This window comes from Pollachius pollachius (genome assembly GCF_949987615.1).
Source record: "Pollachius pollachius genome assembly, chromosome: 13".
Taxonomy (NCBI): domain Eukaryota; kingdom Metazoa; phylum Chordata; class Actinopteri; order Gadiformes; family Gadidae; genus Pollachius; species Pollachius pollachius.
In genome coordinates, this window is record NC_136946.1 from 16,069,958 (window position 1) to 16,130,905 (window position 60,948).

At 42.7% G+C, this 60,948-nt stretch overlaps 3 protein-coding genes across 3 annotated transcripts; all 3 read right to left on the reverse strand.

Moving 5' to 3' along the window:
- Positions 1 to 4,250: 4,250 nt before the first annotated feature.
- Positions 4,251 to 5,434, reverse strand: sostdc1b (sclerostin domain containing 1b; the record flags this gene model as incomplete). Its single annotated transcript, XM_079748969.1, has 2 exons — positions 4,251 to 4,711; positions 5,242 to 5,434. 2 exons carry the CDS (start codon positions 5,432 to 5,434, stop codon positions 4,251 to 4,253), a joined length of 654 nt encoding a protein of 217 aa, XP_079605095.1.
- Positions 5,435 to 8,987: 3,553 nt separating this feature from the next.
- On the reverse strand, positions 8,988 to 21,260 carry LOC307085032 (ankyrin repeat and MYND domain-containing protein 2-like; the record flags this gene model as incomplete). The annotated part of the gene is made up of 10 exons (XM_079749652.1): positions 8,988 to 9,154; positions 13,804 to 13,921; positions 14,187 to 14,315; positions 14,763 to 14,898; positions 15,245 to 15,459; positions 18,903 to 19,063; positions 19,334 to 19,432; positions 19,633 to 19,771; positions 20,584 to 20,648; positions 21,194 to 21,260. The coding sequence occupies 10 exons, from the start codon at positions 21,258 to 21,260 to the stop codon at positions 8,988 to 8,990; spliced, it is 1,296 nt and encodes a 431-aa protein (XP_079605778.1).
- A 13,882-nt stretch (positions 21,261 to 35,142) lies between these two features.
- On the reverse strand, positions 35,143 to 54,662 carry LOC307084472 (uncharacterized protein). The gene is made up of 4 exons (XM_079748873.1): positions 54,549 to 54,662; positions 47,972 to 50,604; positions 38,865 to 38,982; positions 35,143 to 37,578 (listed from the first exon to the last, which is right to left on the reverse strand). Exons 2-4 carry the CDS (start codon positions 50,469 to 50,471, stop codon positions 37,317 to 37,319), a joined length of 2,880 nt encoding a protein of 959 aa, XP_079604999.1. The 5' UTR covers positions 50,472 to 50,604; positions 54,549 to 54,662; the 3' UTR covers positions 35,143 to 37,316.
- Between the last annotated feature and the right edge of the window lie 6,286 nt (positions 54,663 to 60,948).

Here is a 60,948-nt window from a genome sequence, read left to right on the forward strand (position 1 = left end):
AAAGAACCGGGGTCTCTTTTATATGGAACAGGGCCTCAGGACAGGTTCATCACTTTGGGGGCTCTGGCCCTAAATCATCAAATTCTCCATCTCACAACGTCTCGCCCTGCGCCCTACCTCTAACAACACATACATCCGAGAATGGAATGATAACAATAAAGAAATAATATGAGCAACATGCTCATTCACTCGTTTTCATTTCATAATGGCTGTGGCACGGGATTGTTAAACCTTTTGACCCCTAACTTTGTAAAGGTGACCTCATGCCATTTGTTTTTCCAGGCCCTAAGGCACACATTTCTACCTCGATAGCACCTGGAATTGGGAACTGGAAACCAGCTGGTGTTCAATAGCCATTTACTCTAATGCTGGATGTCTCGTTAGAAAAGTAAAAAATGAGCCCAAAGAGGTTTTAAGCCTTTCAAATGTGTTGCCCTTGAATCCCAGCCCATCCGAATGTCATCGCAAGGCCTTTTTGAAGATTCACGATACTACCGCAGTAGGACTTTGGGACTGAAAGTTTTTATATGAATTTATGTATATGTGTGTGTGTGTGGGTGTGTGGGTGTATGTCTGTGTTTGTGTGTGTGTGTGCATGTGTGTGCGTGTGTGTGTGCGTGTGTGTGCGTGTGTGTGCGTGTGTGTGTGTGTGTGTGTGTGCGTGTGTGTGTGTGTGTGTGCATGTGTGTATTTGTTTATCCATCAATGTAGGCAATTTATATTATCAGCTTTTTACATTATTGATTACATTTATGCTTCAAAACTAAAAAGAAAAGCTTTTTAATGGACTTCTTTTGCGAAGCAACGGCAAACATATCTTTGGTTTTCCCAACAGCGCTACGTCAGCTTAGAGGGTGGCGCATAAACCTAGTCTGTCAGAAATGTTAGCTTCGTTAGCCATCCCAATAGCAACAAAATAAAAAATACCGTATACACATAAAAAATAAATTACATTGATGAAGGAATCACATTAAAAAAGATCCAAGAACGTAGCTTGATAATTATCCCCCTCTCCCTCTTAATACAATTATTTACTTTATACATGGCCTGAAGGAATATTCATAATTTCTAACAAACACAGAGAGTGTAAGACTTCTGTCTTTTTAGAACAATTAATATTTATAAATTAACTAATTTTTTCACAGATTTAGAGTGGGATAAATATTAGGAATCTCTAGCTTTTCTGCTTGATTACATTTTAAGGGGGAGCGTGATGCTTGCTATTATCTCAAACACTTTTTTATATTATAAAATAGCATTAATGTTATTTTTGGATAACTGAGATATGTCATTGATTTGAACCATGGCTGTTGTTCCGTTAACTATTGGTATTTTCTTTTTCGTAAGGCTATGTTTAGTCAACTTCCATCTTACCTACGGATCCACATCCCTTCAATAAATACAAAGCATCATAAGATCATGTGTGTGAGCAGGACCAAATCTGCTTGGCTTTGATCCATTCACTGTTGGCAACAACAATACCATAGCTTAAAGGCCTGCTGGGTCCTTTCAGGGAAAAATGTGCTTTAACAATTACTTCACAAGTCACCAGTAGGTCTAAATGTTTCATGACAGAGAGCGGTTAACCGACCCCAGGAGATAATGCGCACCTCTATAGTGTCATCCTCATCATCATCACCATGTAATGAGCCAATGGGCCAAAAACACCCTTTATCAAGCGTCGCTTCATTACACTGACTCTTTTCTCTTTTCTCCCTTTGTCCAAAGAGTTGCTGCATTGTCCATGCATGGGTCCTTGATTTCATATCATTTGTAGACTTCCAGACACTCATGTGTACCTTTTAAAACCACACACTCTTTTTCTTTGAGATTTCAGCTTTTGTCTCATTCCTGACTTCCTTCTCTGTATTTCCTGTGGGAAATGTGTTGCTTTGATGTGGCAGAGCCCCCCCCCCGACCCCATCTGGAGTTGCTATCTCATATATAGAACAATAACCTGAATAGGTGGATTAACACCAAAGGGTCTTTCAAAACTTTTCTTTGTCATGAATCTGTTTCCGAAAGTGTAATAAATTGTGATTAATTGCCCCTTTCATTTAAGGGATTGTTGCCATAATGGTTCCGCCTGGTAAGTACTCTGCTGGTTAGTGTAGCCTGCTGTAACCGTCCGGCCCGCTGACCCACTGACCCTTTAAAGGATCTCTTCTGGATGCCCTTGATGCTGTCCTAATCCCTTACAGTGTTACACCCTGATTATTCTGGAATCACAACGGGAACACATCACTGTTCCCTCAGAGCAATATCAGAGCAACACACATTAACCCTCTTATTGTGTAAGGGTCCAATTTGACTTGTTTCAAGGGGAAATATTTTAACTTTTATATTATAACTTTTTTAAGGCTTTAACTTAGAGTTTTCCGATCTAAATGTGGCTGTTCTATTGTAGTTAGATCACTTCATTGATGTTCAAAGTTTCAGCAGAGTCAGTCAAGGCTAAAAATAGACAAAGGTGTTCAAAATCAACTATAGATAAATGCAGGAAAATAGTACTTTGAGGCAAAAACAAAATGGATTCAATGAGGTACTTGTGTCATGTTGGGATTTTTTGATATGTGAAGGGTGAGAATAACATTGAAAAAGATGCATATAGGGATGCATGCACTTTAATAGGGTGGACCTCCATTCTTCATGAGGAGGATGAGGGGTGCAAATAAACAACATAATTGCTTAAATTCGAAAAGCTAGTTATAAATAACGTCATAAAATGTATTTTTGTGGGAGTGGGGCTGACTAGCAAAAGTCACAACAAATTAGCCATCAATGAGCCACAAATATATTACAAAATATATGATAAAAAGTCAGTGGCTGATGGGTCTGGCTGGACGAATCTGATTAAACTGTGCAACATCTTAGTCAAGGACACCCCTTGCATTTGACCAATAATTGATAGAAATGTACTTTAGAGTGAATTATTCCTTTAAGTTGTTGCCTTTCTAGCCTTCACTGTCTGCCATTCACTGTGAAGCTCAGTGTGGTTTGACAACAGGACCGACAGAAGATAAAAGATGAACAGGACTTAAAGTTCCACTAAAGAAAACCTATTTTTAGCAGTCCCATTCTGCAGGTCGTCAAAAAGATAGTCGACTTTGGAACTACAATCGAGACCAACCCTGTTCCAACAGTAAATTAAGGATTTTAAATAGCTCCCTTTATTCCCAACTGGAAATCACTTGTCATTTACAGTGTTTATGCTTGTTTGGCTCTCCAACTACCGGAAATTATGTACAAAGAAGGCTCACCGCATACCTAATCTCACAGTACCATTCTCTGCAGGCAGAGATCAGTCAAACATCCTGCTTCCATTAAAAGGGCAGGTGACTCCATTCAGTGGATGCCATAGTTAAGGGCTTTCACTGTGCTCCAATGAAAGGATATATGATACAAAAAGCTGTCTTAACATGTTACCGCCGCTGCTGGAACAAGCCCACTAGCCCGGAGGCCAAGGGTATCCCTTCTCAATATAAACAGAGTAGGGTGTCCCATGAAAAGAACATTTCATCACTGACTAATGCCTCTGTTGTTAGCTAGTTCCTGTTTGCCAGAAGAACAGTCTGCTCTCCCGTGTGTGTGTGTGTGTGTGTGTGTGTGTGTGTGTGTGTGTGTGTGTGTGTGTGTGTGTGTGTGTGTGTGTGTGTGTGTGTGTGTGTGTGTGTGTGTGTGTGTAGAGAGAAGAGATTCTTATACAGTACACAGATGGACCCAAACTCATGTGTATTTGATTCTTTATTGTTTCAGCAACTTTATAGCAATCAGGTCGAGACAGCTACTAGAAATATCACAAATAGAAAAACTTCAGATTTACCATATACATATAAAAAATAAATTACATTGATGAAGGAATCACATTCAAAAAGATTCACGAAAGTAGCATGATAATTATCCCCCTCTCCCTCTTAATACAATTATTTACTTTATACGTGTACTACGCATGTAACTAATGTTGAAAACTTTACAAACATAAACTGGGTAAATTTCTGGTTAATGGTTACATTTTGAATAAGGTGTATCATATATTTCGTTGCTAAATTCCACCCCTGGCATTTTGCGTAGGGGGCCAGTGTCCAACCCAGGCATTGAGGAACAGGTCAGGGTTGTCCTGTAAGTCCACTGAAGTCGTTTTCAGTGAAGTAACATCGAGAGACTATTTACAGCATTGTACTTTTCCATCGGTCGATGTGTGCGGAGTGTCCAGGGGGGGGGGGGGGGGGGAAGTGGTGGCTGTAGGAGCCTCAGTCACTCTGCCTCCGGGCCCGGTTTTCCAGGGGTCCCATCGTGGTTTCCTGCTCCCTCCTCCGCTTGGCGTTGTGGGCCGCGGGGTCCAGAGCCTCCGAGGGGGCCGCCTGCTCCAGGGGCCGGTGGAGCTCCGACTGGTTCTGCAGCCGGGTGTAGCGCTTGCACTTGCAGGACGTCACCACCGTGATCCGGTAAGTCCTGGAGGTGCCGTCCTGGCACTGCAGGCGGATCCGCTGGGTGCGCGTGCGGTCGATGACGCAGCGCCACTCCTGGACCTCTCTGCGGCTCGAGGAGCGGCCGTTGTGGCTGCTGCCGATCCAGTTGGGCAACAGGTGGGTAGGGAGGCATTCCCCCGCGCACACCAGCTCCTTCACGGGGTTGAGGCTGGTGCACTGGCCGTCCGAGATGTACTTGGTGGAGCGCAGCTCCCGACAGCCCACCTGGTTCTGCTCCAGACCTGAAGCACATGACTCAACGTTACACACCACATCTCCTACATGCGTCACTGTCTTCGAATGACGAACTTTTGCTTTTGCCAATGCATTGACCGATCAAGGTTTCTGTTTGCATTATTTATCAAAAATAATAACATAAATTGTTAATGAATGGATATCATCCACATTGTACTACACTTTATAAATGATGTGAAACTATTGTATATATGTAAACAAATATAATTGTTTAAGTATTATTGCCCAGGCTATATCTTGTTGTATTGTATCCTCTTGTAGCCTAAATTATTTTGCACTACGATAATTTCTAGACATCTTCAATATAATCTACATCACTGTATTATACATCGTTGTGGTAGCCTTGGCAACAAAGATAGGTTTATTTCAATGTATTGAATAATTTCGGAATATATATTCTGTTGATCTAGAGGACCTCCATGCATTTCCTTCAGAACACGTCATGGTTTTAAAGCGATCCTTTAGTGAATCGTACGAATGAAACTATATTAATTTATTTATCTATTCATGAACTCACCTTCGCGCGGATACTCCATCTGTCTCCCGCCGTTCTGCGCGCGGTTTAACGACTCGTTGCTCGGGACGTCCGGGACGACATCCAGCGCCGCACCGTCCCGCAGCTCGGTGGCATCGTTCTTCACACTTTGCCCTTTCCCAAAAAGTACGATGAAAAAGAACAGACGGTGCCATTCGCACCTGGGATGTTGCATCGCTGCTCCTGGTTCAGTCTGCCTGGAGCGTGTTTGTGTAAGAGGTAACAGGTGGGCCTTTATACACAACTGAGGTGGTGCAGAGTCGCCCTTACTACATTTGTGTCTCAGCTTATATACCGCCTGCTTGGGTTCACAACAAAGCACCTAGTTTTATGAATGAAAAAGGCGTTTTTTTTTTCGACTTGAATGCCCACCTCCGTCACACCACGCGCGTCGTCCCATCTCTTCCCAGTCCCTTCCTATCTCTTCCCAGTCCCTTCTCATCTCTTCCCAGTCCCTTCCCATCTCTTCCCAGTCCCTTCCTATCTCTTCCCAGTCCCTTCTCATCTCTTCCCAGTCCCTTCCCAGCTCTTCCCATTCCCTTCCAAACTCTTCCCAGTCCCTTCCCAACTCTTCCCAGTCCCTTCCCAGCTCTTCCCAGTCCCTTCCCAACTCTTCCCAGTCCCTTCCCATCTCTTCCCAGTCCCTTCCCAGCTCTTCCCAGTCCCTTCCTCTCCTCTGAACCTCTTATCCCAGGGCTGGAAGTCCTGGCCTGCAACACTGCATGTCAATCACTCAATGTACGAACATAGCACCTCATGGTGAGGGGGAGAGAAGTGGACTATGTTGTAGAGATCAGAACCTGTACAGTATGTCACATTTCAGACTTGCAATTTCTTCAGACAATGTTGTTGCAGACAGAGAAATTTTCTTTTTCTACCCTGTTTTTCTACACAAAGCAAAATCGTGTAGTTCTAATGTTAGATTAAAGTAATGACCAAATAAATGCTTTTTATTTGGAACATACGTCCTACTGCAACGTTTATGTCCCAGATGGACATCTTTTGGGGTGCAATTATACAAGTCAAACAATACAAAAATACAGGGTTAGGTCATCATTTCAGTGTCAGCCTATCGATATATTATTTGTTGGGTTTCCTATTTAATTGTAAGCCTATTGTAGGCAACAACAGTTTACTTTACAATGGATCTCCACCCGCTGGTGATTAAATCAACCTCGTAGTTCCTCAACAACCACGTTACAGTCTTCGCTTCATTCATGAGATCACCATCCTTAACCACAGCCTTACACTGGCGAAACAAAGACCACTAACCACTTCATCCTACCGAAACTATGCCCCCAGAGCAGGTGTCCGCTTACAGGCCGTTCCCATGCGGTGCTCTGACAAAGAGCGTGATCCACCTGCCTCCTCTTTGATACCAGAGGAATGAACCCCAACCCTAGACCGTCTGGCACACGCCATTACCACTATTAAAGACAAGGCGGCTTCTTCCTTCACTTTCTTTGTTATTCTTCCAGAACAAACCGTCTTCTCTAAAGGACCTTGCGTCCTGTCCCGGGAAGGCTCTAGGGTCATATAATATGAGGTGGGGTCTCACCTACAGTAGATCAGATCCGTCTTTTACAAGCTGCCCTTACACCTCATATGATACCATCAAAGCCACTGGATCCGACGCGCTATTTGCTCATTTCTACATCTCCAGAATCTGAAACTTGAACCTCAGCCTTTTGTCCAGGTCTATAGTGAGTGTTTGGTGGCCGAGGTGCGTGATGGTGGGGAGTTGATACACTCCACCACAGGATGTGGGGGTGAGTTATGGCTCTATTGACATGTAACGTGACAGCGTCCTTGCTTATGCCTCCCAGCGGTATCCTTGGGACGGGACGGTGTCTCCCGTGGGACGGCACGGAACGTGCGGGACAATGCGCCCCCTCAGAAAGACTCTCATGTGGACCCCCGCACCGCCGCGGGATGTAAGCAAGTGCGCGTGAGAAATTGCGCTCAAAGATGATGTTGAGAACGATGCATCCATACCTCCCTGAGAGGGTGGGCTGTGCGCTCGGGAGTCAGATTCACCCTAGTGTGTGTGTGTGTGTGTGTGTGTGTGTGTGTGTGTGTGTGTGTGTGTGTGTGTGTGTGTGTGTGTGTGTGTGTGTGTGTGTGTGTGTGTGTGTGTGTGTGTGTGTGTGTGTGTGTGTGTGTGGGCCTATGCGATCTGGACGGGTTTCTGTTATAGCCTACTGCTACTAGCTGCCCTACCAGTCCTCCTCATGGAGTCGAACTGTACATCCTTACTCTGACAATAATAACTAGAAGAATCAAATCACCTTCTACCTTTAACATAATATCTAAGCACAACCAATTCTCACTTCAAACCTAAAAGTAACCACCTAAAACGAAATTTATCAATCTAAACAATCTTTAAATTATAACTAAATATGTTTCCCTATTGCATTTAACCTTCTTTTATGCTTTTTTTTGGTATCCAAACATATGCGCCAACAATACCATCTAGGGGCAACTATTATATTACACAATATGTGAAGCCATCCGCTATCGGTTAAAACAAAAGGACTTGATCCACTTTCCCAAGAGGCATCAAGTATTTCTGTTTTAGTAAGGGTTCGGTGGGGGTCTGCAGTGTATCCGTTCAAAGCAAAAACATCAGATACGTTTCATCTGAGGAGTCCTGGCCAATTATAATGAAGCTGTTCAATCTGCAAGACCAGAAATAATTTGGCATCTTCATTTACTGTCAGCAATCATCTGCCACATTTTCAATGTGTGATTGACAAAAACCATAAAGATGTTGTTTCACTTCTTTTCAGTATACATCACATCGCACCTCGCCCCCGAGTCCTCTCTCTCTCTCTCCCCTTCTATCTCCCCCTCTCTCCCCCCTCACTCCCCCCCACACTCTCTCTCTCTCTCCACCGTTCTCTTTCTTTCTCTCTCTCTCTCTCTCTCTCTCTCTCTCTCTCTCTCCATCGTTCTCTCCCTCTCCCTCTCCCTCTACCTCCTGGCCCAGCACTGATTGACTTACAAGGCTCCATGTGAGGACCCAACCTCTACTCTTTTTATATGCTGCCATTAAGTCTGATCATCCAAAAATACATTTCCCTTCACTACTTAACAGTTGTACCTCCTATTAAACCAAACCAGCAGAATATCTTAAATAAGTTGTCCTACAAATCAATTTGATCTGATGTCAACATTATCATCTGAAAACTCAGTCAAACCCACCAGTCATTGAACATATTCTTTATACTCTACTATATACTTTACTGTATCTACATCTACGTCTACTATACACACAGTCCAAGCCCAGAGTGCAATGCTTGTACATGTAGCTGCTTCCTTATTTCTAGAATGCTTAAATCAATTAATCTAATTATAGACATTTAATAATAAAACTTTATCAACAGCTGAAGCAAAGGAGCTGATGGTCAAATAGGAAAAACAGAGGTCCAATTATTATCTGCTTTAATACAAAAGCCCTTAAAACTACAAACAATTCTTACATTTGAATATGTATGATTATATATTACATTTCAGATTCATTTCCCACAACAAATGATCCGTAGAGCAACAATCCGAACGACGATGGGGACCGCTGCACCCAAATCACAAAGAAAGGAGAGAAACCATGATCAGAGAAACCAACAAAATCAGTTGTTCTTTCAACCCTGCAGGCCTCCTCGCTATCCTGCATCCGGCCACCAACGGGGTGAGACCACAGCCAGTCCACCGCCCGGGTTGGTGGGGGTCTATGGCTGCTGGTCCTCCCTCTCACACACGGGTCCCTGGGCCGAGGTCGACGGGCAGCCCAGAAGCTCCGCGGTGCAGCCCCCCGCGGCGGCCACCTTCTCCTCCGCCCGCATGCACAACGCCTGCAGGAAGTTAGCTGTCTCTCGGACCAGGTCGCTCTCGTCGTCTGCAGGAGCACAGAAATAAGTTAAAGAGACGCAGAGTTGAGCCTTCATTGTTTCCATGACAAAATGGTAACAACAACAACCCCTCCTCCACAGCTAGAAGGTTCACATGCAGCTGGAAGATGCACACACTGCTATAGAGGCGCATGACGTCCAATGGCTGTTTACATCGGCTCCAGGCTGCGTTCACAATCAAACTAGTTCAATCACAATCCATTTCACACTAGCATCAGAAAACAATCGATTTACGAAGACTGATGTCTGATTTATGGGTGAAAGTGGCAAGTTGACCACTGAACACGGGCAGTTGAGCACCATGGACAGATTATTATGACGTTTCCCATTCCCATTGATCTTTGAGTGGGGAGCAGCCTGTCAGGAGATCCTACCATCCCCGGCAGAACGGTCCATCACCATTGCTTCTTTCCCCATAAAAAGCTAAAGGCAGTGTTTAATTAGTGGATATACCTTTGAGCATTTCCTATTATAGGCTACTGTGTAAAACGCTGTTTAGAATTAACGTTTGTATCAAGAAAAGAAAGACCCACCCCCTGCGGTCACAATTCGGTGTAACACCGATACAACCGAGCGTAAACAGCTGTTTGATTCTTCTGCCATTTAGAAGAGTTATGAACAGTAACAAAATGTTTTCTAGTATTTCTTTCCGTAGATTGCCTCAAATTAATGCTGTTCCTCAGAGGAGGCATTGGAGGCAACGCCTCCTCCTGATTTCCAAAAAAAAAAAAAGATTTACGTGATGATGAAATTATATTTTTCTTTTTCAAAATTATATATGATTGCATGAAAAACTTTGTATGGCAGGAGGCTGTACGACATTACTCTGTGTAGGCCTATGTTACGTTCAGGGCTAGCCCATGGACCTATCAAAGAAGGGCTAGCCACTGAAGGCAAAGTGGCCAAACTTACTTCTGCCGCCATTGAGAATAAAAAATAACCAAATTCAGTTTCACTGTTGCGAGGTAAATCATCCATACCATGTTAAACATAAAAAGGGCGGCCAGCCGCATCTACTCCTTGCAACCAATCACAAATCAGCAATTTCTTTTTTTAACGTTCTGACCAAATGAGCCTTCAGTTTCCGCCTTGTGCCTCAACTTAATAGAAGGCTCATTTCCATTACATTTAAGCAGCACGCACCATGAATGAACTTTACTTTATGAAGTTGGACTTTGTCTGCACTTTGATTAAAAGTTCAGAAGCATTGCATTCTGCTGACACACTGTTAAAGGGATACTTCACCAATTCAGAACCGGCGTTCTATCATTATAAAATCGCTATTGTAATATAAAAAGAAAGTTATTTTTCCCTCAGTTTAACCCAGTCTCCCCTTGGCCCAGCTTTCTTGATCTAATTTTCTCCTGAGAGGACGTCAAATGACGCGTTTGACGTCATCTCAGTAAAACTTTGCTTGCCTGCTAGAAGGGCCGAGGACTACAAACCACTGGTTCCGCAAATTTGTGAGCCCACCAATAAGGAATGAGGGGGGGCGGGAGCTCGCGTACGAGATGTAAACAAAATGTCCGCCATGTTTCTTCACCGCTTAGCTAGAGAACAAATTTGCGATGTGAAACAGCCAAAGTGGATTTTGAAAATCTATTGTTGGATTTCGGACATTCAGGGCTATTTGTACGAGTCAGAATACAGGCAGGAAGCATTGACACAAATAGAGGAGGAGGCTGCTGCAGCTGCAGCTGAACAAGCCTTGCCTGTTGCCGAGGACGAGGAGCCGGAGCGCGCCGGTTTGCTCTGGTCGCCTATGGACACTAACACAGAGTACCTGTGCTGCAGCGAATTTCAGCGATACCAGTTTCTTCTAGATTAAATGGCTGAATCTGGCGAGGATGGGGCCATGGTTGTGTAACCTCTCACCCGGGCTTTACGCCTCATCTGAAGGGTTGGGTATTGGATACATATTTCCGGACCCAGAAAGTGAACTGGAAACGCCAACCAAAGCCCGCCGGGAGAAACAGACGTCTTAGCATAGAGTAAGTGTTTTTTTACTAACACATTGGCTACAATAGTTTTGAGTCACGGGGAACGTGAGAATGTTGTTATCCGAAAGTAGCCGATCTTGTTGGCAGAGAATAGGCTATGTTACGTTAGCTTGAAGTCCGTGTAATGCTGTATAGCAGGGGTTGGCAACTAAGTTCGGCCTGGGGCCATTTTGTTTTCCAGCCAGTAGGTGGCGGGCCAGAACATTATCAAAGGTTAGTTCAAGGAATTGATAATGAAAGTGCATCTGGAACTGCGACGCAGGCCCGTCAGCTGGCTTAGTCATATGCCTACCAAGCACTAGATGACTCTTAAAAGACGTACATATAAACAAGTGTATGCCCTAATCACGTAAATGTCATGCCTGATCACGTTGGGTAGAGGTGTTGCTGCACTGTCTCCACAGAGACAATGCAGCGATATCCTCATAAGCAGTTCTAACTGGAGAGAAAGTGAAATACGCAAGCTGCTGATCATGTGGGAGAAGGAGTCATATTAAACAAAAACGTTGAAATATGATGCGATCTACGAGAGAGACGCAGAGGAACTGTCCTTATGAGGCTTTTGTCGGGATAAAAAACCCTAACCCGTCCCTAACACAAAAGTGGTCAGCAAAATAAAGAATATGTTGGCGTTTTTTTTGCACTTGTAAATAGTTAATCGCGTTTGTAGCCTACACTCAGACGTGAAGTCATTCCAACATTTGCAAATATGCAAATTATTCTACAGAGGTCTAGACTCCGTACGCAGCCCCGCCTTCTCCAGTGAACCAAGTAAGCCTGCGCCGTGACGAACGGGGGATTTTACCCCCTCGTTTTTTTTTTCTTTTGTCAACAGCTCCTGCCTTTCTCTACGTGCAGTATCACACAAAAATACGTAATGTCGGGTCACTATGGTTGTTGTATATAGGCCTATAGAGGGGGGGTCAGTTTCATTTAATATTGCATAGTTTCCAATAACTCCCGCTCAGCCCCTCGCAGCTTATGCGTGACCATGACGAGTGTGTCTCTAACCTTCCGAGAGTAGTAGCAGGATTTGATACAATTAAATTCAGTCTCACGGAAATACGTGACACTGTCACGTCATTTAATATATTCATTCGTGATCTGGGACACGTGCCAAAAAGTGCAAATTTCAACTCATTCTAAAAAGAAGAGATGATGCAGCTACCTTTTTTTCCGTAGCGGTTAGCCTACAGAGCAGCGCAACGGCATTAAATATATCCGTGAATTGTCACAATTTCTCAGAATCAAAGATGAAAGTAGCAACGGGTGGCCAAAAGCTCTCATATTTTTAGAAATTTGTGCTTTTTGGCACGAAAAATTTAAATTACGTGTCCCAGATCACGAATGAATAGATTAAAAAAAAAAATCATAATTTCAGAATAATCTGGCGGGCCAGATATTATGTCTGGCGGGCCAGTTATGGCCCGCGGGGTGCCAGTTGCCGACACCTGCTGTATAGGCTACTCAAGGCATAATTTATCTTGCTTTGCTAATGCTGTTCTCCATCTTTCTTAGACAGTATCGGCTTCCTGTGTTGTCCAGGCCATCAGAGCTAATTATCCAGCACAAGATGGGCAGTACTGTGGCTACCAGGAGACAGTAGATGCTCAAGATGAGCTGTGGCTATTTTGACTCTAGCAAACGCACCCTACACATTTTATTTTTGTAAATAGTTCATATCTTTTCATGAATAATGAATGGTTCATGAATGGTTTTTGTGATTTGTTTACTAACCCAAGTGCTGTCCTACTGTATAAGATAAACACTTATTTCAACTGGGGAGAAAAGGTTGAGTACAAATACTTGAAATGCTGAGCTACTGTAATTAGCAAATGTATGTATGCGTACAGTAATATACAAATGATGCGTTTGAAAAAATAAGAGCAGAAGTCTAAACTAGTCAACGTATCACGGGGATATGTTTACACAAAGTTTGCTCGCGCTGCCACTCGCGCTAGGACCATGGGTCCTTCCTCCTCCAAATTCACTTCATATAACCTTCATATCTCGACCGGTGAAGTATCCATTTAAGTGTCTAGTTTTTAGTTATGATCCTCTCTAATGCGCCTCCACACGACGCGTAACTTGAGTATGTTTTTTTTAAAAGTTGTGTTGGCCTACGCTTTAGAAAAGACATGCAGGTGCGGGTGCATTGCGCGCGTTCATCAATGCGCGTTCATGTTTGCCAATTGCCTCCCTGGTGAGCTCGGCCGGGAACCGCTACTTGGCGGTCCTGCAGGTGTAGGATAAATAAGTGGATTTTTTTTTAACTGCCACTAGATGGGGGCAGTGTACTGCATGCTTCCCGTCAGGAAGAATACAGAATATATTCCGATGTTATTTGGATTGAAACTCTTTAACCTTATATTTGAGAGCCTGTTAACCTTATCATACCTTGATATATTTTGATCATTATTTTAGTAGTTATTTTACTCCAAATAAAAAAAAAAGTAATTGAATCCAGTTTCATAATTTGAGTTATATATATTTAAGTTATATCCTTAATTATTTTGAAAACTATTTGAATCCTTGTACTTTAACCCTGTTACAGCCAAACGTCCGGTCTGTGATCCCTATTTCATTTATGCAGATATATCTAAACAGAACAGAAAGGGCCCATCTGAAACCTGAACCTTTGAGTTCTCTGATCCTGGGAGCGTCGTGGTCGGCTTCCGGCGCCTGCAAGGCCGAGCACATCTTCTTATGGGAGAACCAGTGGAGCCTCTGGCACGCCACGCTGCAGTAGGCCACCTGGGAGACACACCAAAGACCTTAAACACTCCTCTGAGACGGGGAGAATCAGCACTACTGGAATCAAGCGTCCATGTCTCATTGAATCCTTTAGCAGATGCTTTGCTCCAAAGTAGCTTTACAAGTGAGCGTGATAACAATCAAAGCACACAATGTTACAAAGTGAGTAAGAGTGCTGCATGGCCTAATTGTAACCTGATCTCTGAAAATAAATCGTGCCAATATGAGGTAATAGGTGTCCAAAGGAGTTCAAACGTGGGCTTACTGATTTGCAGTAGGAACATCTCTTCTTTGCTCCCCTCTCTCCACACGTGAAGCAGAAGTCTGCGTCCACCAGGGCCATCTGCCCCATCAGAGCTTGGGTCAGCACAGAGAAGGCTGTTGGGTCGTCGCCCTGGAAACAGAACCACCGTAGACATGGTTTAGAGAGAGATCAAGGTCTGGTTAGTGATGGAGACCGCCTGCCCCCATCTAAACTGGATCCAGTTTATAGTTGAGCACAAAAATTATAATCAATGCAAATGTTTTATGCATTATTCTTCTGTTGTAATTTGTTGCAGATCAAAAACAAAACCATTCACACCAATTAATAGTATCAGTGTGCGTCCAGAAGGCGAGAACTCTCCTGGATGCACACTGATGAATTTGGAATTAAACTACTCTTCCTGATCTGGGTAAGATGGGCAAATTTACATACCCATAAAAGGGTGATGATAAGATCATAAGCATGTCTACGAAGGAATCCCTATGCCACACATCTTAAAACCCACTTCAGGCTTATTAGTCTGTCTGTTCTAAAATACAACCACATGGTGTTGGAGTAGCTTTGGGGTTGACTCACGATCTCTACCGGAGCGATGCTCTTCACCAGCTGCTGGAGCAGAGCGGCCTCACAGTGGGGGAACTTCCTGATGCATTCGCGGATAAACTTCTCCTGGTTCTGCAGGAAGCCGTCACTGTCTCTGCCCTCCAGCAGACTGAGCAGCAGCAGGTATGAAGGTAAATACCACACACGCACGCGCACACGCACACGCCAACGCACAAAAAAAAAGTCTACGTTAGAAGAGCCAAGCTTGGGTGTGTTAGGGGTGTTTTTGTGTGTGTGTAGGAGGGGTCCTTTATTTTATTTTTATTATTATTAACATTTCGTTTTGGTTCTTCTGGTTGTTCATTATTTCCATTAATTCCTGCTTTCGTGATTCATTCCTAAAATGTAAAAACCCTGCACTTTAATCGCTGTGCCATATTGCTCCTGTGTTTTTTTCAACAAAAGACCAATTTGATTCAGAGTCCAGAGGAAGTCCCAGGAGGAGGAGAGCCCACCTCATGACCAGCGCGTCCAGGTGGTCGTCGCGACCGCGGAGGTGCGTCAGGCAGCGCTGCAGCACGCAGCTGATGTAGTGCATCTTCATTGCCAGCACCTCGTTCATGTCCTGCTGCCGTAGGCACTGCTCACACAGCAGGTCCATCACGCCGTAGCACTGCTCCAGCGCCTCCGCCGCCAACAGCAGGGGGCTCTCCTGAACCAGCAGCACCATCTGGTGGCCAGAAAATACTTTATCGGTTAGAGCTCCTATTATACTACTTTTCTGGTCTTCATTTCTTATTAATGACTCCTATAGAGCAACCTGACACGAATCACAGCACAACAAACGATGAAGATTTTCGGGAAACACTTCCTCTCATCTGGGCGCTTTCAGCATTCTCTGCCAACACTCGGCTTCATCCTTCTCCGCCCCCTCGCTCGCCCCCCCTACTGCCAACCCCACACCGTTGTGATTGGTTACCTTCCGGAAAAGCATGTTGCAGCATTTCCATAGATGGAAAATCTGGATTGTTCTACGTAGATAAATCCCGGAAATTTGACCAAGTGAATCGCGACCGGCGTCCCGTGTTTAGCACTCTGCACAGCCGCCCCAGACGGTCAGCAGGGAATACGTCTAAATGCATGTACGTCATTATTTGACACTTTAGTATGGTTAAACATGACTATAAATCATTGCTAACGTTTATAGGTCATAGGCGTCGAAAAGCATAATAGGTGCTCTTTTAAGGTGACATACCACCGGTTGTGAGTGTGATAAGTTACAAGCCGTTTTGAAAACATGCCTCCTTCTGACATCAAAAAATGGCTTGTTCACCTAGATCTATGATGGATACAGCACACATCTAGGTGGATGTCAGAAGAAGCAGATTAATCAAAACGGCTTGTAACGGCAAATCACACTCACAATATGTCACCGACTATATATATATATACAATTTGTTTCTTACATTTCTTTTACATTATTTAAATATTTAGATGTACAACACAAAATGTATACATATTATCAAACAGTGTTAAAGTGGCCCTACAGTACATGAGTGTTGATATTCTTGAGTGTGCTGCCCTCTAGAGTTGGAGGTCAGTTTACTCTGGTGCATTGTGGGGAGCTGTAGAGGCTACTAGTGTTCCTCTCATTGTCTGATCAAAATGTTTCTGACTGGCATGGAAGAAAGTTATAAAATAAAATTGTTCATTTAAGATAATGTATCCATTGTACTGCACTATCATGGCTTGTAATAATGTAAAATTGTAATTGTAATTGTAATTGTAATTGTAAAATGAAGAATGTGGATGTACTTCTCATCTACCTTCCGCCCTACTACTTAAATTTATACTGCAAGATAAAAAGCAGGATTAAAAACATGTCCAATACACACATGTCCGTATAACAACGCACCCCAGGAACCTGCTTGTACATGCTCTTTCCTGCACGATTCAAGCTAAAACCGTGTCCCTTTATTTACAGCCCTGCTGCTGAAGATATATTTAGATCAACCAGAGTAGGGAGGATTGAACAGGAAGTAAGAGCTGGGGTCTCATTAACCGTTGCGTACGCAGAGAACGGTGCTGAAAGTGGCGTACGTGTCTTTCCACACCAAGGTTGTGATCTATAAAAAACGTACTTGACTGGAGAATGTGCGCAGCCCTAAGCAAACTCTGACCCATGCGTACGCATGGTTTGGAGGAAAAGGAGAATTTGCGACACAGACGGTGTGGTGGTGAACTGAAGTCAGACTGAAGAAATGTAGAGGGAGAAGAACGATTATGTTTTATCATCGCCCTTCATAAGTTTAATTTCAACCCGTATCATGCGTTAAATCTATGTAATCATAATAATTTAAGTCAACTGCGTTATTTCTCAGTTATCACTCCAGAAACGTCTCCTTAAAATCGAAATGAAAATTCAAAATCAAAATTCTCTATATTTAATCCCGTCACTCCATACTGTCCACTGACGGCGCGACTGCATGGAATAAAGCATCTGTCCAACATGTGTCAATAACATAATATTTTTATGTGACACTGTAAACATATAATCAAATGTCAATTAAATCCCAAGTGTGGAAAACCAAGCCACATACTCCTCATCACAATCGTTATATTATTGTCCGTTCCTCTTGATGCTTTTCATGACAAATCAGGCATAGGGGCTATGTTCAAGAAAATTTTACGTGGGTGATTACAAACTGATTATCCAAGGTGTTCTCGGTCAGTCTTATTACCGTAACCCTATAAATACAGCGGTGAGCCCCGTGCGTAATGCTGCACCATGGCACTGCTGGAAGACCATGCAAATAGCAGGAGTCGGAGGGAGAGAGTCTTCAGGGACCATAACGATTTATTGGTACATAAAAATATGTACCTTTATGTCAGACCACTTCTTTTTTAATTCTGGGACTGTGCGCTCCGTGCCACTGACCCCTAAGTCACCTGCTGCAGCAACATGTTGCCTCTCACTCTGCTTTTTGTTGTTAGTGATCCCAATCCCGTGACCGCCGAGCAAAACTACTTTTCGGGCCTACACCTCACCCACAAGTGTCTCCACTTCACCCTCCGTGAAATTTCGCTGTTTTGCTTTTCTCAGTCCTTCTGCCATTGTTTCCGACAAGACATAATACTTGCATCTGAGTCTGTTTTATATGCAGATCGCATTCATGAGGTCGTTTGCACTGGCCATTTATGGTTAAAAAGGGGCGTGTACAGGGCGGAACGTGAAGCTGATTCAGCTGCGCACACTTGTAGGCACTCTGTGATTTATAAAGCAAAGATTGCTTAGAGGTGTGCGTACGCAGGGTTTTATAAATCGGAATATTTTTTGGCGCACGCAAAACTTGGCTTTTGGGCATACGTACACTTTTAGTAACGATCCCACGCACAGTTTTATAATACCCCTGGGCTGTATCCGAATACTCATACTTGACTGCTATATAGTAGGCATTTTGTAGTACGTCACAAATATAGCGCGTCCGAATGCTCAGTACGCATTGTGTAGTAGGCAAACAGTTTCCGAAATGCGTACTACCGCCACAGCATACAAAAGTAGGTCACTACGCTATCCTACAATTCAGCTGGAGTCTGGTAACCGAAGAAGAAGAACGTTGAGGTGAAAAAAAAAAAATCTCTAAATTAGTGACTTTAGCCGGCATCTGATGTGCAGCGCACAGAGGGGAAATACGTAATCTCCAAACATCCGGTGTTGTTTCAGTGGTGTTCGGAAGCGTTCTACGCATAGCTGTAGAACGTTCTATATTAACGGTCAAGTAGTAGACACTGCACAGAAATAGTATATACTTAGTATTCGGATGCACCCCTGGTTTCATACACACGGAGGCTCGCATGGCGTTCAGAGTGCACCCGACTACCCAGGAATTCACACACACACATACACAGAGATACACACACACACAGACACACACACACAGATACACACACATACACACACATATATACACACACAAACAAACATCCCTATACACGTACACACACACACACACACAGAAACACACAGACACACACACACTATGAACAATTACCTTCCCTGTTCTTACTATGTCATTCCATGTTGTGGGTTTCTACCCGTTTCCTATGCTACTGCGCTGGATAGAGTGCTGTGTGCTGCAGAACTGGAGGATGAGGGGAGGGAGAGCCAATCACCTTCACAGGGTTGAGGTTGGTGGTCATGACGATCTTGTGGAGGGGTCCCGCCAGCTTGGGGGGCAGCTTGGGTTCCGTGTCCTGGCCCTGCGGTGTGGTGAAGTAGTCCAGCCTCGCCCGGGGAAAGAAGTTATTGATCACGCTCACACAGTCGTGCTGGCCTGCAATGAGAATGGTAATGGATTAACTCAGGGGGTTTACATCAACCTCACAAGGATTTGTATCATTTGATTTGCTATTATTCGCAACAAATATAGATTACTTTATTGATGATGGTTGGAAATGGCCAACACTTTATGCTCAGGCTGTATTACAACACATCAAATTGCATTGAAATGATTCTTGCTTGAATACAGATCCTCCCTGGATGCAACAGAATTAAAACAGGGGGAGCCCCATACATTGGGGGCCCAACCACGCCTGTGGCTCACCGACGAAGGCGGCCATCTGAGCAGCTGTCCGGCCCACAGAGTTAACCACATCAACCTCCGCGCCCGCGTCCAGCATCATAGTGGTGATGTCACTTTTTCCTGGGAACCAAGCACAATGTAGGAGTCGATCAGTGATCCTCCATCAGTAGTTCATTTATTTCCTTTTCATGAACATCATTTCATTTAAACACATTCATGTTTTACAGAAATCTGATCTGGATCTGGAAAGTATTTCTGAATAAGATAAGGATTAACAAAGGAGTTGCACACATCCTGAAAAAAGAGGTGCCAAGACCTACCAGACAGGCCGGCGAACATGAGGGCGGTGTAGCCGTACTCATGCTGGTTGCAGTTGACGTCGGCCCCGTGTCGAAGCAGCAGCTGACACATATGGGCCTTCCCCTTGTACGCAGCATGCATTAACGGGGTCATGCCAAACTGGATGAATGAAGAGAGAAACAGGACTTTGTTGTATTGGTTCCGCCTTAAAATGAATGATCAGAATCTATAACCACCGCTGTGTCTTTTGTTTTCAGGCTAATTAGAAAATGGTCACAGAAGATGAACATACTGTAGTGTACCATCTACACTGGTCAATTCGACCTCACTTCTCCTTCTGTGAAGTGTGGTATCTGGTATGACAGGCCTCTAGGCCTCAACGGCTATGTAAGTAGTAGTAAAACAAATCAAATATAATCGACTGGATATTTCACCTTCAATCTAATTTAAACTTGTGTAATATCAACTTAAGTTCTGTCATTGTATTGAAGCTGAGGCGATGTAAGGCAGCGATGGCTGTTGGTTCTGGTTGGCACATCAGTTCTTGAAGGACAGGAAGCCCTTAAGAGACAAAGGCCTCCGAAGGGGCTGTGAGTTACATTGAGTGGCATGGCACCATTATCCAATACTGCTCCCGGCCCTCCAGTCTCCTCCATATGTCTCTCCACAACAATAAGAAGCATATGCTGTCTCCCACAATGGTTACAGCACACATCACTCATGATGTCAATACGTGAGGTCTAGAGTTTTTTTAACGGGTCATTTTTTCTTAAGAGGTGTTGTCAATCTCAGACGATTATTAAGTAAAATTAGTTTAACAGAGTAAATCTTTCTAATTATACTCCTGCTGTCTTTCCTCAGCTAATCATGGGAGAGGAGAGTATCATGTTTTTCCAGTAGGGAAAATAATTTGTATATGAATGCAGAATAAATAAATAAATACTTCAATAAATACACATAACATAGAATACCTCATCCAAGCAGTTGACTCGCATATGTTGGTTGGCTAGTAGCTTTTCAGCCTCTGGGACGTCACCTGAAGAAAGGATTGAGATTTAAGGTGCAGGACTAATAGGTTATTTTATATATATATATATATATATATATATATAAAGGGAGGGGGCAGAAGTGCTTTGGGTTTGGAATGTAATTTTATGGCTCTTACCCGTGAGATAGTTATGAAATCCCACACTGAGAAAATATCAGAAAATAAAAATACCACCATTCAAGGGGTTACATAATGACTTTAAGGACAACAAGAATTATAATTTTATTATTATTTTATAAGTTATTGGCATCGAGCTAAATTATTGGGGCCAGAGCTTTGCCCGAGGGTCCATAAATATATATATATATATATATATATATATATATATATTGAAGCAACTTTTCAATGCAAGTATTATATATATAATTTTTAAAATAGAACTTATGATACCGAACAGACATAATAACATAATAAACAAACATTTTTGGTGTTTCATTATTAACACATAAAAAAAACAATAACTAATGCAATAACAGCTGAAAACATTGTTATCCAAAAGCCAACATTTTTTAGTCAAGATAGTTAGTACTCACCAGCAGAGATAAGTTCGAATATCGCCCTCTCGGACGCTGAAAGATCCCCCTTTTGAGGCGCAGCCATGGTATGCTTGAGGTAGGTGTTGAGGTAGGCTGAATTGCAAAACCTTTGCCTAGGCCTATTTGCCTTGTCTTTGAGCTTCTCTCACATGGCAAAGGTGTTTTTATACAGGAGGCAGGAAAGGTCTTTCTCTTGCAGAGATTGGTCCACATTGGAATATACCATCATACAAAGGGGGGAGGTGAGGTCCATTGTATTTATGCATGAGGCTTGACCAACAGGGACAGAGTGCTAGACAGTGTAGAACGCATGGATGTGAATGGATCTAAATTTTATGAAATGAGAATATCTATTTCCGCTGTGCATGGCAGCAGTGTAGGCATTAATATCAATCATTTATTTCAATTTTTTAACTGAAAATTGGTTAGAACAAAGCAGCAGCATTTTGATGGAGACAGCTCTTCCCAAATTTGACTTTATGGGTGTTTGTAGGTCTGGAAAAAGAGGTGGAAAGAGGTGTTGTCCCTGTTTTATTTGAGAATCTATTTCAGGGCAAACCGATGTAATTTGGTGATTTAGGGTGAGCCCATGCCACGCCCCCCAAAAAAGTCACATAACTATTTTTTTGGGATATGTAGTAGAGGTCAGATTCAGAGTTATGCATGTTGGATTGCTTGGGTGTAGGTCTGGGAAGAATTGTATCTCAAAATCTTGCAAGCGAGCTGCTGGGTGAGGCGCCACGAGATGGATCATTTGCTGAGGCTTTGAGAGTCACTTCCAGTAGGGCTGGAGGCCGCATATTGATAATCGTACAGGTCCTTGAGACCCTCTTTGATATAAAAGAGACCTAAGGTCTATAGCTCACTTGTTAGTGTCCTTGACCCCTAAGTCACCTACTCCTGCCACTGGGCTGTGGCAATAATTCTCTATATCCATATTGGGAGGGGTTGGTGATTGTGGACAGTAGGGGAACATATATGAGCATTTCAGTCAAATACAGAAGTACTCAATACACACTGAGGATGAGGAATGAGCACCATGCCCGTAGCCCGCAGCTATGATGCCACCGAGGTCCGATAGACCACATTCATCAAATTAGTCCCTTATTCTAATTTTCCTCTATAAAATATCAGCTGCTAAGAACTTCTCAGAGATTAGTGCAATCTGAAAGAGCCAGTGAACCCACTAACAGAACACTATGAGATTATGTTATCCCTATGGTTAAGACTGGCTGAACCGATAGATCTGGCCATGTGGGACTTTGTTGGTCTAGTAGGGGCAAACACAGGTATATCTCATGACGCTAACTATGTGCACTGGCATGCAGACCTATTATTAACCTAGTGAGTTCCACTAGTTTTTTCCTCCTACTGTTAGACCTCTGTGGTATAAAGGCCTATTCAGATACCACACGTCATTAACGAGCATTTATGGGTTACACATCTTACTCTATAGACCATCTAGTGGTAGTATTCCGAAGCTGAGAGAGTAACACATTAGATTTCCTGTTGAACATGTTAGAACAGAAAACTTGTTTAATTTCAAATTATCAAGGACCATAGTTTCCCCTTTTAAGTTAGGCCTCGATACAATAAAAAGCTATAGAGCAACTCAAAAAACAAATGATAATGTTGTTTGGTACATGGGCACAATTGTCACGGACAGGCTTTGCACATCCCATCTGGAACATGTCATGGAGAAATGCAGGCCCTTCCATACACTTAGGGAACTTCACCCTTGTTATAGTGATTGCGGTTTACATGCCTTTGAATGCTAATGATTGGTTAGCACTTGAGCTAATAAACTCAGCTATTGGCAAATAACAGAAAACACAAATAACATGCTGTTACTTGTCATAGTTCATATCGTCTGGATGAAGTTACTCACGTATTAGATTAAACACATATGTCCTAACCATAACTGAATTTCATAACCCTAATCCTCCAACTGTATGTCATACGATAAGGATAAATCAAAGATAATTCAAAAACGACATTTCTTTTGCAAGAAGCACTTTGCCTGCCCATAAACTACCATATCATACTTTTGTTTCTATATTTTTGGTTATTTTGCCTAACATTTAATATGTATTTAATATTCCTTTCATTCGTCTTACATATAGATATTAATGTACTTAGGAGAACTACTGTAGTTTGTGGAACTGAATCTTTCTTTGCACAAGCCTTTTTGTTTCCTTTTTGAGTTCTCGTATGCATTTAGGTTGTATCCCTTTTTTTGTTCCCACGGGTCATCAGAATGAGACAGATTCCCCTTTTGGTTTGGAATATTTCCTTTTGTTTCCTCATCTACCACACATCTACCAGACACTTTCACACCCATAATGAACTTTCATGGCCTTTGGTCATTATTTTAATTTCTGTAACATTGGCTTATATCCTTTATTTGATTCATGAACATAAACATGTTATATTAACACAATATTCTGAATAACCCACGAAATGATGGTTTCTTGGTTCCTGTGATAGGAGCGGACGCTGTGGTGAGGTACAATAATCTACACAATGTTCACGTGAATTACAAGTTCATGAGTACTATGTAAAGGCTAATTTACACAAACCTAGAATTTAAATTATCCCCAATAGTGCACTTCAGTCATTTATTAATCTAAATAAATGTTTTAGCCAGCTTTAAAGCTAGGGTTTTTGCTGTAATATTTGGCAAAACTGTCATAATAGCCAGTCAGCTATATGTAGGTGAAGTGCTCTGAGAATATCTACCCATTACTTTGCTCTCCCTTCGCCTCTGTCTGCCGCCCCCAAAAATTGCCACCGCTCATGTACACTTTGACCAATCAGAGCGAGGCTCTCATTCTCCGTTCTTATTGGCTGTGGGACTGTCCGTTCACCTTGGCAACGACGTAGGTGCGTCCCTGCGTCAGTGTTCACGCGCCTAGCAGTCTGACAGTTTTGCACTACTACGGCGACAACAAATGAATAGCAATGTCTTCATCAACGGCCCCTAAATTTCCCATTCCCCGGATACCAACAACTAACGCCGCTTAGACAGCGAAAAAAAAGAGGAAAGACACTTGTTGAAATGACAGGTACTCAAAGGGAGGTGGAGAGAGCTCGAAATAAAACCAGAGTAAACATTGGCTTGGCTTATGAGCGATGGAGAGTTACGTGACCTGAGAAACGTAAAATCGGACGCTGAGATGTCTACATTTCTTAGACAGGTAAGGAATAGTGATATCTCTCCATGGTATATTGTGAAGAATATGTAAAGTGGCGGCTGGTATGGTTTTTTACTAGGCAGAGCCACGATAACTGTTACATTACGGTTCTGTAATGTAACCGTTTCAATACGGTTCCGTAGGATGTCTTGCGGCATCGAGTGATCGAGCTAGTGCTTTCTGTTGCACATTCTGTCTCCGTGAGAGAGTGGTAGAGTGGAGGTAGCACACCACGTCAGTCTTGAATTTCTGCGTGCGCGGTTCGTCTCCCAAGTGACGCGAATTTATGTGAATCTTTAAAAGTCCCAATTCTCATGCATATGGAATTCACTAAATTAAATAAATTCACTTATTCACTAAAGGTTATGGAATTATATTTTTGTGCTTATTTCAAACTTGAACCCATATTCTCAAGGCCTTGCTGGCACCACATCTATGGGGGTAAAAGGCATTGTGATAGACCGGCGAGATTTGAACCCCGGTCGCTGGCGTTCGGGACTTATACTAATCTACCACGCCACTGCCGCTACCTCTCAGCGGTTGAAAACATGGGATACATTACCTACATAGGGTGTATTTAAAGTGAATTCCCTAAGTTATAGAATAAGGCAGGTTGGACGTTCCTTATGCATTTTGAAATCCTCATCATTCTATTGGGATTAATGGCGAACAATTCTGCATTTGGCATAGTTATTTTATAGCAATATGCAGAATCTTTTCACTTGTACGCATTTATATAGACTGCTTGATCTATCCAGTTTGTAAAGGTGAGTAAAATGACGCGATAAACGCCCGTTTCACGTGAACGCGCATTGTACCTAAAGCGGAAAACCTGGCTCGACTAATCAAATCCTAAGTGAGCTTCGTAGTACCATTTAACTCTGATTGCGAGTTGTGTCTCTGTCGAGCCAGGTTTTCCCAAGAAAGCCTGGGTATGTTCAGAGAGGTTTGTAGTATACCCCACTGGTCTGTTCCGGTGACTGTTATTGTATGCCTGGACTCCGCTGACTGTTAACCGGCCAGCACCATAGACACTATTTATTACATTTTTGATTTGCTCAATTATTTAAAATCTCTTCTTTCGTATGTATGTCAATCATGGCACCCATTGCTCTCCTAACCATCCCTGTGAGAAGATCCCCACTCAGTGTTCCTTCTCAAGATTTCGCCCTTGCTAATTAAGAGAGTATTTTCTGGCCATGGAGGGCTAGGGCTAGGGGGGTGTCATAAATATATGCCCTGTTAAGCCCGAGTGTGTAACTTTGATTAAGGGCAACACAAATACAGGTACATTTCATTTTAATGAAATTCATATTCTTCATCGGGTGATGCTATGCGATGCTGGCTTTTCCCTTTGCTTAAGAGTGTTTTAATCCATGTTTAAGGTCTGATAAGCTAATGAATTCAAAGTCTGAGCCAGGAGGAGTTACTCACATCAGCCAGTCTGTGTTGTGTTTGGTGTGGTTCTGTGTGTGCCTCAATAAAGCCAACCCTTGAGTCGTGCGGTGGGGCGAGAGTTGTATAACTGCTTAACCTAGGTTCCCGTCTCGTCCTTCCCTTGCTGCTCGCTATAGTATGCTTTACTAACGAGTGTTCACGAGTTGGTCGTAACTGAGTTGTACACCCAGGGCATTAATGCATTACTTAAGTAATCAACAGGACTTGTTAAATAAAACAACAACATACATCACTCCGAAAGACAACAGAACATAATAGAAAAAGTGCTAAAGTTAAAAGTAAACCAGGAAGCCAAAGTACTATAAAAGTCTTCAGTCTTGTTTTAAAAGTGGTCAAAGTCAATGTATCGTGTTTACTCTGGGGATAATTAACAGATTGGTCTCGGAAGATCTTAGTGGTCTAGATAGAACCTTTATGTAGTGCAAGCATATCAGTTACACACTTTGGCCCTCAACCATGTAGGGATTTAAAGGTGAGCAGCCCGATTTTTCATTAAATTCTCTGACGTACAGGGAGCCAATTTAACGGTTTAAGAATTGGTGTAATGTGGTAAAAAAATAAAATCTCTAGCAGCAGCATACTGAACAAGCTGGTGTTGAACTCTAGCAGCAGCATTCTGAAAAAAGACCTGTAAGGAGACAATTGCAGTAATGAAGCTTGCTAGTGATAAAGGCATGTACAAGTTTTTGTAAGTCTTCGGTGGACACGAGCCCTCTAAGTCTCGCTACGTTTTAAAGGTGATAATAGGCAGATTTTGTAACTGATTTGATGTGACTGTCGAAATGTAAATCTGAAGCCTTCCAGTTTTAGCACCAAATAAAACTCTTTTGTCCTCATTTAGTTGAAGGAAATGTTGGCACATCCAGTCTTTGTCTTGCTCAATACACGAGCAGCTCTATGGGCCGATAGTCATCTCGTTATAGCGCTACATAGATTTGCATGTCATCGGCATAGCAATGATGGTCAATGTTATTATTTTGCAGGAATTCTTTTTTATTTTTTACAACCTTCATTTTTCCAGATAAAACATTGAGAACAGTTCCTCATTTACAATATTGATCTGGTCCAAGAGGCCCCACCAGGAATAAAGGTACAAATAACAAATACACAGGCATGACTCACTTAGACAAATATAAAACGGATATACAAATACACAGCAGAAAGTGTACAGAAAGAAATGTACAGAAAGAAAATGGAAAACACAAATGCACTAAAACTAGTCTGGGGACGGGCATAAAGGTCTGGACAGGGTGTAATGAATAAGAGACAACCAAAATAAAAGGGTTGTATGGGTGTGTGTGTGTGTGTGTGTGTGCATGTGTGTGTGTGCATGTGTGCATGAGCAGGGGGGGTCTACTAAGACATAGTTAAGTTTCTGCTTGAAGGCAGACTGTGATATGAAAGCTGTAGGTTTGAGGATGTCTTGAATGTTGTTTCAGTCAAAAGCTGCTGCAAAATGAAAGGAGTTTTGGCCGAAGGTAGTCCTGGTGAGGTGGTTGATGAGTTTGATAAGCTCAGATGATCTTGTGCGGTAAGTGCTTCTAGAGAGCTGGAGAAAGGAGGAAAGGTAAGATGGAGTCTTGCCCAGGAGTGTCTTATAAATAAACTGGAGCCAATGTCGGAGTCTGTGTGTTTGGAGGGAGGGCCAGTCCACCAGTTTGAGAAGTTCAAGGTGGTGTGTATTAAAGGGAGCATTGGTGGCAAAGCGGATAGCTGAAGAACGTCCAGTTTGTCTAGCGCTGTTTTTTAAGCCATTTTACGGATTGTATCACCATAGTCAAAGATGGGCAGGATGGTCATTTTTACAAGTGTAAGTTTAGCAGAGCGTGTGAAGGATGCTTCTTTACGGAAGAGAAAGGCCAATCTGGCTTTCACTTTAATCTGAATATTATTAATATGGGTGGAGAATGAAAGGGAAGAGTCCAGCCAAAGCCCTAGATATTTATAGGACTTGACAAACTCCAGTTCGGAGTTGTCAGCACAAAGGATCTTGGGGGGCTGGAGGTGTTGTTTTTGCGATCGAAAAGTATGCATTTTGTCTTTTTAGAGTTGAGCCGTAGGTGGAGGTTTGCGGAAAGAGTGCTCAATAGAATGGAGGCTGTTTTGGAGAGTGGAGGCTGCGGTGCAGAGAGAAGGGCCAGAGTAGGGCTGCGGTGCAGAGAGAAGGGCCAGAGTAAGGCTGCGCTGCAGAGAGAAGGGCCAGAGTAGGGCTGCGCTGCAGAGAGAAGGGCCAGAGTAGGGCTGCGGTGCAGAGAGAAGGGCCAGAGTAAGGCTGCGGTGCAGAGAGAAGGGCCAGAGTAGGGCTGCGGTGCAGAGAGAAGGGCCAGAGTAAGGCTGCGGTGCAGAGAGAAGGGCCAGAGTAGGGCTGCGGTGCAGAGAGAAGGGCCAGAGTAGGGCTGCGGTGCAGAGAGAAGGGCCAGAGTAAGGCTGCGGTGCAGAGAGAAGGGCCAGAGTAGGGCTGCGGTGCAGAGAGAAGGGCCAGAGTAGGGCTGCGGTGCAGAGAGAAGGGCCAGAGTAGGGCTGCGGTGCAGAGAGAAGGGCCAGAGTAGGGCTGCTCGATTATGGAAAAAATAAGAATCACGATTTTCTAGGTCAAGATTGAAATCACGATTCTTGAAACGATTCTTTGAGTTTGAAAAAATGCATTTATTCGGCATTTCAGAAAAACACGGTATCTGAGATTTCAAAATTCTTAAACTACACAATGCGCAAACTGTTCAAATAAGAAAATAGAAAAAGTTCAAATTGAAAATAATGTACAAATAAATATGTATCCAGCTGTTGTGTAATTTCAATAAAACTTTCAATGAATATAAGAAATAGATGGAACAACTTAAATAAACAAGTAACTTTCTTGTATTTAGTGCACTGACACATCTAACGTTTTTTGTAAACAACACTCAACAAATTGCATTCTGTAAAATGATACAGTAATGGCCTAAGGCTGGAAGGAACCGACCCATCATACTCAGAACTCACTGAAATGAACTTCAGAATCATTTTGGGTGAATATGGCACATACTTAAAGGTTTTTTGCCAGAAACACCAGCCTGTTTACATGATCAGGCTTCAGAGATGAGCGCAAGCAGGAAACAATATTTCCACTAGTGCTAAAGACTCGCTCTGAAGAGGAACTTGTGGCAGGAATACACAAATATTTCCTGGCCAATTTTGAAAGACGTAGGAACATCATTTGGGTATCTCTCCACCACGTCAGAGGGTCCTCCTCAGGATCTAGTGTCTCCATCTGGAAGTAAGACTGGATCCCAAGAGCAATGGCTTGGTCCTGTTGTGGAGGAGTGGTGGTCCCTGCAGCCTTGTCTGTGGCGACCTTGAAGAAGCTGCCCAGGCCCTTCTTCCTCTTCTTGCAAGCACCAGCATCCTCTGTATCAGCAGGCCTAGCTGCTGTTTCAAGAGGGGCTTCCTAGAAGCAAAAAAAGAAAATAGGAAACAGTTGTGGTGTTAATATCAGAATATTTGCTTCCAATGCATGCACTTAATCTGTTCTTATTATTGTTATTATTACTATTATCATCATTATTATTACCCTGACACTGGCAGTCATCAAGTCCTTCATCTCTACTTTCAGTCGGTCTACAATGGATTCACGGAGGTCTTCATCAACATATTTTAATTTGAACCTTGGGTCCAGGGCAGACGCCATGTCAAGTAGCTCTTGTGTTGCATGGTCACTGTATTTGTCATTGAGATACTCCAGTATCTTGTGTTTGATGGTTTTGGCAAGTTCTGTGTCACCCTGCTGGTCTTCCAAGATTGAATTGTTGAAGAGGTGAAGGGTTGGTTTCACAAAAGACACACTTACATATTTCTCTCCAGAAAGTGCATCCGTGAAGTCAACCAGGGGCCTAAGTGATTTATTGACAGCTTCTAGCACATCAACATCCTGCCAGGAGAGGGTGAGATGTCTGAGTTTCCGGTCATTAGAGAGCACCTGGGCAACAGCCTTCTGCTGCTCAAGGATTCTCTCGATCATGGCCTGCCTAGAACCCCATCTGGTTTGACACTCTGTCTTCAGGGAGTGTTCAGGCAGATTCAACTGCTTCTGCACCACTTCAAGTTCTCTCTTTTTTTTCCAGCTATAGGTGAAACTGCTGACCAACTTCTTGCAGATCCTTATTGCACGGCTGATCCTGGGATCCTGCATTGTATTCTCTAAGATAACAAAAATGAAATAAAAATAAAAACACATTTAGCATCACATAGTATGACAGAAGCGCAAGCACGCTATTATTTGGCTAGTAATGGGACTACACTACACCTGGGAAGTCATTCTGTTTGAAACAGATACCTTTTCATGAAAAACATGACAACTGCCATCATAGATAATTTGCTGAGAGATAATGAATGCAGTTCTGGGCTGTTCTACATCTCTGCCACACATTGATACACAGCCAAGGTAATGTTTCCAAGCAAAGTTTGTGAGTTAAGCTTGAGCTGAGATGAATAAAATATTAAATTATAGGCATATAACATAATATATTTAGTAGGCTATGATGGCATAGTATGAAAAAGGGGCAGTGGCATGATATGGCCAATGATATTGTCATAATCATTTTCAATTTAATTATTTTGTTATCCGGTTCACTGAGCTGAGTATCATCACTTATAACCGCCATCGCTTTTTGTAAACAAATATAGCGCCGGTGTGGGAGTGTACATAGAAAATAATAGGGGCAGCTGTTTTGACGCGCGCCGTTCGGCGGCGGTGTGTTTTGGACTTAATTGTAGCCTATACTCACCTGTGTCGAGGTGCAGTCTGTGCCCAAAGCATTGGAGCCTCAGCCATCCATTGACCTCCGCCGCCAACTTCATGTTAGCGGCATTGTCTGTGGTGACACAGATGAGCTTTCCCTCGTTTAATCCCTATTCCACCAGAGCTTCCCTCAGTCCATGGGCGATGTTGCGTCCAGTATGGTCTTCGGGCATGAACGCCGTTTGGAGACATCTCACTCTCAAAGTAAATTCGGTATCAATGAAGTGCACGGTCAGGCTAACATATGGCTCCATCCTGCGGCTTGACCATAGATCTGTCGTCGCTGCGAAGTAGTCCGCTGTAGACACTTCTTCTTCAACTTCTTTTCGACATTCCTCGTACATATTTGGCAGAACCACTCTGCTGAAATGATGCCGAGACGGCAACGCATACCGTTTGTCCAAAGTTTGGATTAGCTTCTTGAAACCCTCGCCCTCGACTTTACTGATAGGGTGCATATCTTTAGCTAAAAAATACCCGATGGCAGCTGTGATTTTCGTGTGCCTATCCGAATTCAACAAATAGGGAGTCGCATTATACAGAGTGGTTGTAATCGACGTCTGTCCTGCTGTCGTCGGGGTTGGGGTCTTTTGTTTTTTTGCTAATTGGTCGTAAGTGACTTTGTGATTGCGTCTTAGGTGATTATACAAGTTTGTCGTGTTTCCAAGGGGTGCGGATACAACATTGTAGCAGATTTTGCACATTGTGTGGGCCTGTGCCTCGTCGGCTTCTTCGAATCCGTAGTGTTGCCATATTATAGAACTCGTTCTACCCTTTTTGTCGAGTAAACGCGGCCTTCTTCCCTCTGCCATCTCGTTCGCGCTGTTTTTTCAGTTAGGTCACCACACACACAAAGCTTACGGGGCCGTGTTGAACGCTCTGGGGGAGGGACTGAATTGCGCATGCGCGTCTCAAAACGGAAAACGGAAAATTCCAAAAGAATCGTTTCAACTCGATTTTATTAATTTGGAGATCGTTTGACCAAAGAATCGAAATCGTCATCAAAATTCGATTAATCGCCCAGCCCTAGGCCAGAGGCATACAGGATAGTGTCATCAGCATAAAGGTGAATCCGGGAGCTGCCTGCAGCCTTGGCCACATCATTAATTTAAATGGAAAAGAGGGTAGGACCCAAGATTGAGCCCTGAGGCACCCCTTTAGTAATGGCTAGTGGCTCCGACATGATGTTATCTGTCTTGACCTGTTGTATTAGGTTAGTCAGGTAGCTGGCAAACCAGTTGCAACAGTTGGGGGATAAACCAATGCTGGAGAGCCTACCCAAGGGTAATTTGCCCTAGTGGGAGCATGTAGATGTTGAATAACGAGGGTCCTAAGATCAAACCTTGTGAGACTCCACATGTCACGTTGTTTTCTTCTGATACAAAGTCACCAATGGAAACAAAATAGTTCCTATGTTGTAGGTAGGACATAAACCAACCAAAGACAGTGCCTGAAAGCCCCATCCAGTTTTCAAACCCATCCAAAAGTATTGTATGGTCCACAGTGTCGAATGCAGCACTGAGGTCTAGTGGCATTATTATTGAGTGTGTTAAAGGTCCCATGGCATGAAAATTTCACTTTATGCAGTTTTCTAACATAAATATGAGTTCCCTTAGCCTGCCTACGGTCCCCCAGTGGCTAAAACTTGCGTTCGGTGTAAAACGAGCACTAGGTGTTCTGCTTGCCTTTGAAAAAACGGAGGCTCAAGCGCGCTGATTTGGAATGTGGTCCTATATGTTGTCATAAAGTATCTAAGCTCATCCCCTTTCTCTGCCTAGCCCGCCCAGAGAATTTGGCCCGCCAATGAGACACGACTGTGCAAGCACCACCTGTGTGTGTGTTTGTGATTACACACACTGTAACGCAAGTCTTTGCTGTTGGTGTTATGGCGCATAACACGTCGGTTCTTTGACGTCTCTTGTATTTCCACAACAAGACTGTAGTTGGGGTTATCTCAGCCATGGTTGAGAAGGAATTGGGGGAAAGGAACTTTGGCTTTGACTCCCTGAGTTCATGAACTGCGACATGCTGCCTGCTGCCGGTTGCCGCGAGGCACCACCGCCGCAAAGCACCACCGCCCGGCAGCGTGCAGCCGGCAGCAGGCAGATGTCGTTTACAAGTTTAATAAGGGCGGTCTCGATGCTGTGAAGAGCCAGGAAGTGAAGTTGCTGGAGGACAACTTTCTCAATGCTTTTACTTATGAAAGGTAGATTTGATATTGGTCTGTAGTTGTTAATAATAGAGGCATCTAGGCCCTGCTTTTGTATATAATATATATAAACTATATCATCAATAGTAAGGTTCCTTCCTCACCTTCCCTCCCTCTCTCCCTCACAGTAACGACCCCGTTCTTACTTGACATCATCGTTTCCTTTTTAATTTTAAGTTTGATTACATTCGATGATGTGATGTGCTAGCAATATTAACCATTTTTCTAACATACACACACACAAACACACACATACACACACACACATGCACACGCGCCTGTGCATGGACACAGCCACAGAAAATGTATGTTTAGTACATGAGCTAAAATAAAACAACCCTCAAGATTTTCATGCATAAAATGATCTTACATTTATGTAGAACTTCAACTTGAAATATTCTTACATGAATTTGAAGAAATAAACTAGAAAACTATGTACAGTCAACGCAGCTCGACTAATACATCATGAACCAAATCTCCTTACAACTGATGCAAGTTTGAGTGACAGGTGTCAGATGGCCCTCCCTTGCCCTTAATTACTATTGGACAGATGCCCATCTCCTGCCCCTTAATACTAATGTTATTGGGTCAAATCGAAACATAAACAAAATTTGGTGGTGGTTGAGAGCACTTGTCAAATTACCAATCTAGCCAGTGTGGGGAAAGTTCACTTTCTACATGAACTAGTTCAAAGTTCAGTTCACAAATTTTAAAATGAACTTCAGTTCATTTTAACGTTCAGTTAAAGTTCAGTTAAACGTTCATAATTCAAAATTTTATTAAATTAAGTTCACAGTTCCTAAAAATGAACTAGTTCATAGTTCTTTTTTTCAATATGCTGCTGTGAGCTATTATTTTTTTCCGGTATTTTGAACATTGAGCCTCCTTTGTGGTTTGTCTAGGATGAAATAGATTGGTTGAATCAAATATCGTAGCGAAATACAGTTTCTATCATGTCTTATTGCACATTTAGCGCATTTTGTAAATCCCATTGATTTCTGTTGGAAGACTCTTTGCTCGTTGTTGTAGTCTTTTCGCTCGGTTCTAGCCCTACTGTTGGGATAGAGAACCGAGCAAAAAGACTACAACCAAACGTAAACAGCCCCCCTTTCCGTTTCCGGCAAACAAGCAATGATTCTAGGAGGTATTCGAGTCTGCTGAGCTATGAGCCAGAGAGCTAACGTTATGGATTGTACATATTTATAATTCGAAATTCGTCTCAGCCTTTATACCACAGATACTCTAGGGTCTATAGCATATAACCGCATTGTCTGATTACAGTTTAATTCATTTTTCACAATTTAACAGCTCTCGTTTTGAAGAATAATCACAGCGCTATTAGTTTCAATGGGAATTGCGACGGTCTATACTTTCAACATAAAGTGTACATATTTATAATTTGAAATTCGTCCCAGCCTTTATACGACAGATACTATAGGGTCTATGGCATATAATCACATTTTCTGATTACAGTTTAATGTAACAGTAAACTGACAACACCGCAACTGCTCATTAACCACACGGATATAACCATGGCAACCGGTCAAACAACACAGCGTGCTGCGCGCGCATCCGCCGTGTTGATAAACAAATAACCCCCCTATTGAATGAAGTTAAACCGAGTGAGCGTGCCGTTCACCGACCCCAGGATGAATGAGTTCACAGTAACGTTCATCAGGCAGTAATACAGTACGTTCAGTTCACGTTCGCCCAAAATATGAACGATCGTTCATGAACGCGTTCAGGCACAGCACTGAATCTAGCTAGGACCACCATTGATTGGCCAAACCTGCTGTTCCCACGACCCAACGTCATGACATTTCTAATTGCTTAAGCTTTTATTTTGTAGAGAAAAACAAAGATGCAAAGGGAAAAATGTATGTAAGTAAAAGTATACATTTCATTGAGGAAATGTAGCTGAGTAAGAGAGGAAGTTGCTAGAAATGTAAATACTCAAGTGAAGTACCAATCCCGAAAAAACGAATGAAGTACAGTCAAAAAGTATTTCTACGTTACTATACACCACTGTATACATGTGTAATCATGACATATGATACATTGATATGATTAAGGTATAAAAGTATAGTGCAGTGTAACAGTGATATAGAAAAAAATATCTTATGTGAACAAGAATTGTATTTATAATACAATTAATATTGAAGAAAACAGCAGTTTCAGAATCATCTTCTAAATTAGGTTAATATTGAACATGCAAAAAAATTGACACTGCAAATGATCTTTTAGTTGTTAATTATCCATCATAAAACTTGATTTTTATACAAAGCATTTGATTATTATAAACCTTTATCAATGGTGCTATATACATGACAGCCCTCTAGGGGTCACTACAGAGCAATGTGCACGGGCAAAGTCAGGCTTAGAAATACTCAACTCTTACAGATGGTAAAGTTGCAGTCTTTGATTTGTGTTTTAGAATAGAAAACAAGTTTAATTTCAAATTAAAAATCACCATAATTTCCACTTTTAAGTTAGGCCTTGATACAATATTAAGCTATAGAGCTATGCAAAAAAAACAAGCGATAACATTGTTTGGTACACGGCTGTCCTTACCTACTCTAAGGGGAGGGTCACATTCACCCAATTTGAAAACCCCTGGACTAGAACATAATGCGACTACACGTCAATGTTTACAAAATGGAAAATGACCCCACCTAGTGGTAAGGGCACATTATCGTCTGCCTGACAGAAGAAATCAAAGAAATACATAGGGGTATTCTTTCTGAACAATATCCCTAACAGAAACACAATGTAAACAAGCATCTGTTCTGGAGGTAGTTCATGAAGCATCTAATCCAGTAAGAATTGCAGTTTATATTGTAAGTGGGCGGAATGGTAAATAAAGTCATTGTTGAATTATACATGCAGTACCGCTTGTCGCCACACGAGTGAAGTGTCTACCCTTAAATGAGCGCTGTTCAGCGCAACTAACATTGGAAATAAATGTGTGTTCTGATTGTATGCTGTATGTCAGATTGACATGATGATTTAATATGATTGATATGTTATCAGTTTTATATAACACAGTATATGATGACCATGATAAAATGCATATGATTAGATATCATTTTACTGACAATGAAAGATATTGGCAAATGGTTATCACAACGAAAATACGTTGAGGTTGCTTTCTAAAAGCTGGAATAGACTTGCTGCTGGCAGCGCCCTCCTAAAGGTCAAATGTCACCAAATTGTTTGGGCATTATCAGAATAGGGTCATAAGACTATGAGCCAAGTTTGGTTTGGATACATGAAGGCCTTGCAGAGAAATGAGCTCACTTCCTGTTTGACGTCCCCCTGAGGTCAAAGCTCACCAAATTGTTTGGATGTCCCCAGAATGATGTCATGAGTCTATGTACCAAGTTTGGCTATGATATGTTAAAGAGATGCTTACTTCCTGTTTGGCGGCTTTGCGGTCAACTTTAATTGGCTGTCATTGGCTTGAATTTGAAAAAGCTGAAGGTCATATATGGCAAGTTTCATGATGATTGGACGTAATTTTGGTCTTGTGGATATTTACTATTGATTTTGACAACTTTCCACATGGCGGGCAAATTCTGATGTTGCCATGGGAAATAATTCATTAGATATGTGGGGAGGTCTGACAGTATCACCAGACATTGAAAATAGGTTTGAAATATACTCATGTGAAGAGAGAGGAGTTAAAACACATCTTCATTAATTACAGCGCCCCCTAGAGGTCAAAGGTCACCGAATTTAATGAGTGTCCCCATGATGACATCATGGGTCTATGTGAAAAGTTTGGTTATGATGTGTCAAAGGGCTGCTGAGAAATTGGCTTACTTCCTGTTTGGCGTCTTCGCGGTCGAATTTGATTGGCTGTAGCGGCCAAACGGTTTTGAATTTGAAAAGTCCATTCAATGTTTTTTGTCAAGCATGGCCTGAACATCATGTGTGCCAAGTTTAAAGAAGATTGGAAAACATTTCAAGGTTTTTGACATAAACCAAGATGGCGGAAAATCCATCATGGCGCAAAACGACGATATAGGGTGCGTTGAACTCGGCTTGGCCCAAGGAATCCAATGATTGTGAAAATTGGACGAATGGGTAAAAAGTTATAAACATGAATGCATATTCAACTGTGACCTGTTGGTGGCGCTAGAGATCATTAGATAGCGACCACAAATTTGGGTCATAGGATAATGGGACTGTCAGGGATAAGTGTGCTAAATTTCACATCTTTTCACAATGAAGTTCTATGGGCTGCCATAGACTACCATTGAAGGATAATAATAGGAAAATGTACGAAAACAATAGGTTGTCTCGCAGCTTCGCTGCTTGACCCTCAAATATAAATCCTCACCAGATGTACCCATTAACCAGATTAAGAATGTGTTTTACAATACACAAAAATGAACAAAGCTTGCAAGGGGAAATGTTTCCCTTTCCCACCAAATACAGACCTCGGATGTCTCTAGTATAATCCCCCCAGCATTTCTAAGCCTTTTACTGGTCTGGTCTCTCTCCAGGGGGTCCGTCCTCCACGGTGAGCCGTATATGCTCACCCATTGGGTGCTCCTGGGTCTCCAGGGCCTGCCGGAGCTTCTCCCAGAACAGGTTTGGGTGTGCGTCTGCTCGCGCCCAGCTCAGGTAGGTTTGTCTCTTCAGGAGCCTCCTCATGCGGTAGTATGGAGAAAGCTGCTGCATGGGAATGTCCTCCAGGAACAGCAGGATCAGCACGTCCTTCTGCTCGTCAAACAGACGGAAGCTGGGGTAATGGAACAGGGAGAGTTGTTTTTTAATATATGTGAGCTCTTTAACCTTTAGGTGAAGGTTGGCCTGGGTCATGACCATATGAAGACTTCCTTGTACCCCTGGGCACCCACCCCCACCCAGCAGCACACAAACCAGACCTATCTACATGGTTGTATTTGTCCTTGAGTAGAAATACTTTCTGACTATACTCAAGTACTTTACTTGGTTATGTTTTTTTACACATTTTCAACTTTCTATATTGTCCATGCATTGATGTAGCCAATCGTTTATCAGCAAGTCAGTTATTAGAAATAACCAGGTGGTGATGTGGTGTTTTAATCAGCCCCCTAAAGTGTGGTTCTTTTTCATTACACACGTGTGGGGGATAATTGGGTGACCTGCTCAAACAGGGTTAATGCAGGATTCTTTCCACAGACACCTCATGCACCATGGGCAGTCACTGAGACACATTGCGAGAAAATAAGTTACAGCATTAATGTTTTGGTCACTTGTCCAATCCTTATGCACTGTCTTATTGCCATACCATCTTTTCCCTTTAAAATGTTTGTACACGCCCAGTTGCCCATATGATATTGGTTAACATAACACCCTTAACATTCTCATGTCTTAGTTATACATGTTCCCTGGACCCTTATGTCTTTGATTTAATGGAGGTGAGTGATGTAGCTGGGGGCATGTTTCCACTGTTGAACCGGACTGCTTGTCTTATAGAGTGACAGATTCCCTACGGGTTCTACAGGCCTTAAAGTTGGTGTAAATATGCTTTGAGGGTTGTTAAGAGGAAGAGAGAGGAAAAAACAAGATTTTGAAGCAAGACTCTACTTCCTTTCACCCTACTTTCAGGCCAGTCAGGGCAAAGATACCCTGATTGGTCAGAAATAAGTGACGGGAGTGGCCTAAAATCTAGATTGGGCCACGCAGAGGCTTGTGTGGTGGACGCAAAACAACATTTCATTTCACTCAGTAATAGCTGCGCATTCCTAACTAATTACACCAAAATAAAAGCACTTGATTCTTACCTATAGCAGCTATTAATTAAGAAGGTTATATACACCAACTGGGTTTGCTGGTTGCAAACTTCTGGCTCGGTCGTTAGTGCGTTATAGCACGTCTGCAAGATGTGCCGACACAAACGTGTAATTTAGGCTTTGGTCCGTTGCACTTTACAGTTTGAGGGAAGATGTATGAGGGTCGTACAATATGACCACAAGTACACACGTGAACCTGATTTAATTAACGACCATATTCTGGTGATGCACGTAAACTCTGGGATCTTACCTGGCAACCTGGATCTCTCTGGAGCACCATTCACTCTCCAGGTAATCGCGACTGACCACACAGATGGTCTTCCGGCTGCCATAGATGGCGTCTGTAATGTTTTCCATGATGGGTTTACCTGAAAAGCATCGGTCAGTAAAAATACATTAGAATAATATTTGAAGTACCCTTCTCTGTACTTTCTCTTGGTCCACTCTCTCACTAGCCAAACTGATCTTAGTTGCCTAAGACCATTTGGCTAGTCAGTCATCTCAGGTCCAGCAATCTGACTGTTATAGCAGAGCTTCTTGGGTGAGACGGCACAGAGCCTGGGCCAGAAACCAACAACTGTGATGGGTGAGTTACGACATGCTTCCTCTTACGTTATGGTTATGATATTCTACCGAGTTTGTGTTGGTCAGCTACTAGCCTACAGATCCCCACCTCAAGAAACATGATTGGATGAAACAAATTAATCGAAAGAAAGGGAAACGCACCGTTCTGAGTTCTGTTTGTCATGAGACGTACAATATAAATAAAAAGACTGAATAGTGAGATTAGTGAGTCAGTCAACGCTAGCCAGCTTTGAGCTATTCAGTAGCTTACATGCTAACGCAGATGTACAACTGCTCTTTTTCACACTTTACTTCTTAGGCCAACAATACTGATTAAAAATGATAAAATATTAGTTTATGTAAGCAGATATAATAAAACCAGATTGCATTCATGTTATGAGGGAGTTTTAAGTGATTTTGCATCTCTGAGAATATTCCTGTCTGTTTCATTTGTGTGGCCCTTCCTCTGCGTTTTAGCTTGTCAGTTGTGCCCCTCATGCGGTCGCCTCTGTTTGACGCCATTCCATGGTGAGTCTCAAACACAACATCAACTGTTGTGCAAAACAGCCGTTTCCATTTATTTGATATTATAAGTATTTCTTTGACATTTTTTTATAGTCTTAATACCAGAGATGGGACAAAGTCACTGTTTTGGCAAGTCCCAAGTCTTAGCAGTCAAGTCCGAGTCGAGACCCAAGTCAAGACAAGGAAAGGCAAGTCGAGTCCAAGTCAAAGTCACACCAAAGCCAAGTCGAGTGCAAGTCCAAGGCCCAAACTTTTTCAAGTCTTGAACAAGTCATCATGTTTTTTTTACTTAATAATGTCATTATTAGGCTATTGATCATTAATTCAACATATCACTCTAATGTACAGTAATTTCTTATCGACACAGTTAAAATATGTTCATTGTCTCTGTCTTCAAATGTGTTATGATATGCGCATGCGCTGAAATCGTATGTTTTTAAAAGTAGCCCAAAAGGTGGGAAAACCGCCCAATCTGGCAACACTGCTGAACGTCCTCACCTCCAGCATCAACGTAAATCAATGAGACCAACTGAAACGAAGCCAATATGAAACTTTAACTGTGATTCTGAAGAAAGCATAAATGATATCAAAATTCAGTTTAGATATTATTGAAGATACGAGTGTGTAGATTTGTTATATTTTTTTAACGAAGGTAAATGGCTGAACAATGATTTAGTTACGATGTCTTAAATGTCAGAGGCTGGCCAGACGGCTTCAATGGGACCAACTCAAAACGCAGCTGATATGAAACTAAAACTGTTATTCTGAATGAAGTATAAACGATATCGAAATTTTGTTTTGATATTATTGAAGTGTAGATTTGTCTTCGCTCGCTGTTTTTTTTTCATCTTCACGGAAGTGAATGCGTCTTGGGTGTCTAGCCCTCTAGGCGGAAAATAGGTTAGATATCTAAAACAATAAATGTTTTTGACTCGAGACATGTCGAGTCATTACAAGTCAAAGCGGCTAAGTCCGAGTCAAGTATCAAGTCAATAGCAGTCAAGTCTAAGTCGAGTCGCAAGTTATGCGTAATTTTGTCAAGTGGAGTCTGAAGCCATCAAAATCATGACTCGAGTCCAAGTCATGTGACTCGAGTCCACATCTCTGCTTAATACTAAACTCTTTGACATGTTCTTGCATTAACATTGAGGTAAAGATGTACCTACATTATTGTTTTTCATGTTAATAAGGCAAAATGTGCTATTTATATTATTTATCTATACAATTCATGATATTCTGTATATCAAAGATTTATTTTTGATTTACAGAATATTATCTAGTCTTATTTTGCAACGTACCATTGCGTATAGCTTTCTAGTTTTATATTGCATGTTTGTACGTTCTTGCCTAATTATCTATGTATAGGTCACAAGTTTAAGAGACAGACAAAAAAGATTGATGCACAAAATATTAAACCTACTAACAAACTAAGCTAATGCAGAAACTGTTTCTGTTAATACAAACAAAACATACAAGGATTCTCTGTATTGTGACTCGTCACTATGTGACTACATGATTATCTTTATTTTGAAACTGCTCCTGTAAGGAACTATACCAATTATAAAAGATACAGCAATAGCAGCCTTGCAATGAATAAAAGTAGTTAAAATCAAGGGCGTAGGAACCGGGGAGGAAGGAGGGGACGTGTCCCTTCCAATAATGGAGACAGGCGCATTTGTCCCACCCAAAAATTATACCGCGAGGAGAAAAATATTTAATTTTATTTTGAAAGCGCAACAAGACGTCTTGTCACCGCTTCTTATTCTACAAAACTGGATGATTGGACATGCAATTAAAGAATTGATTTGATATTAATCAGTTCATTACTGCCATTCAATATGTGTTTTCCTTTACATTTACAAATGTTTATTTTTATTAAAATAAAATATATTTCTGAGACTTCCGGTTTGACGAGCCAGGCGATGGCAGCTTAGAGAACGTGCTCCCGACAATTGAAGTCAAAGTAACCCACTTCAACCCGAATATTGAAAGAAAAATAGTTTATAATTTGATTTAAGTTAGTGGGTCTTGAGAATGCCTAAAGGGAAAAATAAAAAGTCAATGCAGGCGGAGATACTCGACGGCGACGGAGCTAGCCAAACTTCCTCGCCTAGCAGCGTAATGGAGGACGATGATGGCACGCATACACGCCTCGAAGTGGATCGAAGAGAGACCGGAGATCTTGGCCTCATACTCAAAGAGCTGAGAGAGTTCAGAAAAGACAACAATCAGCAGCTGAAAGAAATTCGGGAAGAAATTAACAAAACCAATACTAGGATCGAAGAAGCGGAGAGACGGATTGTTGCGACTGAAACACGGTTACAAGTGGCGGAGGATACCGTGCAGGAGCTGCTACACCTTCAGATACACCTGGACGCTAAGCTGACTGATTTAGAGAGCCGCTCCAGAAGAGAAAACATCAGAATCCACGGCGTTAAAGAGGGAGCGGAGGAAAATTCCCCTTCGATGGCGGTGTATGTGGAGCGCTTGCTGCGGGAGGGACTGGAGCTGCCGGCTGAACTTGAACTACGAGTGGAAAGAGCTCACCGCTCCTTGATGCCGAAGCCGCCCGGGGAAGCCCCGCCGAGGTCCATCGTTGTAAAGATGGCGAGCTACAGGATGAAAGACGAGCTGCTGAGAACGGCCTGGCAAAAGCGAGGATTTCAACACCTCGGAAAAAGAGTCAATCTGGATCACGACTACGCGCCTGATGTATTGAAAAAGCGAAGGGAATATGCCGAAGCAAAAGCGGTACTGAAGGAGAAGAAAATCCGATTCCAGACGCCGTTTCCCGCCAGGTTCAGGGTCTTCTACCAGGAGGGAGTTGTGATGTACGGCTCGGCGGAGGAGGCGACGGAGGATATGGCGAAGAGGGGGCTCCCGGTGTCGGCAATTAAACACCCGAACTCGCTTTTGGAGCGGATCCAGCGGTTCACGTGGCGCACCGTTAAGAGACCAGGGAATCGGGACAGAGCTGGCAAGGCTTTGGACTTTAGGGAAAAGCTACAGGCTTTTAGACGCCAGGACTCGGGTGACTAAGTTAACTGAAAACTGAGAGTCTAGTCTGACTAAGTTAACTGAAAACTGAGAGTCTATATACTAGAATATATCGGGTGAGTCTGGTGAATCGATATTCTCTTTCTTCTTTTTCTCCGAAGACTCCCAGCAGAGGGAGGAATTAGGACTGTTAACACGTCCTGCTTATTAAAGACGCATTGTACGGGCTAAACAACTACGATTATAACGTAAACGTCGGGGGGATTTTTCTTTATGTTGCCGGAACAGAGACACCATGCATGAAGGCCCTCTCCCACCTGATAGGGGGGAGGCTTTACCTCAGAGCCCTCTTACCATCAGGGCTTCATCAGGGTCAATATTAAGACCCCACAGTTGGAAGTCTTATTTTCTGTCTTTATTGTTCTTATTGTGTTCTGTGTGTTGTGGCAGTTTTTGCTGCCGTTTTTCGCTGCTGTTCTTTGCAGCCTGTGGGGTATAACCTGTGATTCTTTTTGTCACATATGGACACTTATGGTGGTGTGCTTTCGGTTTATTTCATTTATCTTTTTTACCCTTATTGTACATTGAATGCAATCAGTTAAAATAGCAACTTATAATGTGAATGGCCTTGTCAATCCCATTAAGAGGAGTAAGATTTTAACTAAACTAAAAAGAGAGAGAGTTGAGGTGGCGTTTTTACAGGAAACACATCTTTCGGATACAGAACATGCTAAATTAAAACGCTTGGGCTTCAAGCATCAGTACTCATCATCATATAAGGCTGGGCATAGAAGGGGGGTGGCGATATTGTTTTCCAATAATACTAGTTTCGAACCCATTTTTGAGAAAAAGGATACAGAGGGAAGATTTATTTTCGTGAGGGGAAATTTGGGGGGCTCATTGGTCACTCTATTAAACATTTACGCTCCTCCTAACTCTGACTGGAAGTTTTTTAAACTGATATTTGATTTGATAACAGCGGAGACACATGGGGTTCTAATCTGCGGGGGGGATCTCAACATTAGACTAAATCCCAAACTGGACTCCTCGAATACACATACAGCCCAGCCCAAATTGATAAACAAAAAAATCAATATGGCTTTGAAAGAAATCGGGTTAATTGATATCTGGAGAGAATTGAATCCTTCAAAGAGAGACTACACTTTTTTTTCAAATCCACACTTGGCATATTCAAGGATTGATTATTTTCTTACTTTTGCTAAGGATCTATACAGGGTTGGTGGCTGCGACGTGGGGAGAATGGACCTTTCAGACCATAGCCCCATTTATTTAAAATTTAATCTTGAACAGTATCGGAGGGACACCTTATGGAGATTGAACACTTGTGTACTGAATCAGATGAAGGAACAAATCAAGAAGGATTTTGCTGAATACTTGGAACAGAACGATAATGGTGAAGTTTCCCCTCCAATATTATGGGATGCATGTAAAGCTGTGCTTCGGGGGAAAATAATTGGCTACAGCGCTCACATAAAGAGAGTAAGGCAGAAAGAGTTAGTTCAGTTGGAGGCGGAATTAAAACAATTAGAACAAAATCATAAAGATACAAATGATCAGAAAATTAGAGAGCTACTTAGGAAGAAAAAGAACGAAATAGATGAGATCTATACAAAAAATATACAAAAAAAGTTAATTTTTACAAAACAGAAATATTATGAAGGGGGCGGAAAAGCCAGTAAATTATTAGCTTATAGGCTGAAAAAACAACAAGCAGAGAATTCAATTCATAAAATAAAAAATCCTATCACTAATTCTATGCATTACAAATTAAAAGAAATACAAGATTGTTTTGAAAAATATTATAAAAAACTATACTCCCAACCTCAAATTGATGGAGAGAAGATGGAAGATTTCTTTCAGAAGATTAATCTGCCTAAATTGAATGGTGAACAAAGTAGGAACCTTGCAGCTAAAATAACAGAGAAAGAAATTTGTTCAGCCATATCACACCTTAAACCAAATAAGGCTCCAGGTCCGGACGGGTTCCCTTCCGAATGGTACAGAGCCATGGAGGGTTCTTTGCTCCCTGTGTTGCAGTCCACCTTTAACTGGGTTCTTAAAGAGAACAGTATACCCCCCTCTTGGAGGGAGGCAGTTATATCCCTGATTCCGAAGGAGGGGAAAGATAAGTCTGAATGTGGTAATTATAGACCAGTAAGCGTGTTAAACCAGGATTATAAAATTTTTACCCATATACTAACCAAACGAATAGAGGGATTATTACCACAAATTATTAGCCTTGACCAGACAGGTTTTATTTGTGAAAGACAAACTCAAGATAGTATCAGAAGGACACTACATGTAATTAACCGTATAACAGAATATAATTTAGAAGCAGTATTAGTGGGGCTAGATGCAGAAAAAGCTTTTGATTGTGTAAATTGGTCTTTTTTGTATAGAGTTCTGGACAAATTTGGATTTCATAGCACCTTTATTAAAACAATACGAGCTCTCTATGATGGCCCAAGGGCGAGAATTAAAATAAATGGGGCTGTCTCTAGCCCCTTTTCATTAGAACGAGGAACAAGACAGGGCTGCCCAATTAGCCCCCTCCTGTTTGCAATCTTTATCGAGCCCCTGAGCCAGTGGATCAGTCAGGACGACAATATTAAAGGAATCGATATGAATGGGGGAGAACAAATTATTTCGTTATACGCTGATGATGTATCTTCTCTGGATATAAGCTGAATGTTCCAAAAACACAAATTCTCGGTTTCAATTACAACCCCTCTGTAAATGTGAAAAATAAGTACAATTTGAAATGGGATTCGGTTTCAATTAGATACTTGGGGGTAAACATTCCAATAGATTTGACAAAATTGTTCTCACTTAACTACCTCCCCCTGAACAAAAAGATTAGGGAAGACATAAGGAGATGGGACCTTATACCCTTTCTTAATTTCGGACCACGCGTGGAATCAGTCAAAATGGTTATTTTGCCGAGATTGCTCTATCTCTTTCAGTCCCTTCCACTGGATATATCGGACCAACAATTTCAGGAGTGGGACAAGCATATTTCGAGGTTCATTTGGCAGGGACGAAGGCCAAGAATTAGATACCAGACTTTACAATTGGCAAAAAACAAGGGCGGGGTTGCTCTCCCATGCTTAAAAGATTACTATACTGCTGCTCAATTGCGGCCATTAATATGTTGGTGCAACCCGGAATACTGCGCTAGGTGGAAGGAGATTGAAAGTGCTATATCGGATGAATTTCCAATCCAGGCTGCAATTGGGGATAAGCGCTTATTGAATAATTTAAAGGAATTGGGAAACCCATGGATATGTTTGTCACTAAAGATGTGGAACAAGGTAATAGCGCAAAATAACCTGAAGGAGGCGGTTAAGGTCTTGAGATGGTGCGCATTTGATCCAGATTTTTTGCCTAAAAATTGGGACGCAAGATTTAAGAGATGGGGGTCGCAAGGTTTAACAGCGTATTGCACATTTTTGCATAAGGGGACCATGAATAGTTTTCAAAATCTGAAGGGGCAGTTTGGCTTGGATAAGGATGATTTTTACAGATTCCTTCAGGTCCGGCATTATATTGACCAGATACAGAAGGGGTGTACACAAGTGGGATAATATTCTGTTGAAAGTGTTTATAGACGCTTATTCCACTGGATCTAACCAAAAACTTATCTCAAGATTTTACAAGGGGTTACAACAAACAAAATGTAGTTCACTGTATGTAAAACAAAAATGGGAACATGAAGGAAACCTTGTTCTAAAGGACGAAGATTGGGAGAACCTATGTGAGATACAGTGGAAAACTTCCAGCTCAACTGTATGGCGAGAGTTTTGCTGGAAAAACCTTATAAGGTTCTTCATCACTCCAGCTCAAAAGAGGCACTACACAAATTCTTCGGCATGCTGGCGACAGTGTGGGTGCCTCGTAGCAAATCATTTCCACATATTTTGGTCCTGTGCATCATTGATTCCATTTTGGCGGGAGGTTTATAAAGTTATGCAAAGCATTTTTCAGACAGACGTTCAATTTAAATTTGAGTCTTTATATTTGGGTGCCTTAACATCAGAAAATGTTTCTTCAAATGTCAAATATTTATTTCGGATCCTAAGTGCTGCTAGTAGAAAAGCTATTACTAGAAGGTGGTTAAAACCAGGAAAACCTACTGTGGAGGAATGGATTGACATTATCTATGATATTTTTAAGATGGAAAGGATTACTTTTGCTTTGAGACTGCAACAGGGAACTTTTTTGAAAAGATGGGAAAGATGGATAACTTATATCACACCAATACGACCATCATTTGTCTAAAGTAGAGTGTTGTGGACTATTTACATATTTGGACGGTTTAGTGAGAAGTATATATGTATTGTTTCTGACTGTAATGAATGGACCTGGAAAATCTTAATAAAAAAAAAAATAAAAAAAAAAAATAAAAAAAATAAAAATAAAATAAATTTCTGAATATCTTGCAGTGTAGTTAATTCATGACCTATTTCTGTTCAAACCATTGACAGATCTGCCTGGTTTCCGATATGTGTCCCCCCCAAAGTTAAACTCATTGCTACGCCCCTGGTTCAAATACACCATGTTGAAAAGGCTCAAACTTGCAATTGAACGCCCTGTACAGCGCCACATTACATTAATTGTATTTGACATGTAGAACAGGACGGATATAATCAGTGGGCATTAGACAAAGTTCAAAGCCAAGATTTATTGATTCAAAGCCAAGATTGAAAATATATATATTTTTCAATGGATACCTGAGATGCAGAGAGGCAAGAATTTAAGGATGATGAACTGGAGTAAGAGAGGGTGGAAGGAGGGATGGGTAGGGTTAGGTTAGGGTTCATTTGTGCTTAGAGTTTTCTTTTTTTTGTGCCTTCGAAATTAAGGACCAGTCGATGGACCATTTAACCACAATGCAATTCCTGGTCCTTCCAATGTTGGAATACCATTTTAAATTTGATCAGTTATGTTGATGTGGTTTCATTTACTCAAGCATAATAAACATTTTTGCTTATGAAACGGTAATAAACAACATGAAGATGTATTGTTTTCTGTTACATAACGTAACACAGACTCCCATTACCTTTACTGTACACGGACCATTTATGCTTATTGAAGTCACCAAACGAAGGCTCATTCTGAGTCAGGAAAAAATCTCCTACCCTGTTTATGATCATCTAATAACATCCACTGACATGAACGATATATGAAAAAGTGTAGGCTAGCATGTATGCTAATGGAGGTGCAGAGGATGTTCAGTGTAGAGCTCCTCACCTGGCTGGAAGTCTCGGTGGTGCAGACACAGTCTCCAGCCCTGCTCGTCCTCCAGCTTGGGCAGCAGCTCCCCCAGCACCCAGCCCTCGTCGTTTGCGTTGTAGGAGATGAAGGCGTCGTACTCATGAACACGCTTGTCCTTGTTCTTCGAGTTGTAGAGGAACGCCAGCATGAGGTAGTACGCGTAGACCAGATGCCATTGCAGGAAATGGTGGGTGAAGGAGACTGCTAAGGTCATGATAACCGCGCATGCCGTTGAAATATAACAGATGAAGTCTGTGTCTACTGTACAAGAACGGACGTCAATCTGCAACAGTTTTCTACCTTTAAGGTTTGGTGGGTAGCTGCATTCAAAGTTGTATGCATTAAACACTTGTGTTTGCTTGTTGGTGATTACCCATTGGAGGAACCACGCGTTGTCACAGTTACAGGTGAAGCCATTACCCTGCATATCCAGGTCAGTTAGTGCCGGCAGAGACAGCATCACTGGCTCTCTAATCACAGAAAAGATATTATACCCCACCTGCAACAACTCCAGCTCTGTGAGGTTAGCATGGAGCAGAAAATCTAGAGACCTCAGGTTTGTCATTGAAATGTAAAGACTTTTTAGTTTTTGAATTGGGGAAAACAAATTGTCAGGAATGTCTGTTAAAAAAAAAAAATTTTTAGACAAATGAAGCTCATTCAAATTAGGAGTATAGTTGAAGGTTTGTGGGTGCACGGATCTAAGATGGTTACTTTGCATATAGAGTGTTGAGAGATTTTTCAGGCCTTGCAGAAAGTTTTGAGGGAAGTTGGACCACTTATGAGGTCTGCTTTGAGCTGAAATAAACAAAGTATCTAGCTGTGAAAGCTCAGCAAATGGTGGAAACGGAATAGGCTCTACCGATGCATATTTAATTTGATTGCTCTGCAAATTCAATGTCTTTAAAGCTTTCAAATCACCTAAAGTAGCACTTGTAATTTCAGCTATTTTATTTGATTCAAGATTAAGATTTGTAAGACTGGTCAGTCCAAAAAAAGTCCCATCATTAAGTTGTTCTAATTTATTCCCTTTTAATGTCAAAGTCTGGAGGGAATTAAGAGCTTTAAATTCTCCATGATCTAGAACAGTGAGTTTATTGTTTAACAAAGAAAGAGTTTTAAGATTTGGCGTGTTTTTTTTGAAGGCACCGTTTAATTTATCAATGCTGCTGTTTTGCAACATTAATTTATTTAAATTGACCAAATCTTTGAAAACACAATCCTTGAGAGCCAAGAGAGGATTATTGTATAGATAGAGAACTCTGAGATGGGTCATATTGGCAAAATCATCACAGCCAAGAGCATTGATGTTATTGCAGCTGAGATCCAGTTTTGTGATTTGAGTTTTCCTTACAGCATAAGGGACCGATGTGAGACAGTTAGACTCTATGATTAAAGTGTTCAGCTGCCTAAGAGATTGAAACGAATTGTTAGAGATTTCAGTTATCTCATTCATCCCCAAGTCCAATATTTTCAGATAAGTACACGAGTGCAGCATGTCTGATGTTATAACTTTGATGCCGTTATTTCGGATTTCCAAAGAGCTCAGCTTTGGGATTTTGCAGGAAACGTTGATGAGAACCTGCAAGTTGTTATTTATATGGTTTAACTGCAGATGCCTCAGTGAGGAGGAGGAGTTAAATGTCTTTAGCACTTCCTGCAGTATCGAGGAGCGAACCCCACTGATATCTAGTCTAAACACACTGCTAAGGTACGATGTGTCTTTCACCTCCCAGACGATACCATTCTTTATACCATCCTTAAGGTTCAACGTTTTGAGTTTGGGAAAGATACCTGCAGTGAGCCTAAAGTACATAATCTCATTCTGAGACAAATCAAGTGTAATGAGTTCTGTAGACTTATTTGACAGCTCCCATGAATGAAAAGTGGACATTTTGTTTGCTGGAATGTACAGGTTTTGTAAATGTGGTGTATGTTGTAAGAAGAAGTTTGTTAAGTGACACAGTTTGTTATGGCCTAGGTCCAAAATCCTAAGCTTGCTCATAGACTTGAAAGAGGCCGGTGCTACTGTTTGGATCTGATTGTAAGTCAGATACAATTCTATGAGATTGACTAAGCCATCAAACATACCCTCCTGTAGCTTAGAAAGGCTATTGTTGTTTAACTTTAACACCTTCAGAGAGATTTGAACCACAAAAGTGGCAGATTCAATCTTGGAGATCCTGTTGCTTGTCATTTCCAAGCACAACAGATTTGGTACATTTTCCAAATCTGTTTTATTTAGTGTAGAAATGTTGTTTCCAGACAGGTCTATACTTGTGACTCTTGCTGGAATGTCCTTTGGAAATACTTTAAAACTGTTCTTCCGACAGATGACCTGTGTGTTCTGTGTGACCGTGCAGTCCTTCAGCGCATAACTAGCTGTTGGAAAAACAAAACTGTTTAAAAATAGATATAATATTCCAAATGAACAAAAACTGATTCCCCTTAACGGCATCGCAATTTTCGTTTTCATTCCAACACACAAAGCAGTTTGTTGATGTTGGTAATTTCCAATACAATGGATCTCCAGTCCTAGCAAGTGGATCTTTGGTTTTGTTCGTTCATTTATTTCCGTCGAGGAATCCCTCAGGTTAAATCCGCCAAACCTAAAAGACAAACAACATGTCAAACAGACACACAAAGATACACAGACAGCGGCCATTACAATCTGCTATCAAAACACTGGAATTGAAGCATAGCATCCTCATGAAGGAGAAACCCTTTTTATTTCAGGCTAAGCATTGCTGGCCTTAAACCAATTTGAACATGAGGAGGTGATGTACCTGTTGCTCCTGTCGGGTTGCTTACATTTAGTCCCAGTTATTGTTATAGTTAGTGCCGACAGGGCAAACCGGACACCGACGCGGAGGTGTCTTGCTTCGCCCTGAAGGGGCTTATTTTCGATAATGACCGGTGACGTTCTATACATTGTCCCTTACTTATTACACGGCCACTTGCCAAAATGAAAAAATAACACAGTGCACACCGTGTGTCTTTTTACAATTTGTTACCAGAATCTGTAGTGTTGATCAGCAGAGAAATAGTCTGCCAAAGACGTTGACGTCGCTTAGCAACCGAGTACGCTGGGGTTGACAAGTTACCGGACTACTTGAGGAGTGATACCAAAGACATCATTAGAGGTAAAAAGTCCTTTATTCTCCTTGGCAGCGGTCAAATACACTTAGCAACGGTGAATTATCAAATATAATTCACAGCCGGAAGTTGTGAAGGGCCCATGGGAGTGAACGGAGCGTTCCACGGCATTGAGAAGACCCGTGTAATACCTTTCCGAGTAGAACATTCTCTACTTCTGTAACCGACATTCTGCATGTATGTCACTCAGATGTCTTGTCATTACGAAAGATGTCTTTCTCTGTTGGAGTTGTGTTATTTTATGTCATCTAAGTATCATTCTCACTATTAACAATCTGTGCCGCTTTTCTGAGTACGTGTCTGTTTTGCTTCACTCTTATCTTTTATCCTTGAAGATAACAGATAACTTGGATAGACTTTTCACTTCCGGGTCGTGGTCTGCCCCTTGAACAAACTGTAAATATGCTGAAGGCATCTGAATAAAATAAGATTTCTCTGAGTAATAATGCCTTGTGTCCCATTGATTCAGCTCGCTGCTTTGCATACAGGGTATCCTGAACCAGAGCACTTAACCACATCGGAGGACAAATCGAGAAAGCATAAGTTAATAGGCCTTCTTTACCTTCTACATACATATTTAGTCAGCTAGCATGCCTACTTGATATATTTATTCAGGCAGTAAGATTACCTAATTTATCCCAAGGGACTTTCAGGTGAGGCTGAGAACAATCCAAGCATGGAATTAATATTGGCACAATTCCAAAACATGACGTGTTGCACAACCAAGCTTTTACTGTACGTTCACACCAAAAGCTATAAAGCGTTTCGAGCGATAAACACCCATTCACTTTCTATTAGACATGTGCAATAAAGCGATAGGAGCGATAAAACGTTTGAGTGATAGCTTTAAAGCTGTAAAGCTGTAAATGAGGGTTGAAAAACAGCTCAACTCTATGCAAATGAGCTAGTATCGTTTCGGCTGTAAATGACCGCCAGCCAATCGGAATGTAGATGTCTCTCGCCGTCGTTAGTCCTAAGAAACATACATGAGAAAGTTCCTATTTCCTAACAAACAATTTTGTTCCTTCATCATGGTGCGCGAAAGAATAATTGCTGCTGTTGCAGGCCGTCGTATATTGAACGACGCAAGCATGTTCATTTACAGGGACAGGAATAAAAAGGCAAAGGCGTGGGACGTTGTGGCCAAAGAAGTTGGGTTGCTAAAATGTCCAGGTTTCCACCAACCACTATGAAATGTCCCCTTTTGTCCGCGATTATATAGCCAACATGACTCTTATTATCAGGGTGCGATTTGTGAAAAAACCAGAGGGGGGGATAATTTTGAGAAACACTTTAAAATGTTTCAAAATGAAGACGGACCCTGTGTATTTTGGTTGTTAATTATTACGATGTAATGGTGAAAATACTTTGGGTGGGGGGGATAATTTTTATCCCCACCGAGGATAAAAATAATTCAGCAGAGGGTAGGACGTGTAAACCAGAGGGGGGGATAATCCCCACCATCCCCACCGGCAAATCGCACCCTGCTTATTATATAGAATATATATATATATATTGTGGCGACCACGGGTGTGGGCGCCATGTTCCGGAGCCGTGGGGATTCTGGGAATTGGGGTTGTCAGTTGACAAAAGGGGTTTTGTTAATTTATTCTGTTAGGTTAAGTGGGGTTAACGGGTTTGGGGTCTTTATTGGTTGTGTGTTAATTGTGTGTTCCATTGTTGTGTGATGTGTAGTGTGATCGGGACCATTAGTGAGAGTGTTGTGTGTGTTGGTCAGGTGTCCCGTGTTTCTGTTATGTTCGTGGTTGTTAATAAAGGCAGTCCGTAGTCGTGCGGTGTGTGGGGCACGGAACTGCATAATTGTTCAACCTGGGCTCCCGTCTTGTCCTTCTCGCGACAATATATATTTAGAACATAATTTGAGCGCTAGAATGCTCATTTCACAGCGGGAACGCTTGTTTATAGCGGAAATTCAAATCATTTTCTCTCCATTCTACCGATCTAACCGAGCTCAAATGTCCCGGTTTCCACCAACCACTGTGAAACCTCCCCTTTTGTCCGCGATTACATAGCCAACGTGGTCTTATTATAGCCCGATCAGTAACTCAAAAACACAGAAAGAATAAAGCATCCAGCATATGATTCCAACAATGTATGAAACAGGGATGGTCGCACAGAGGAATGCTGATGGAAACCAGCGAACGAGCGCTGGGCGGAGATGTTCGTGCATTTCAGAAGCAGGGAGATGCCGCACGAAAATCTATTTCTAATTTGTCAGTCTGTCGTGTGTCTGCCTGGCACAAATGCTCCCGTTAAGCGGATCTTTTTCGTAATAAACAATACTACACACACACACACACACACACACACACACACACACACACACACACACACACACACACACACACACACACACACACACACACACACACACACACACACACACACACACACACACACAGGCCCGCCGACAGGGGGGGACAAACGGGTACGTTGTCCCGGGCCCTGGACTGGCCCTGGAATGGGGGGGGCCCATAACTGGACCCCCATAGACCACAAGCTTGCAAAGAAGCTGGACTTCAATGACCTCATTGATGACTTTACCACCACAAAAGTCTGGCGCATGGCATTTCGCACCTAAATAGTTACACACAAAGTTAATGTTAAAATGTTCAAATAAATTGTTTGTTGAGTAATGAGTATTTTTTTGAATTTCCGTCATTTAAGGGTAGGGTAGGGTCTGAGAAAGTAGAGGTGTGTGTGGTTTTTTTTTTTGGGGGGGGGGGGGGGGGGGGGCATTGAGAGAATTTTGTCCCGGGCCCAGCCAAACCTGTCAGCGGCCCTGCACACACACACACACAATTAGACATATGATAGCAATCAAATAGGCTATAATCTAGCATGTAAGCAATCGCTTCTTTAATTAGTTATTCAGTGTTTCATGTATTTATCCTTATTCTTTTTCTATTGACCAAACTTGTGTTTTTGTGGCTCGGCATCAGCAGCAGCACTTGCCTCAACTACGAGCGTGTAGTAGGGAAGAAGAGAGCGATATGAACGATATGAGCTGTAAATATTTTTGACAGCGATGCGTTGTGTGCTAATCGGCGATTTTGCATCTTTTACAGCTTTTGGTGTGAACGTACGGTTAGAGAACAACAAAATTCTACTTTCTATGATTTTGATTTAATTTCAGAAAAAATAGCTCCTGTATAATCGTTAACTGGTTTGCTCTCTCCTCTCCAACGGTTTCTTTTAATGATGATTATGATGATGAAAATAAAAAGCATTTTCCTAACAAACTAACATAAAAGGCAACAATAAACACATGCTTGAAATGGTAATATGTTACTTTCCTTTTTGCAGAAAGATGATGTACTTGAGTTTTAGCTGTATTGTAGTGAAAGAAGTGGGTTCAATTAAGTTCAATACTTACTGTACATAATTCTATTATTAAAAAATAATAATATCCAAATTCCACAAAAGCAAATGTTCCTCAATCTGGTCTCTTTCCTGATGCGTCTGGCGAATCAAAAATAATGTGTTGTTGATCAAAGCTGGTTGGAAATGGTCTTTTGTTTGTGACCTATTAGGTTAACAAGGATGAAGGAAAAGGAAGTAGTCAAATGATGTAAGAAAAGGGGAATTGTATAAAGGGTACTGACACTATCTTTTTTTTCTAAATAAAATACCCTAAATGACACTGTCTATATGCAACCAGGATTCAACCCAATCACATCATCATCCTTGAAGTTTAAACACATTAATTTAAATTACTGATTAATCTGTTTATTCTAATTTGTTGTTTTGTTATGGACATTTTATTTATTAATGTTAAACATAACATAAAAACAGGCATTGTATGGAAATATCCACGGGTTCGATAATGGCCCCATGTCAATGGCCCACATGGGTTTCATGCAGGATTGAACTGGGTGTTAAGTTGGGTCTAAGTAGGCATCATACATAAATGTCAGGTGTGTGTGAAATCTGAACCTAAAAGCAGAGTAAAGTTCCAAAGATGTATTTAAAGCAGAGCATGGCTTCAGATCAAACAACAAAAATCGACCCCTGTTTCTCAGGAGGAAATGCAAGAACACAAAATGTTGCTGTTGACAAAAACAGGAACAAAAACCAAACAAAGTAAGAATAATATTAATATCCAACTTCCACAAAAACAAATGTTCTTCAATCTGGTCTCTTTCCTGATGTGTCTGGCCAATGAGAACAATGGGTTATTGCTAAAAGCTGGTTTGAAATGGTCTTTTGTCTGTGGTCTATTAGAGTAATAAATGATGAAGCGAAACGAAGTAGTCAAATGAAGTATGAAAAGAGGAATTATCTAAAGTGAACTGACAAACTTTTTTTTTTTCCTTCTAAATAAAATTTCATGAATGACACTGTCTATATGCAACCAGGATCCAACACAATAACCTCTTCATCCTTGAAGTTTAAACACATTGATTTAAATTATTGAAGATTAATCTGTTTATTCTAATTTGTTGTTTTGTTATGGACATTTTATTTATTAATGTTAAACATAACATAAAAACAGGCCTTGTATGGGTATATCCATAGGTTCGATAATGGCCCCATGCAAATGGCCCACATGGGTTTCATGCAGGATTGAACCTTGGTGTTAGGTTGGGTGTAAGTAGGCATCATACATGAATGTCAGGTGTGTGTGATATCTGACCCAAAAGCAAAGTAAAGTTCCAAAGATACATTGAAGCAGAGCAAGGCTTTCAGCTCAAACAATAACAAAAATCGACCCCTGTTTCTCAGGAGGAAATGCAAGAACACAAAATGTGTCTGTTGACAAAAACAAGAACAGAAACCAAACAAAGTAAGAAGAGCCAGGGCACCGTTAGGAGTGTAGTCCAGAGGACGGTAAAAGGTCAAAACTGTGGTTAAATCCAAAAGCAGGCAGACAAGTAGGGAGACAGGCAGACAGGACAGAGAGAACTAACTAGGCGAGCTAAGAAACAGCATGCAACAATCTGACAAGGGGGCACCAACAATACAGGGTATAAATAGGCTGAGGTGAGCAGGTGAACAGATGAGCAGGAAAAAGGCGGGAAACAGACGAAGGCAGGATGTACAGGTGAGAGGTGTCAGAGGCACGACAAAGAGACACATGGTGGACAAAAACACAGAATAACCAGCAGCCTAAGTCCTATTCTGCCCTTTTGTGTAGTATTTGACTTTGCTCCAGCTAAACTCGGATTTGTTTGTAACTAAACTTAATAATATGATATTGAAGCGGCGGCCAAGAAGTACACAGAGTAAGTTAACCATAGTTCTGCGCCCCATACACCGCTCGACACAGACTACCTTTATTGAAGACCAACATTATCCATAGAACACAGCGCACCCAACAAAGAATCATGACACTCTCCATGACAGTGGCGACAACGATGAACACAACTTGGTAACAGAATAACACACAACTACAAACCAACAATACAAAACAACCCCAACCCATTAACCCCACTTATCCTAACAAATACAAAGGACTCAGAAGGGCCTTTATACAACAGGCAACCAACGAGTTCCCAGGATCCCCTGCACAAACCCGGAAGAGGCGTCCACGCCAGTGGTCGCCACACAGCTCCCACCTGAGGGGTCAGTCGTCCCCGACGACCCCATCACCCGACACATAGTCCTTCAAGTGTTCAGGGGCCCAGCGCCGCCGGTTAGGCAGCTGGATCCCCCAGGAGTGGCAACTGCAGGGCCAACGGCCCCGTCAGGGGAGCCGCCCGGGGAACCGCGGGGAGTTCCGCCTCCCTCCCCAGCAACAACTGGGGCGAGGGGGCGGTACGGCGAGAGTCCGTCCCGGTGCAGCACCACCACACGCCCCCGGGTGCCTGGCCCAGGCATCAGCAGGCGGTACACCACCTCGGACACTCTGTCGAGGATCTCCCCAGGCCCCTGCCAGTGGCTCCCCAGTTTAGGGCAGACCCCCTTCTTTCTGACGGGGCAGTACACCCACACCCTATCCCTGGGTGTGAATGCTCGTCCACAACAGCGTGTCATAGCCCCTCTTCTGCCTCAACCCCGAGGCAGCCTGAGCCTGGCGGATGTAGTCATGGACCCCCAGCACGCCATCCATCAGCCTACGGAAATAGTCCATAGCTGCACCCCCAGCAATGTCAGGCTCGGGTGGGGACCCGAACACCAAGTCCACCGGTGTCCGGAGCTCCCGCGCGAACATGAGGGCAGCCGGTGTGTGTGTGTGTGGTGTGTGTCTGCGTGCGGTGTGCGTGCGGTTTGCGTGCTGTGTGTGTGTCTGCGTGCGGTGTGCGTGCTGTGTGTGTGTGTGTGTGTGTGTGTGTGTGTGTGTGTGTGTGTGTGTGTGTGTGTGCGTGCTGTGTGTGTGTGTGTGTGTGTGTGTGTGTGTGTGTGTGTGTGTGTGTGTGTGTGTGTGTGTGTGTGTGTGTGTGAGCTGCGGGCTGCTTGGCACATGCGCACTTGACCACGTGTGGGGGAGTAACTTGTCCGACAGGCCTGCTATTATACAGTAGTAAGATATGAATCCATGTTGGGCCATCACTATACATATTTACCTATTTTACAGAGCCACACATCCACAAATGCAGCACCATTCACTGTCTAAAAATAGGCATAAAGGTATAAGGTGGCAATCGTATTTATGGTCCAGACCACTGAGCACGATACATATCACGATACAACATCAACAAAACCTTTTAAAGCTGTTGTCTTTATGTGTGAATTTCTTCAAAAGTGAAGTGTCTATTTAATCTATATTTTCAATTACATAAGAAATCATTTATATATGGGGGGGGGGGGGGGGCACCAACCAATGTAAACTTGGATAAAATGTAAGCGTTTTTACAAATCATTGATCATTCATTCAAATGTCAATTTACAAGACAGAAGTTGTCTCCTATAAGTAATAATAATTATGAAATAAATGACGTGAAGGGAGTGTTGACGACTGGGTTGCTAAGGGCATCATGTTCAGGGGTTCCTGGGTGTCTTTAGCTTTTTTAAGCAGCAGGGACATCCCTACTTGCTCCTTAATCTGCATCCGCAGCAGTGACTTCTCTACTTGCTCCTTAATCTGCATCTTCACAAGTTGTTTCTTCAGTTCTTTGTGATCTTCATCCTGGTCTTACCGCCTCTCTTCATTGAGACGGTGAAGTGGTGAACGAGGTGTTCTACCCACTCTGTCAATGGTTTGGTGGACAGGGCTACCACTGTTCTTAGTCACTTCTGGACCCCAGCAGGCAATCCCTGTAGGATCTCCCTGTAGGATTGCCTGCTGGAAAACCTTGATCGCTAGCCTCCTGCTGCATGGGTGGCAGTCATAACTGTCCGTCCACATCTCTTCGGCCCTCTCTATGTACGCAAAGATGGATTCTTCCGGTATGTATCGAAGAAGGTCCTGTCAGGCAGTTCTTCAGTCTGGGGGAATTTCTCCAGTTCGATGGCTTTTCTGGAGCTGTGAGCCCTGCCGACCATGGCTGTTAAATCTCCTTGGCCCAGGACATCTCCAGATGTCTCTGCCTCAAACTTTCTGATCCAGGCCGATGCTCCCGCCGTGAGTGGTAGCAGTTGGGCGGCCAGAGTGACCATGTCCCGATGGCCTCACGGTGTGTAGGTTTCTCTCCCCTCTGCGTCTGGGGTGCCACGACGTTTGGCTGGGGGAAATGGGACCAGCGCTGGTTGGTCTGGGGGCTACTGGTGTTGTTCGGACGCCGGAGACTGGGATCTTTTGACCTGGTCCTCATGGGATGGGGCACCTCCTTGGGTGGGGGCAGTTTGTTGCAACCAGGGCCGGGTTGAGGGGCCGGCAGTCGCCCTCTTCTCTCAACTTCCTATTATTTTCTATACTTCTTGTCTCTTCTAGCCCAGACTCTTTGCTCTCTAGTGGACAGCGGCTTGCTTGCTTGGGCGTTGGCTGCCAAGTGCCTGACTACTGTAGCTCTCAGCTGGGCCGGGGTATCTGGTTCGTTTATCGCCTCAGCTAGCTGGGGCTGCCTGTTGGGTACAGCCATTACGCCTTGAAGCGCGCATGCTCTGGGGGCTGGGTGTGGGGAAAACCAGTGGTAGTTCACTTCTTCACCAGCAAGGGGTGTCGTTGAGGTGAAATCTATAGTAGTTCCCTTCTTGGCCAGCAGTGGGGGATGGGGGGGGGGTTGTTCGGACCGGTGGTATTTCCTCTTCTCAGCCAGCAGGGGTAGTCGCTGGGTTAGAACTGGTGATAGTTCCTATTCTCGCCCAGCAGGGGAAATCACAGAGGTAGAACTTTAACTACAGAGACTAATAAGAACTCCAAACAAGGCGGTCAGGTAACAAAAACATGTGGTGGAGTAGAAGAACTCCAAATATGATGGATGAGGAACTACAAATTGATCAAGGCCTGAAAGCTCCACGGAGTCCTATCTGCACTGGTATTTTGTGGCGTAGTGCCACCACTCGCGTACAGGGGAACAGGCTCTCTATTATCCTCCTCTGTGCTGTGTGTGTGTGTGTGTGTGTGTGTGTGTGTGTGTGTGTGTGTGTGTGTGTGTGTGTGTGAGAGAGAGTTTCTGTATAGGTGTATGTGTATGTGTCTGTGTGTGTGTATCTTTCTGTGTTGCTCGCTACGAATGGGAGTAGACTGTGTTCACTCTCTCTCTTTCCTTCCCCCTCTCACTCTCTCCTGTGGGCCGTTATGGAAACTCCCCCACTCTTATTCTGAGGGCAGCCCTGTCTCCCAATAATTCAAAAGCCCTTTCTTCCTTCAGAGTTCTCAGCGATTGTTCAAGTTCACGTCGGTCATACTTTTCTAAGCCACGGACCGAGATTACGGAGGGTACACGACGGGCTGCTGGTTGACTAAGACCTATGCAGGTTCAGTCTTTAAGACAGCCGGTTCTGCTCTTCTGGTTCTATGGGCCCGTGGGAGGGGTGGTGAGCCTCCTGCCTCCTCGTATGTGTGATGGTGCTACCATCTTGTGGCTGTGTTTGGTTGTACAGCTTATTTGTTTGTTCCTGCTCCCTTGTGGCTATGTGCGGTTATTACAGCTTATATGCTTGGTGATGCTCCCTGGTGGCTATGTGCAGATATAACAGTTCATATGCTGATTGGCGTCTCAGGACTTACGCCGTCTGCGATCTCTGCAACTCATTCCTCCAGTTTTTCGCTGACAAAATCACCACCATCAACCATTCACCTTTCCCTGTACATAACCCCCCTGCACACTCAATGGCCCCTCCCCTACCCATATCTCTGGACCTCCCAACCCCTCCTCCCAATTACCGTCTCACCCACTACGACCTGGTTACTCCTCCTGAACTCCCCAAACTTATAAGCTCCTCCAAACCTACTACCTTATGCCTCGACTCCCTCCCCACTCCCCTGCTCAAGTCCTGCCTCCCCATTCTCTGCCCTTACCTCACTAAGCTCTTCAACTCCTCACTGTCCGACGAAACTGTCCCCTCTGCCTTCAAATCTGCTGCTGTCACCCCCACCCTCAAGAAACCCGGTCTCGACCCCTCCTCCCTCAGTAACTACCGCCCAATCTCCAACATCCCCTTCCTCTTCAAAACCCTTGAACGCATCGTCACCACACAACTCCAATCCCATCTCCACGCCAAAAACCTCTTCGAACCCCTCCAATCTGGCTTCCGCCCCCTCCACAGCACAGAAACCGCTCTCCGCAAAGTCCTCAATGACCTCCTCACCTCTGCCGAAACTGGTTCCCTCAACTTCCTCATCCTCCATGACCTGAGTGCAGCCTTCGATACCGTAAACCACACCATCCTGCAGGCTCAGCAACCTAGGCATCGAAGGTACTGCACTGAGCTGGCATCACTCATACCTCTCA

Excerpts from the sequence above, each read along its gene's own strand:
- LOC307084472 (XM_079748873.1), bottom strand. The coding sequence starts at position 50,471 with ATGAAAACGAAAATTGCGATGCCGTTAAGGGGAATCAGTTTTTGTTCA. Across the intron at positions 38,983-47,971 it reads CCACCGAGACTTCCAGCCAG|GTAAACCCATCATGGAAAAC; the intron begins GTGAGGAGCTCT and ends GATGCTTTTCAG. Across the intron at positions 37,579-38,864 it reads AGAGAGATCCAGGTTGCCAG|CTTCCGTCTGTTTGACGAGC; the intron begins GTAAGATCCCAG and ends CCATTACCCCAG.